This window comes from Pantherophis guttatus, chromosome 2 (genome assembly GCF_059756535.1).
Source record: "Pantherophis guttatus breed Tessera chromosome 2, ASM5975653v1, whole genome shotgun sequence".
NCBI lineage: Eukaryota > Metazoa > Chordata > Lepidosauria > Squamata > Colubridae > Pantherophis > Pantherophis guttatus.
In genome coordinates this window covers 119,133,875-119,205,572 of record NC_142064.1, presented here as the reverse complement: position 1 = coordinate 119,205,572, position 71,698 = coordinate 119,133,875, and the positions used below count along the sequence as shown (strand labels likewise).

Sequence of the window (71,698 nt, the reverse complement as noted above, 5' to 3'; positions counted from 1 at the left end):
CCTATTGCCTCCCCCCTACATTACATGAAACACTTTTGCATTGAAAAATAAATAAGTTGGAGGTCGTGTAAAGGAAATGCTAGTTTATGTTCCCAAGAAACCGTATTTGGTTGGGGAGGAATCTGGTTTGTGAAGATGGTTTCAAGGTTTTCTCAGCTACATATGCACTATTTTCTTTGATGATTACATGCATTGGTCAAGGTGGTTTTATTTTGATGTTCCCTCTAGAACAGGGGTGTCAAACTCAAGGCTTGGGGGTTATGTGGTCGGATCCGGCCCACAGGGCCATCCTGGAAAATGCAAGGGGCCGGCCCACATCACTTCGGCCTGGTCTACCCAGTGCAAAGAGGAAATACGCCAGCAGTTTGGGGAGTGGCGTAAAGCTGGCCATACCCACCCAGTTGGCCATGCCAACTCTCCCCCCCGAATATCAACCACAGCCCTGATGTGGCTCTCAATGAAATCGAGTTTGACACCCCTGCTCTAGAAGCAGGCCTTGTTGCAACCCAAGTGGGAGAAGGGTAACATAGGATGGAAGAGAGGCTGACCTGAAAACTAGGCCCCCAGCTTTGTATGGCTTGAGAAATAGATGGGAGTTGTATTTCTTCAAAATATTGGGAACTGGGATAGAGTCTCTGCCACCACATTTCTGGAAACCATGCACATAAGGCATCTAAATCTTGCCTAAGGACAAGCAATTTTAAAAATATTTCCCCTTTCTTTTCTAGATTACTTGGCTTCTGTGTTGATAGGCAGGTTGTTCTGCGAGGACTACGTAGTAATTTGTATAGGCCGGCTTGAACTAATGTTATTGCAAAATACACAGCATAAACTTTGGAGCAGATGGATAAAATGCTAGTAATAGCTACAGTTCCCTGTAGCTACAGAACAGCTATATGCTGTTTCCAAGTCAGAGTAATCTGGAGAACTCCACTGGAAGGCTATTGCCCTCCGGTCCTGCTTTCCTAATACTGGTAGTATCTGGTTAATCATGGTAGAAAAGAGAATTATTTATTTTAAAAATAATTTATCATTTATTTAATTACGTCTGCCACAAATGATGTGCAAAACAACTGGCTTATTTGGGCATTTAGTCTATTCCAAATGGCTCTTGTACGAACAATTTTATCCTCCCCAAAATGAAATTCGTTTGTAATTTATAAGATACTGAAAAAAGAGTAAGGGTTTGTTTTTGGGGTTTTTTGGAGGTTGCCGCATAAAATTTGTTTATGCAAAACATTTTTGCTGGAACACCTGTGGGGAAGAATAGTTTTTAGTAGCTATCAAGTATGCTGGGGAAATGGCTAGTAGAAAAATTGGCTGAAATCCATCAGTTATTTGCCATGACTTGCACTTTAATAATGGAGAGGGAGGAATGCCAGGCTCTTGGAAGTAAAGGACAAAAGATATAAGCAGAATCAGGACATTCCATAGGGGTGTGAACCTCTGGTGAAAATTTCATATGACATTTTTTTCTGCGTACAGCATTGCAAAAATTCAGCTTTCACTTCTGCCTGGCCCTTTTTGAGTATGCTGCTGCTCACAGAAACTGAACCATGAATTAAAGGCTTTCTCGGTTCAAATATTTTTTTAAAAGACTCATCCAACTCTCTCCATTAGCCAGTCGGTCTTGTTTCCCCCCCCCCCAAAAAAAACTTTATTAAGTAAAAAAAAAAAACATTCAAAAAGCGAATTAAAAAGAAAATGGGAAAGGTAGGGCAAAAAAAAGTAAAATTGGGGAGTGCAGGCCAAAAGGGGGGGAAAGGAACTTCCACCTTTCTTCAGTACAGACAAACAACTAAACATCGATGAGCCTTTGAACTACAACAAGCCATAACAAACGGTGCTACTATCATCATGAAAAAGCCTAATCATCAAAACCCAAGGTTAAAATTTCATTTCTTTCCATTTCAAGCAAAAACAAACAATCCAAGGATAGTTTCCCAGCAAAAACAAGCTAAAGGCTGCTTTCTTTAATCAAAGCAGACAATTTCACCTGCTCTGCCAACTCCATTAATTTCACCGTCCACGTTAATCATTCTTTCTTCTTGAAAATTCACTTTTCTTCTGCACCAAATGCTCTTCCACTTCAATTATGCTGGCTGGGGCGCTTGGGGAGCTGAAATCCACACATCTTAAAAAGTTGCCAAGGTTGAGGAAAAAAAAAAAAGAAGACGACTGTTGTCCACACTTGTTCTAGAGCACTTTTGGGAAACACTGCTCTAGAACAAGTGTGGACAACTGCCATCTTCTCTTTTTGCAGATTTTGCAGGCAGTTAGAGATAATTAACAGTGTATTCTGTTTTGAGATCAATTAATGCAAATGAATATAAACCCTCAAATAGGCACCTAGTTAAAAAAAAAAAAAAAACCTTATGAAAACTTCTTGCTTAGATGACTGATGTGCATCCAACCCTATAATCTTCACCCTTCCCAAGCTGGCCCCAGTCAGGTTTATACAAATCCCATGGGTAGCAGGTCCAGAGACAGATGGCCAGATTTATGACTGGAGGATGGAGGAACAGGTTAATTGGAAAGAAAGCTGAGCCTTGCCAGAGGTTCTGTATGTGCCATAGCAAACATTGGCGTTGTACCTTGAGAATCTGATTGATTTACCTTTTACCTTGATTTACCTTTTGTGTCTTCTCTTGCCACAAAAATGCCAGACATCATTATTTCCGTTGGCGTCAGGTGCTGGTGTGTAACAGGGCTACAAGTGTTAGGAAAGTCTGCTTTGAACAAGACCTTAAGGATGAGTAAGTAGTACTGTGCACAGGAAGTACAGGTAGTCCTCAACTTATAACAGTTCCATTTAGTGACCAAAGTTACAGCAGCAGTGAAAAAGTGACTTATGGCCTTTTTTCACACTTACGACCATTGCAGTATCCTCACTATCACGTGATCCAAATGCAGACACTTGGCAACCGATTCGTATTTATGATGATCCCAGTATCCTGGGATCATGTTGCACCTTTTGCGACCCGATAAACAAAGTCAACGGGGAAGCTAAATTCACTTAATAACTGTGTTACTAACTGAACAACTGCAGTGATTCACTTAACCACTGTGGCAAGAATGGCCGTAAAATGGGATAAAATTAAAAATCTCTTGCTTAGCAACAGAAATTTTGGGCTTGATTGTGGTCAGAAGTCGAGGACTGCCTGTGCTGTGACAACTTGAATGCCTCCCGAAATGACTTTGTCAGAGTCATACTTAGAGACAGGCTGGGCACTTAAGTGCTTCTTTCCCCAAGCAATTTGCCATAAGTTTGATTACTGTCCCTTTGTACTCCCTGCAATAGCTCTTTTGGCCGAGAGTACAAAAAGATACCACCTAGCTGTATATTCTTGTCCTTGTCTTGCAAAACCTCTGATGGAATCTATTCATAGCTTTCCAGAATTACTGCTTTATTGTAACGATTTATCTACCCGTGGCCTCTGAGGGCATCTGCTATATCTGAAGAGGGACTGGCAAGAATGCTGATCAGAAGAGATTGAGGGTGTGGTGGTGGGGGAGGCACTATGTGTCCAGTCAGTGATTGTAGTTCATGGTATTAGTAGTAATTTCTACTGTGATTTTGGGTGGGAGGAGAGTAGGATTTTGTTCAGGTGTCACACCTGTTTGGAAGCATGTAATGCAGATGTACTTCCATTGGGCAAACCAAACGCAGGTAACTATACATTATGTGATGCATACTATTGAATTAGATTGGTATCATTTCTGGGGGCCTCGGGAAAAAGATATGGAACAGCACATGAGTCTGAGGGTTGGGTAAGACAGTAGTTCTGATTCTGCTATTTTGGGAGAGACCGAGTTCCTCTGAATTCTGGGTTCTCCTGCACATAAGCAACAGCCCAAATGGTTACAGGAAAGGTCAGGCGACTTCTCTTTTGGCGAACCTGATTTCAGATGGTCAGAGTTCCTTTCTCCCAACTTATTCACGCCGTCCACCAGTTCAGTATCGCTTCTTCTTTTACTTGCAGGAACTGAAGCTGGCAGGGGTGGAAGTGGCCGACCTGGACATCAAGAGCATTGGGGCGGAGGAAGAAAACCGAACTCTGCATGCTGAAGTCAAGAAACTACAGGATGACTTGACCTCTACCAAAAAAGGTGAGAGGGGAAGCTTCAGGCATGAAAGGTCTCACGTAGATCACCCTGAAGCTTATATACTTTACACGACAAATGCCATTTCCCAGCAATTTAGAGGAAGAAAGAATAACTTGCTTGAGCAACTCTCTTGTTTTCTCTCTGTCCCCTACTCCAAATTTTGCACGGTTGGCTCTTAAGGTTGGAAGCTATTGAAGGGGTGATATAGTATCTATTTATAACTAGAACTGTATACCCATGTGCCTTCCTCATGTACAGTCTTGTTCCTCCTGTTGGCTTTAAATAATCCACTTGGCATCCAACTTTGGGAATCATTGAGCCAATCCTGGAACATTTGTTTGTACACACACTGTCTTTCTCTGGAGTCATTTCTCTTGTCCTGCAGGTTCTGTCCAGTTGTAAAATTAATTGCTTTCTGATTAAATTGACCCTCAGGGCAGAGATCACTTTGTGAGATATCTCCTTCCGGCTCTTTATGGTCATTTTTCTTTCAGCAGTGTGCATGCCCAGCCTTGGCAAGAAACTGGGCCTTTTTCAAGCTCACTTGCCTAAAAACAATATGCCACTTCTGCAAGTAGTTTGTTCAGTTCCTTCTTCCTCTTCCCCAGCTGATCTCTGGTTTAAGATGATGTAACTTCCTTTGTTCACACTGATCCATGCAAGGCCGCACATGAACTGTGGAACACAATTGAATAAAACTTGGGAACACAACCTTTCCTGCAGAAACAAAATTTGCAAGAACGCAATAGCTACGTGGGGAGGGCTGCTTCTATTTCTGTTCTTTTCTAGACCAAGGAAGGGCAACTTTTCAATTGTCAAGTGCTAAACGTGATGTCAGCCTTAGCAATAAATGCAGATTGTGGTATATCACACATGAGACTGTGTCCAGGATATTCTTCCTCCTCCTCTTTTTTTTTTTTTTTTTTTTTTTTTGCCTAGTTTTTCTTTTTGAGAGAGTTGGTTTCTCCTTCACTTAAATTATTAAAATGTTACTAATTCTATCATGGAGCTTATGGTAAATATAGTTGTGTGGCAGAGTAAGACACTCACTTCTGGTAATTGTGATTTGAAAGTGTTTTGGCCACAGAAAAGAGGGCTCATGAGTGTTACTGCCTTCATCCTACCGCCAGGCTATTTTTCCCTCTCCGATCCTACTTCTTGTTATTCTCTTGTGCATATTTAGTTGTACATCCATATTCAAGGACAATAACACTGTTTTGCTGAAGTTTTCAGTTTACATTCTTCTGAGAAAACCCCAGATAATTAATAAAGACATTCCCATGGAGCTGGGCATGCTTGCAGAAATATAATACAGTGCAAGTACTGAATGTCAGAAAGAGAAGGTGAGATAACAGGAGAGTTCCCTCTTGATAATACGGACACCTGCTTCAAAGACCAACAATGGTGGCTTTCTAACTCAGTTGTTGCTTCCCACAAACTATGTCCTGAACACTAAACACATAGAAGTATTTCAGAGGGTCTGTTTGTGATACTGTAGAGCTGCACAAGGCATTCATTGCGGTGTTCATCTGGGTAGTTTGCAACACCAACTGCTCATTAATACACTCATCATTGTACACCGCCTAGAGTTGCTTTGTGAGATGGGTGGTTTTTAAATTTGACATATGAATTAAAATAAATAAAATATATACATACATACATACATACATACATACATACATACATACCCGTTCTCCCACCCTAGGGAAGTTGGAGACAGGTGGCCTACAAACCTTGGAGAGCTATAGTATGTCATTCCCTCCCCCCTGCTCCTCCCTGACATGTGACTACTCTTCTCTATTGCAGTATCAATTGAGCAGCTCCTCTGGATCCCATATACAGGGATGGCAAATTGAAGGGGTTGACATCAGCCCTAGAGGAATCCTGGAACTGAGAAGTTCTAGGTGGCGACTGACCTTTGCAATCCTGAGTGGGTTTGCATAACGCTTCGGTATATTCTTCCCTCTGTCCCAACTGATCAAATGGCATAGTGGCCAGGCAGATGGATAGTACCAGATTGCTGTGTTGTAACCACAAGGAGCATTCAGGAGGTCTTCCAGATGGGCGTGCTTTTTTTTTTTTTTTTTGCATTATTTTTAGGACGCAGGGTGATCTAGTAGTAAGGTGGAACAGCTGCTTGTGCCTGCCCGGGTGAAGTGGCATCTCTCTTTTTCCAGCATCGCCTTTTATAGCTGTCAAAGAGGGTAGCATGCTTTCCACCTGGTGCTGATCCCTCAGCTAGGGCTCAGTCGTTAAGAGGCCAAAAAGCTTCATAATTTGGCAGGCCCATTCAAAGACTTTCTCCCTTGCAAAGTGCTGTCCCATACGCACAGGCAGTTCTCGGTCTTAAAGGGTGGATAGTGGGCTAATTTCTCACAGGCACCAGTGTGGCTTAGTGGGGCAGGTGTTGTTCCAGGAGCAGGGAGACACAGGTGTTTGTCTACTCTCAGTCTCATAAGCTCACTTGGTTACTTTGGGCCATTCGTTCTCTTTTAACCCAACCTCTACTTCACAGGGTTGTTTGGGAGAAAATAGGAGTGAGTACAAGGTCTGCTGCCTTCGGCTCTCTCTCTATAAATATTCAAATTCAAATCCTTTTTGAATTTTGAATCTGGTCAAATTAATGACCAGATGAATGTACAATTCTTAACAATATTACAGTGTGGGACGGGGAGTGGGGTACAAGTAGGGTACAACTAATTTACACAGAAGAAAGAGGAGAAAAAGCCAAAATAGTGGATAAGAGTACCATGCCCTATTTAAAATAGATAAGGCAAATGAGAATTGTAAGAAATGTTTCACTGTTAAGTAAGAAAAATTAAAAGGAAAAAAAAATAAAAATAAAATGTAGAATTATTTCTGCCCCTTCTTTCCATCCAATAGTTATCTTACTTGCTTACTTCTCCCTCTTTTTCTCCTTCCTTTTGTCATATAATTCCCTTCCCTTTAAACCTTTTTATTCCCCAAATCATCAGCTCAGTCCTATCTCCTTTCAACAAAAAGCCTATGTGAGGTTTCCAGTCCTTCAAAAAGGTTTTTGCTGGGTTTTTTTTCTGGCCAAACTGGCTTTGAATATAATTGATCATTCTCAATTAGTACCTACATTTGGTTGTTTTTGATAATACAGTAATAATTTAGGGCTATATGAGAGGAGGATAAAGAGAAATGAAATGGTCCAAAGACGTTATCAGGTTGAGTCTGAAATTAACTGTTGCCTAATTTTAACTGCTGCAGTGACAAATTTAGCTACTATGTGGGTGATGTCACGATTTGAGTCTGAAATGAAGCAGTGGGTATAAAAATTCTCCGTTCTTGTTAGCACTTGCAGTAAAAGGGGAGTTATACTGCTTTGAAAGTCTTTGTAGAAGTTAAAAGGAAGACATGTTGGATTGGGTTGGGTTGAGTTGCAAGGGTGCATACTTTTAAGTAATTTAATTCATCTAATACTGTTCCCTTCATCAACTGCAAGAAGATGAGATCCCATAAAAATGACAGTTGAGTAGCAAATTTTCCCAATGCTTGTCCTTGGTACTGTGGTGCATTCTGATCTTGGAACCGTTCAGGAGAGCTGGTTTCCAATCATGGCCCAAACTAGAAAAGCTCCATTTCAAACATCTCATTCAAATTACAGTATTTTCTCATCGCCTCAACAGATCATTGGCAGGTGAATTCCCAAAATTCCTAGCCAGTGTAATCTTAGCTTTGTGGCTGGAAATTCTGGAATTTGTAGTCCAGCCTATCTGGAAGGCATTGAATTGCTGACGGCTTCACTAGGATTTCATCTTTCACCTCCTTCATAGAAATTTAACTTAGATGTTTATTTAACAGTTCTTACAAACCACTCCATTTTAGAGGACTCTGGGTAACATGCAACAAACAAATATATTAACAATCAAGCAAAAACAAAAACAGAAACACAATACAAACTTTATCAAAAAGCTAGAGATTGGTCTGAATATTGCAGAAAAACAAAAAAAAGTGAAGTTGGAGAGATCTACTTTCATTGTTTACTATACTGTGCAAAATTAAAAATCTGAACAGGGCAGATTCAGAATCTTATTTTACTTCTAACCTCCTTCCTAAAAGGGAGGTATGGAATAGCTTTCATCTTAACTATACACACAAAGCATATTGAGTTGAGAGAAATATGTATGCTTTGTACTTTCTATCAAGTATGTTATAAGAAGTATTATTTGGTAGAACAGCCGCTCCTTGGTTCCTATTAGCAAGTGTCATAGTTTACATTATTTTCCATTCTTTTGACTCCCACCTTATATAACAAAAAGCAGAGAAAAATCTTGAAATAACCAAAATAGTAATGCTTTCTTGCCTCATTTTGAAAATTACAGTTTGCCTGCTTATTTCAAATTTCCACAACAGTTCAACAGTGAAACAAAGTTTGTGAGCAATTTAGAACTATCCATAATCCTGCAGGACTGTGACCTACAGTATAATCTTAACTTCATCTACCGTCTATTAATGTACGAAAAAATTATTTTATAAAGTTTTATAAAGTTTTTAACAAGCAATGTGCAGAACAGTGCACCCTGTCAACTAGGTTAACATTCACTGTGTTAGGAAAAAATATGAAAAAACTTTAGGATTAGTTCAACTAAGTTTTTTCTGTACTTGTTGCTCAGTCCTGCACATTTGTTTGGAAATGTTTTAGTCTATTCCTCTTTATAAAGTGCTTCAACTCATTGATATTTTTGAATTGTCCTTGGCTTAAGGTCTCAAAATACAAAAATTCTTCTACTTCAGCCATTCTTTTATAAATTTATTTGTATGGTTGGAATTTTTGACCTACATTTGTTTAAGCATCACTTCATGGATGAATGCTCTGATATTTCACTGTAGAATTGCTGGTACAATTTAGAATCTAGGATCTATGACCATTGTTTTAGAGATATTTCCTTACCTAAACAGAAACAGAATGACCACGGCCAAAAAAACCGTGGTCAGGAATGACTTCCAACTTCCAGCCAGCTTAATTACAACAGTTGATTGTGGGACCAGTCTTCCTAACCTCCAGAGGACTATGGCAGGTCCACCTGATCTCGAGTGTCAATGGAGGGGCAGGTCTACTCAACTTCCAGAGGGCTAGAGTGGGATCTGTCTACTGAACTTCTAGGTGGCAGCACAATCACTAATTTGCCAAATTTCAATCTTATAGGAGTCATGGCTCCTGGATTTTAGACACATTCTGTAAATTGGCCCATTTGAGGTACTTGTGTCCGAAAATTGTTATCCTATCATGCACTGTTTTGCCCAGTTAAAGGTGATAGACATGAGAATTTTAGCAGTAATTGTTTCCTCAAATATTATAGCCTCAGGATCTGGACAGTTTGCAAAATAGATTCAAACATGATGTGAAAACCACCCTGCTTTATAGTTGAGATGAGATTCTTTTTCTGGAATGCGGTATTTTATTTTTCCAGACATAATCTTTCTCGTTAATACTAACAAGTTCCATTTTCAGGTCATGTTTCCACAGAACATAGTTTTAATAGAATCATCCAGGTAGTCTTTGGTAGATTTTAGAGACTCTTTTCTTTTGGTGTTCTCCCATGCCAATCACTCTTAATGTTTTCCATGCGGAAGACTCATTGACATTGGACAATACAAAACTGGCTACAGTTTTTTAGCCACTACCTTTTTGATGTTCTGGAATATTGCTTGCTTTGCTTTTGTCACAATTTTTTTTTTTGAAAGATCAATCCTGGGAAGAGTGACAGCATTTTCCCCATTTGTCACTGCAATATCTGCTTTGCCACCGGCTGATTGAGACAGAAGTCTTTGCACAATGATTTTATGGTCCCTTTTTAACCTCCTAAGCATCTCAGTTCCTTTTGTAAAATGTGCAGAATTCATTTCACAGCTTGTCCCATAAAGCATAGACTTTGATGATTATCTTTGGGGTTATTTTTATAGTAGAGGGACCCTCAAGTCATCTCATTGATTAAAATTTTCCCTCTTTAAGAGACCTCACTGTCCTAGGTGTTCACATATTTTTTTCAACAAAGACAGTGAATGTTGCCTCGTGTGTTCAGTAAAAACATGGCATACTATGTCATTTGTTAGTGTGTGTTTTATATAACCAGAATCTATTATAGAATTTAGATGAAGTCGATCACATTGTAGATGACAGTACTCTAAGGTTAAAGAGAGTATTATGGATTTACAAACTTTATCTCACTGTAATTGTTTTCAAAAGTCATCTTGATTTTTGATGGAAGTGTCAACTCCCAACCTATTGCTGGTTCAGAATAAAATCACCAGGGAAGAAATATTCTAGCTAATTAACTAACCTTATGTAATTATCTCAGCTCTGCAGTCCTCAATCGAAGACAAGTTAATTGGCTGTGACACTTCCATTACATAATGAGTTGGTGCAAACTAGTAGCCACCTGTATAGCTGGGCACAACTAGTCACCTGAATCCTTTACTTGTAGGAGTTTTGCGAAAATTGAAAGAGGTGGTTTTTTTGGAAGCCGATAATAGAACAGGCAGGCTGTTGTATTTTTTTGATTTGGGAGGAGAGAAGCTGTGATATGGAATGACCTATTTTCAGTGAGAGATTCAATTGCACCCTTGCCTTGTGATTGCTCTAATAACTAGATGTGTGAGGATGCTGAAACACTACTGATATGGTCCTTTTTCTCTCTTTTTCACCCAGCCCTGAGCAAGGCAGACAACGAGGCATTGGCTATGCGCAAACAGGCTGAAGGATTGACAGCCGAGTACGACAGACTGCTGAAGGAACATGCCAAACTTCAGGTGCCCAGGGAAGAAAATAGGGTGGCAAGAATATGGAGATTGGGAGCAAGCTGGGAAAGCCTGTACTGGTATTTGCAGGAGACTACTCTGTACCTGTAGGGTCTTCCAAAGACGTAATCCATCCTTGTTTATTTTTTAACAACTTCAATATTGTCAGTGTTTAAGTTTGATCTCAACTGTTGCAAGGATTGTGGGGCTTGGATAATAGGGAGATGACGGCAGCAATGATGCGAGGTTCACTGAACCCAGCAAAAATGCCTATGCTGTAGCCCCTTTTTTGGATAAATTTGATTCTTATTCTTTTCCTCCCCCAATTCATAGGGAGTTCTTATCAGTGTATTTGCCTACCTTCTTCTAAAGCAGGTGTGTCAAACTCTATTTCATTGAGGGCCACATCAGGGTTGTGTTTGACCTGGGGGAGGGGCAGGGTATGCGTGGCCAGCTTCACGTCACTTGTGTCAAGGGCGCCTGTGGTGGCCCAAGTGCTCTGCCAGAGAAAACGGAGCTCGGGAGCCCCTTTTCACTGGTAGAGGCAGTGTGGGCCAGTCTTTTGCTGTTTCCAGGGTGGCCCCCTGGGCCAGATCTAAGCACCCTGCTGGCTGGATCCGGCCCCCGGGGCCTTGAGTTTGACACCCCTGCTCTACAGCATCCTTTGTTCCATGGAAGGCTGTGGTTGATGAAGCTAAACCAGACTTTCTCAGTTGATAGCCAGTGTCCCCTGTGGCTATGCTGGTTGCCATCCAACCCATTGGTGAGAAGCAATGTTGGGTAGGCTGCAGCAGATGTCCTCTCTCAGGGTGCAATTTTGGGGGTGGCAGGTGGGGCGGGCGAGAAGCGTCTCACTTCTCCCCCACCCCACCTGCCACTCCTCTCAATAAAGAGACAGTGGAGAAGGGAAGCAGCCAGGCTGCTGTTGCCGATGGGGTGGGACGCGTTGGGCCGCAAGACGCACGTCTTGCCTTTCCAGCACCATCACGTTCCTCGTCTTTCTGTCCAGGGAGACACGTTGTAGAAAAAACTTTCTCGTGAGATCAAGGAGTTTGGCGGGACGAGTCTTTGTGAGGCTCATCCCGCCACCGCCGCCTCGTAGAGCAGAACTCTGCAAGGTTTGTGCCATTGCATGCAGGAACTGCAGCACAGCCGCGAGGTTCGATATACTGGCACAGCCGTGAGCGGCAGGATGCCAGCTGTGCTGGTATGATGAAGCTCGTGGCGGTGCTTTAGTTCGTGCATGCAACGGCACAAGCCTTGCAGAGTCCTGCTCCACGAGGAAGCAGCGGTGGCGGGAGACATCAGGGCAGTGGCCAACGTGAAGAATGGGGAGGGGAGATGATGGCAGCAATGGGACATCCAGTCCCATGCTTACTGCCTCCTGCACCCCCAAAATAATAAGACACCCCCCCCCGATAATAAGGCCAAGCCCTTATTTGGGGGGGTCAAAAGAAAATGAGACCCTTTCTTATTTTCGGGGAAACATGGTACCTTATCTGTACCTGTGTATTTGGTTTCTCTTGCCTATGTGTAAAACGTTCCTTTCCCACTACTGAGTTGCATTTTGTTGGATAGGGCCCAGTGTTCAAGTCTGTCAAGATCCTTCTGGATCTTAAGCATATCTTCTAAATCGTTGACTATTCCTCCCAATTTGGTGTTGCCTTCAAATTTGACGAGTTCCCCTTGTATCCCCTCATCTAAATCCTTTATAAAGATGTTGAAGAGTACTATGCCGAAAACAGAAGCTTGGAGTACTCCACTGCATGCTTCTCTCCATATAGATGTAGCTCTATTGAGGACTACATATTGAGTGTGTTGGGTCAGCCAGCTGCAAATCCATTTGGTGATAATGCTGTCTATCAAGTGTTTTTCCTGTGAGACCGGTCTATCAGGGCAACCTGCTTTACCCAAATATGGGACGGAGCATACTGCTCCCGCTTTCGCCTTTCAGCCCCACTCCAGAAGCCTTCGCAGGCAGTTTATTTTGTGTTAAATTTAAATTTACCGACAAAGAAACAAAGGGAGACTAGCAAACAGCTTGAAATAGCTATACTAGTCTCTATTTCTTTGTCGGTAAATTTAAATTTAACACAAAATGCTGTCTAATCCTACATTTTTCTATCTTAACAAAAAATAGGCTGTGGTGTAGTTTGTCAAGTAGCTTACTGAAGTTCAAGTATAGTAAACCCACAACATTCAGTTCCTCCACTAATTTAGTCACTTTGTCAAAGAATGCAATAAAGTTTGTTTGGTGTGATTTGCATTTGCCAAACCATGTTGGCTTCTAGTAATAACTCTGGTTGTTTCTAGGTGTTCGCAGATTGCTTGATTATGTGTTCCAGGATCTTCTTAGGTATTGATATCAGGCTGATTGGTCTATAGTTTTCTGGATCCATTTTTTCCCCTTTTTTGATGATTGGAGCTCTTTTCCGGTCCTCTGTTAGTTCTCCAGTGCTCCAGGATCTTTGAAAGATATTGTTCAGTGATTCCGATATCACGTCTGCCAGTTCCTTCCGAACTCTGGGATGTAATCCATCTAGTCCTGATTTGTACTAGTCTAGAGTGGATAGGTATTGTCTTACTATTTTCTTGCCTATTTTGATTTGTATTCTTAATTTGCCTTTTACAATACTGTTTTTGATAGGCTGGACTGTTTTTGCTTTTGTGTAAAGACAGGTGCAAAGAATGAATTAAGCAGTTCCGCTTTCTTCCTGCTGCCTGTCACCTCCTTGCCATCTTCTCCCATTAGTGGGCTGATTTTTTTTTCCTTTTACACATTAAAAGGAACTTTTTAAATTTTTGACATATGTTGCAAGTCTTAGTTCATTTTGAGCCTGGGCTTTCCTGACTTCATCTGTGCAGATTTGAGCTATATACTGGTGTTATTTGTCCTTTTCTCCATTTTTTTTATACTTGTCCTTTTTGTCTTTGAGTTTATCAGAGAGTTACGTAAGCATGGTAGTTTCTTCTAGGATCTCTTATTTTTCTTTTTCAGTGAAAGGACTGCTTTTTATAATCTCATTTTTTAAATTTTCCCAAGCTCCTTGAATTGTTATCCCCTTTAAGATTTTCGTCCATGGAATCCTTCCTAAGTTGTCTCTAAATTTGTTGAAATCGGTTCTCTTAAAGCCTTAAGACACCAGCTGGACTTTGTCCTATTGCTTGTATCTGCATTATGTTGAATTCCAACATGACATGGTTGCACTCTCTCAAAGTTCCCCCAACTTTAATCTGTTCTATCATTTTATCTCTGTAACTAAGAATTAAGTCCAATATCGCTGGCCCTCTAGTTCCCTTCTCTATCTTTTGGGAGATGGCGTTGCCTGCTAGATTTATCAGCAACCTGTTTGATCTTCCATTAGGTGCAGAGTCTCCTAGTTGATGTCAGGATAGTTAAAGTCCCTCATTACTATTGTAGTGTGCTTCCTGAACTAACTGATTAGCAAAAAATCCATCTATTTCCTCTGGTTGTTTGTTTGTTTGGCCTGTAGTATATACCTATGGCAGTGCCATTCTTTTTTCCTTTTATATTGACCCAAATGCATTCAAGAAGATTTTCATCTTTTTTTTTTTTTTGCATTTCTCTAGAAGTATAGCAATTTCTTATATATAATGCAACTCCACCTCCTCTTTTATTAAGTCTGTTTCTTTTAAACAATTTAAATCGGGGTGAAATCCAGCAGCTTCTGAGAGGTTCTGGAGAACCGGTAGTGGAAACTTTGAGCAGTTCAGAGAACTAGTAGTGGAAATTTTGAGTAGTTCAGAGAACCGGCAAATTCTGGCTGGCCCCAGAAGTGGGGAGGGAATGGAGATTTTGCAGTATCCTTCCCCTGCCAAGCCCAAGCCACACCCACCAAGCCACACCACACCCACCAAGCCACGCCCACAGAACTGGTAGTAAAAAAAATTGGATTTCACCACTGATTTAAATCCTTCTAGCTGTATGTTCTAATCATGGGTTTCATCCCACTAAGTTTTGGTAACGGCAACAATGTCATATCTGCCATCATATACTAAGTCTTCCTCCTATTTGTTTTTCATACTTTGAGTGTTTTAAATGTATCTTTTAAATAAATAAACGGCTGGTAATGTGAACGTAGTGACCTATGAGAGATTACAACTACTTTATCAACTGCAGTGAGTAAAATACTCTGAGACAGCTATTAACCCCCATTGATGGGGGTAATAGATATCCCAAATGGCAGTACATTCCCTGCTTTGTGCCTGCCCCCTGATGTAGGAAAAGGTTTCATAAATGAATCTTCTTCTCTGGTGATGAGCAACAAAGGCGCCTTTGGTGACTTCATCTTTGTCCAGAAAAGGAATGCAGGCTGACTGGATTTCAAGGTTTCAGGAGAACTGAGTTAGGAACCTTGTGGATCATTTAGCCCTCTTATTTCTGAGCCTTCCCAAAGTCTTGGATTCCTGTTTTCTCCTAAAAGTTTTCCGTTTAAGAATCTTGACCCATCCCAAATCTGCTTTCTGAGTTTTCACCCTTTGTCTTCAACTAGCCTTCATTTGCTCCAAGATAAAATGTCTTCTGGTGGAACCTGTCCTAAAATCTCTCCATTTTCCTACAGAGCAGAATAGGCTCACAACTGCCTTTCCCTGGGATCTTTTTCAATTGCTGGATCTAATCTAAAAACCCTTGGATTCTGCAGTGGTCTTTTACCCAGGGAACAAGCAGGTGCGACTTTCCTGGTGTCTTCCAAGCTCTCAGACAAGGTCAGACTGCACATGACTTCCGGGTGTGCTGAAAGTCAACTCCTCCAATCCCAAGGCAGCCGAAACGCTGGGAAGTGGGTGGCCCAGACAAAGAGCTTCAACAGGCCCTTTATGGGGAACAGGCAGTGAGACTTCCAAATGCCCTGTTTTCCCCCTGTTTCCTAAAGCAAGTCTCTATGCAGCCAAAAGTGTTGCTGTTTTTTAGGAGACAAAAAAGATCTCTTCTAAAAGCCTTTAGAAGCCTTTTTTCCCTATCCTCTTTGAATCCTGCTGTACCTGTGAAATGTTGTAGGCTCCTCTTTCCCATCCTTCCCTTCTCTCTCTCTGTGAAGAAGTTGGTTTTAGCCAAGGTTAATCTGCAGATCCAGCACTGCAAAGAGCTAAAAAAAAAAGCAAGCAAAAACCACCAACCCAGGCTTCTGTTGCCTTGGTAACCTCATCCCCACACAGTGGCTACAAGGAAGGCAGATGCAACACAGCCTTGGCTGCAGAGGAACCTGGTGGGGAGTGCCTGGGAATCTGGCCCAGTAAACATCCATGTTGGCAGCACGTAAGCAGTCATAAGATGCTGCCACACCTGGCAGCTGATAAAGGTGAGTGGGTGGGGAAGTGCAACCATAGCGCACACAAGGAAGCTGCCGAATAAGGCAGGTGGAGCCTAAGGAAGGAGTGTTAGGTGTTTTCTTTTGTTCCCGGAGGGGAGCAAAGCATGTGAGAGTTCAGTTTTTTAAAGGGTACTGAGGCTAGACTTAAATTGGAAAGCAAGTGGCTGGATTGTTCACCACAATGATAGTTTGAAAGTAGCGTTCATGCTACTATCCTGACTCAACTAGAAAGACTTCACTCTGTTTTTATCTGGGATCCAAGAATTTTAAGACAAAGCTGAATACATCTTCCAATAAGATAAAACCTGTTTTCTCCCTTGCCCTCCCCCATTCCTGATTTGAAGCATTAAGGTAGGCTTTATTCCCTATCAAAACTTGTGGGATTCTTCTCCAATCTCACCCCTGGTTCATTGGGATGCGATCATGATCATAGTCTCCGTTGAACAAGAGACTGCATCCTAGGAAGCATCCTTTTGGAAGATTTCTCTGCCTTTTTGATCATTCTTTCATCTTTTTTCAGAGTTACACTGGTGGGAGGAGTCTTGGCCTTGTTTGCGTGAATTGTTTGAGATTATGTGCTCTGTGGGTGTAGGAGTCGGAGATGTAGCATTTTAATTGGCTTGATTCTCTGCTAATATTGGAAACACCAAAGTGCTTCCAGGGTGAAAGGATTTTCTGGTGACGTCACTGTTACCCGGGGGATGCCAAGTTGGGGGCTCCTTTCATGTCACCATTAAGTTGCCCACTGAAGTGGTACTCATTTATCTACTTGCAGTCATCCACGTTCAAATCGCTGGGTTGACGGAGCTGGAGTGTATGATGGGATCTCATCTTGCCCGGCGGCTGCAACGAATCTCAAACACGAGGCTGCCGATTGTCAGCCCAGCGTTTCAACTTTATGAGACACCGCTCTTTGGCTCTCTTGCTACTGTATGGGCATAGTGATTTCTGTTAACTGGGGTTCTGCAGATACCATAGAGGACATAAAACGTGTATAGTTAGAGGTGATCATTTGTTGTTTGCCGCCTTAGTCTTAAGAGGAGTTCATTTTCAGGGCTATTTTTTCTCTCTAACGATAGCTTAGTCCTTCAGAAAATCATGATCCCAAAGACTGTATCATCAGAATTGTTGTGAGCATAGTTAGTACTTTTATGCATTTTCTGTATAAATCCTCTTTGCAGATCTTTTTCGGCTGCTGTCTTGATTGTATCAGCTACAGCCACCTGTTATTATTTTCTTCCCTCCCTTGTAACTCCCAAAGCACATCTATTTTGGCTTCCAGATCTGAGTGTTGCTTTGCTTTGCCAGAAGCCTAAAAATAGTGCTATATGTGGATACTCAAATGTCTTTGAAGACTGGCAACCCTGAGGAACATTGCTCTGCTTTTAATAACCTAGAGTGGCAAATATTCTTGGGATTCCAAGAGGCTCCCTTACCTAGGATATTGTTGGTTGTAGCCACAACTTACATTCTATTTAATGTTGTTCCCCGATAGTTGGTTCACACTTAATGCTGATATGTCTGCTGTAGTTGATAATGATTACGTCTTTTGTGGAATTAGAAAGCCTTTGTGGATCATCCCAATAAGCCACAATGGCTTAGTATGAAACAGGTTGGTTTGTTCTAATACCAACTAATGGAGTTGGCTAGAGTAGAGCTCTCCCAACCTTGGCAACTTTAAGACTTGTGGACTTCAGCTTCAAAGCTGGCTGAGGAATTCTGGAAGATGAAGTCCACAAGTCTTAAAGTTGCCAGGGTTGGAGAGCCCTGGGCTATAGAGGCACAAGGTTGGCTTTAGTCCTGGCAGAATTCCTTGGTTCATATGTAGGGGGTTCTGTTAGAAGCTTGTTGACTTGTGGTGGAGGAGAAGAGGGAGCTAAGAGTGGCAGGAAACTACATGTGGCCTCACAGGGATTTCTTCTATAACAGCTGAATATCCTATGAAACATATACTCTCTTTTATTTACTTTCAGGGTGGATTTGATTTAAATCGAGTTGATTTAAATCACAATTTAAATCATGATTTAAATCACTAGTAAAAAGGCTTGATTTAAATAAACTCGATTTAAATCATAATTTTTAAAGAGCAACTGTCATTTCTGCTACTCCTTTGACCCACTGTTGACTCACCGATAGTCCCAGTGTTGCAGAATATACAGCCTCATGCTACATAACTAAGCTCCATTTCATGCTGAATAAACTAAATTATTTATGTATCTTAAATAGAAAACTATCTTACAATAGATTTTTTACCCCAAAAATTTTTTATTAAAATAAATTCGATAAAAATCAAAAAAATCCGATTTAAATAAAAAAAAATCCAATTTAAATTAAAAAAATCTGATTTTTTTGATTTTTTTAAAAAAAAATCATTGATTTTTATCCACCCTGTTTACTTTCCTCTTCTTCATTGCCCTTACACTTGAAACTGACTATGCTTTAGATACAGGGCATAGTGTCCTAGTTATGCCACAGTGTTTCAAAGCTTTGGAGAGTGACGGAAGAGTAGAGAGTTGGATTCTGGTTGGGTGGCTGTATGGTTCAAGATATTGCCTGAAATGCAATAGCCGGCTATTGCTGTCATATCTACTAACTTGGAAGAAATACCATAAACTATACAAGTGCCTAGAAATGAGGAGGAACTTTCTGACAATGAGAACAATCAACCAATGGAACAGTTTGCCTTGGGAAGTTGTGGGAGTTTCATCACTGGAGACTTTCAAGAAAAGATTGGACTGCCATTTGTCAGAAATGGTATAGGGCAGTGATGGCTAACCTTTTTGCCATCGTGTGCCAGGAGAGGGGGGGAGGGTCGCGTGGACACATGCCCACGCGCATGCGCGCGCAACCCCTCCCCCCCCACTCCTGGCACATGATGGCCTGGTAGGCCCGTTTTTCTTTCTTACCTGGTTCCAGATCCTCTCTATTTATCTGGGAAGGGCAAAAACAGCCTTTCTCACTCTCTCTGAGGCCCTCCAAAGGCCTGAAATGGCCCATTTCCCAACTTCCGGTGGGACAGGAAGTGACATTTTTTGCTGTCCCCAGCCTCCAGAGCCTCTCTAGGAGTCTCTAGGAGCCTCTCTAGGAGTCTCTGGAGGCTGGGGACAGCAAAAAACGTCACTTCCTGTTCCACCCAGAGTTGGGAAATGGGGCCTTTCAGGCCTCTGAAGGAGTGGGAAAGGCTGTTTTCGCCCTTCCCAGATAAATAGAGAGGATCTGGAGAAAAGTAAGAAAGAAAAACGGGCCTTCCCCACTCCCCCCAGGCCCTCCAGAGGCAGGAAACAGCCTGTTTCCCTACTTCTGGTGGGCCCAGAAGGCCCGAAAATCAGAGCTGGGCTGGCGTGCCCACTAATATGGCTCCGCGTGCCACAGGTTCGCCATCACGGGTGTAGGGTCTCCTGCTTGAGTGGGAGGTTGGACTAGATGACCTATAAGGTCCCTTTCAACTCTGTTAATCTGGCCATTTGTTTGATCAATTATTAAATTTATTTGCCACCCATCTCACAATGAAATTATTCTGGGCAGCTATGTACTTTAAACTAAAGGTTGTTCCTTCTTGTGGTCTCCAAGTTGCCTAGGAACACTCCCAGATAGAGCCTAGAAGTCTTCCTGCCCCTTTGTGCAATGTAAACAAATCTCCTGTGGAGTAAGATTGCAGTAGTCATAGGTGTCATGCTAATAAGACTGTCAGTTGAGAAGCGGAATTCAACGACAGCTGCTTTAGCCCTCTTGAGCCATTGCTGGGCTGAGCAAGTTATTGCATGGCTGAGCTTAACACTTGAGAAAAGTAGAGTTGCCTTAAGTATTTCTAGTCATCCAGTGAGTGTTTCTGTTGATCTAACCTTTCAGACTCATCAAAAGGACTGTTCAGGAAAAAAAATGCATATAATAGCATGCAAAAAGGGCTAATCTTAAAATCACAATCTCTAAGGTGAAAATTTGATCTGATTGAATTTGCATGCAGGTGTGGCTGGTGAATAGTCTGCTTCACAAATACGATTTAATGACGGTGTGCTATTGTGGCACGTTATCAAAAGGATTCTTTTGCAGACTGGGTTGTTTCTAGACCAAATCCCATTTGTGACATGAATTTGATAGAAATTGGTCTACTTTCTCTCTCTTAGTCTTGGTCTCACACCACCATCTGAGGATAACACTGATTTATATGATAGAATAGAATAATAATAATTAGAATAGAATAGAATAGAATAGAATAGAATAGAATAGAATAGAATAGAATAGAATAGAATTCTATAAATGATATAAATGATACGTTTATTGTGAGTGCTTGAAGCATGGAGGCTGATTTTCAACATTGGGCTAGTGCTTGCTTCGGTTGCTTAGTAGTTATTTTGATTACATTAAACCTTTAAAATTTGTGGAGGTTTGGGGGATTTTTTAAAACTACAAAATAATGGCTACACATCTTCTGCACGAATAGCAGTTTCATCTAGTGGAGAACAGTATAAATCTTGGATCTCTCCCAATTGGAGTGTAATCCATTCTCCATTGGAATATACAGTAGCAACGGGTTTCTATGAATGTGACACCATTCCTGTTAAGCGTTGTGTGCAGGCTAATTAATTACGTTCTGTAATAGGTATGTAAGTGATAGTAAACTGAGTAGTTTTGTCTAACTTTATAGTTCTGTTTAGTTTTTTTCTTTGGAGGTGATAAGAAACAGAAAGTATATATGATGCAGAAGCTGATCATCCACCTCATATTCTTCCCCAAATAAATATTACTCAGCCATTCCTCCATCATTTCTTTTGGTTTCATCACAAGTAGTAGTCATGACAGTCATAAGTTAAGGCATGCATGTGATTGGATCTCATTTTATGATTTTTTTTAATGAGGCCATCATTTAGTGAATGTGAGCGGTGTGGGGGCCTAGTGGTGAACACGCTCACCTCCTACTTGGAAGGTTGAGAGTTCAATCCTAGGTAGTGGCAGATGTTAATCTCTCAAGGCACAAAGAGAAAATATCTGCTGTGAACTCCACATAGGTGTCAGGAAGGGCATCTGCTTAGTAAATGCTGGGCTCCATTCAATCGCCTTGACTCTACTCCAAATTAAGGGATTACAAGGTCATAAAAAGAAAAAAAAAGTTTAGTGAATGTGCTGATAGTTAAGTGAATGCTGTGGTTGTTAAGTGAATCCATGTACAAGTAATCCTTTATTTACAATAGTTTGTTTAGTGACTGTTTGAATTTACAACGGCACTTTAAAAAGTTACTTATGACCATTTTTCACACTTATGACATTGTAGCATCCCCATAGTCACGAGATTTACATTTTCAGTTGCTTGACAACTGACTTAAATTTATGACGGTTGAAGTGTCCCGGAGTTTTGTGATCCCCTTTTGCGACCTTCTGACAAACGAAGTCAATGGGGAAGCCAGATTAATTTAACAACCGTGTTACTAATTTAACAACTGCAGTCATTCACCTACCAAATGTGGCAAGAAAAGTCGTAAAATGGGGCAAAACTCACTTAACAAATTTCTCACTTAACAACATAAATTTTGGGCTTAATTGTGGTTGTAAGTTGAGGACTACCCGTATTCCTATGAGTGTTTTTTGGCCAGAAAAGGCCAGAAATAGGTAAAAATCGTGGTCACGTTAGTGCTTAACTCTGCAACCACCTGTAAAGGGCACTGGTTGCGAGACCGCAGAGGTGTGTGCAGCCATTGGAACTCCAGGACCAGGTCCTAAGTAACGTCTGGAGGATAGGTGACCAGTCATTAAGTGAGGACTATCTCTAGTTTCAAAGCTCTAAAGAACAGGAACCTCTTTAAAAGATGGGATAAAAAACCGGCTTGTTCAAGAAGTTAACCTCTGTGCCTAGTAATGAGGTATTTGTTCACCCACGGCCCTGTTATTGAGTCATATATATATTTTTTTTTGAACTGGCAAGTCTTGTCAGTGTTTGGCATTGCTGAGAAAGAAATGCTGATGGGAATATCCTGCAGCAGCACCACTTTCGTAAGTCATGTTTGCAGTAACTATCGTTAGGCACGTATGTCATGGAGACAAGCCAGAGTGACACACTTAGAATGATGTGCTCAAGAATGAACAACTCGTGATCTTGCAGCATACAAAGGACAATGACTTGAATGGAGCCCTTGCGTCATTGGCCAGCAGGGAGTCAATCTGTTGTGTATATTTCATGTTGCAGAGTTTTTTATGACTGGCCTATTGTCTGCTTTGAGATGACAGTGGGCTCGTATTTAGTTTCTAGGTGTCCACTGTAGAGTGTCCACTAACTACCTAGCATGGTTGAGGAGTTCAGGGAACATTTTAAACACAAGTATATTTCCCCTGTCTTGATTCTGGAAAATGTATAACACGTGATGACTGTGGAATTCAGCTTTCTGACCAAGTTAAGTTGGTAACTCTTAATGCCTCTTTGGCTGCTTGGAAGTCTATAGAGTGGTGCTTGAGGTTGTCTCAAAAAACTGAAATAGAGGCTTGACTGGATTACTTGCGCCTCGCAGTCAGTCTGGTGAGTGGAGCACTGCAGTGCTTCCTCTTCCTTACTAAGAAAGATTGCAGAATAAACCGTGCAAATTTTTTTTTTTTAATTTGATTTATATGCCGCCCTTCTCCGGAGACTGAGGGCGGCTTACAATGTGCTCAGCAATAGCCTTCATCCTTTTGTATATTTATACAAAGTCAGCTTATTGCCCCCACAACTGGGTCCTCAATTTACCTACCTTAGAAAGGATGGAAGGTTGAGTCAACCTTGAGCCTTGGCAAGATTCGAACCTGCAGTAATTGCAGGCAGCTGGTCTTAATAACCAGCTTAATAACAGGGTGCCTTAGACTACTGTACTACCAAGGCTCAGCCCTTACACTTCTTGAGTGCTGACAATCTGCCTGTAAAATAGGAGAAAGGCCTTTCTTGTTCTAATCAATGTTTTGTCTGGTTTTTTTTTTCCTTCTTTCCCCTTCAGGCAACTTTTGAAGGCCAAAAGGATAAGAAGGACGAATGATTCCTGTCTCGGTTGGATTGCCCAGTCTCCATCCTGTTCCTTCTTGTACATTTGTCTTTTTCTGGCGGTGGGACCTAACTGAACCCTTAGTTCTTATCCGCTCCTGCCCCTCTCCCAAACAACTCTCCCCTCCCCCCCAGATGCTGCTATAGCTTTTGAGCAGACAGTGGGTCTTCCTTGCGTCTGCTGGCAAGAGACAACTGATGCCTGTCACTGTATCCCTGGGAGACTCTCCAGGAGGTAGGGTAGGGTGGAGAAGGGGTGAGGGCAAAAGGAGAATCCATGGAGGCTGAGAGCCAGCAGCATGTCCTGGTGCTGTGCTGGGGAGGTTGCCTGGCTATTTCAGCATGCACTCTTAACAGGGCCTGCCTCTTTCAGCTGCATTTGTTTTGCCACGCATTGGCCATTTCTCTGCACCATTCTAGGCTGAAGAGTCCATGTTGAGTTTGTGTGCCTGAATGGAAAAGGGGAAAGATTGGCCATATGTCCATACCCTCTCTTATTATTTTTTTTTAATATGCGAAATAAAAGGTGACTGTACAAAGCTTCTTATTAAATCTTTGGAACAGTATTATTGGTGTGTCCTGTGAAGGGAGAGGGGAGGGTTGAATTTCCACTCCCTAAAAAGTGTTTTACCTTGTGGGCCTGAAGGTATGTTTTGAGGAGAAAACTGTGGGGCCACTGGGTTCTTGGCCTGCCTGTTCCTGGCTAAACTCAAACCACCCCTGTTGACTGCCTTGGAGGTGGAAAGGGTCTGCCCTCCTCCTCCCCATCATATCCGCAGCCCTGGCCGCACTGTTTGTGTATTGTCATCTTTAACTCAACATCTGGGTCTTGTCCAAGTTACTTGGCTTTACAGCCATTAATTATGCCCTGGAGCCACAAGGGCTACTACTGTGTATAGTCTTTGGCTAGGCGCCCATCTAAGTGACAAGGTTGCCTGTAAGCGAAGAAAAGCAATTCAGTCCCAGACTAATAAGAGCAGAACTCTGGAAGTTCTGGCAAAGATGGAATAAAAAGGGGGAACTGGCAAAATTGGGGGGTGGGGGGGTGGGAATGGGGATAATTGCTGTTGAGGGATTTAACTAAGTCTATAATGGAAGGAGTTTGAGGGAGAGGAAAAATCCAAACTCTCTTAGGAATACACCTTCTCCCATAGAGGTGGGGTGGGAATTTAAGGCTTCTGAACATGGCATGAAAGACCTGTAGAACTCCTTTACACCAACAAAAAACAAGGTGTGCTGGGAGGGTGGTATAAAACTTCTGTTCCGCTTCCTGACAAGTACTGAAACAAAGTACTGTTTGGCTCTTTCCCAGTAGTATTGCTTAAAGCAGTTTCTCAACCTTGGCAACTTTGAGGTGTGGACTTCAATTCCCAGAATTCCAAAGTTGAGAAATGCTGGCCTAGAGCAGATACATGGTACATGGGGCCACTTCCCCAATCTCACTCTCTTCAGTTGGCCAATCTGGAAGGCATCAGAATCTATAGGATTTGTAAAAATTGAGAGCAATTCTCAGCTTGTAGAATTTGTGATCTAAATGTAAAAACATGATGGCCGCAGACTTCTTATTGAAAGTTTGGAGCGTCTTTGGAAGCATTTCTCTAAGATGTTCTCCCAAGAAGTGACTCCATTTATATAACCCTACATTTTTTTTTCTTTTTATGACCCTTTAATTCCTTTATTTGGGGTGGAATCAGGGCAACTGAATGGAACTGAGCGTTTACTGGCCAGATGATTTTCCTGATGTCTACCTGCAGTTCGCAGCAGAAATTTTCTCTTTGCACACTGAGAGAGAAACATTATATAACCCTACATAAATTATCTAATATAACAAGTATATTGTAAAAGGGAGCTGAACCGAGTCTCATTCTCTATCTGGTTCAGAAATTAAAAAAAAAGAAAGAAATACCGGTAGGGTTAAGACTCAAGAAATAACTGGTGACGGTGTGAGTGAAAGGGAAATGAAAAGCCTACTGGAAAAAGTATAAGGTCATGCTGCTAAAATTTAGTGGTTAATCCCTGAATAAAAGCAACATGCTTTTCCAACGATTTTCAGCAAACACATGAAACAAAAGTAATAACACAGTAACATTTACTCTTCTACAGTTCCCAACAGTAAGGTTGAATATTCTACCTTTTCCTTGCCTAATGCTGTGCCCTCCAGGGACTTCTGCTGCTGAAGATAATAAAAGAAGACAACTTCCAAGGGCTACCAAAAAATTGGCCTCTTAGATGAGTATGATGGCTCCATTGATTGCCCTGATGAATCAGAGTTTCCCTTCTGCATTTCCCTGCCTGGGTCTGCCCAGGCAGGTTGAGGGCTTGAAGCCCAAAGTATAAGGAGATAAAATAACTGTAACTCCTGCAGGATGAATGATTTTATTTTTGTCCCATCCAATTCTGGAAGCTTTTATGATGAAGGGTCCTTGGTGCTCTCTGAGCTTTTGTGATGACTTTAAAAGTAATAATGAAGTTGCGTCTTTGAAAAACAAACCTCTCCTATAGAGTTTCTACTTCTACAGAGGTTCTAGAGCTATGATTCCCTAAGGGCCATTTATGTTTGGCATGCTTCATTCTGCAATATTTGAGACAGTATTTCAAAAATCAGTAGATTGGATGCGTTTACTCATAGCAAATATGTAAGGCAACAGCTGTATTGCCTAGGGATTTGGAGGTATGTAGGTCCTAATACATCTGGAGTTTCAGTAAGGCTAAAGTTAAGGATTAAGATATAAGAAGTCAAAGGGTTGCCCTTGACTTTAAGGGGGAGGGGTGTTGTCCTTGATATTAGTTGATGTCTGAAACAAGTGACAGGTTTAGTTTGACTTCTTATCTTCTTTAAAGGGATATTATTCTACCTTTACGTAGAAGTTGAGTATTAACCATGTTGACTTATAAGGGGGTGTGCTGGCATCTCCTAGACTTGATCTGAACTTATCTTGAGAGCAGCTGATCAGGATTCCTGAGTTGCTAGTCTTCATCCTCTTTGTTTTCTGTTGTCAAACATCAATCGCATGAGGGTTTCAGCAGAAGGGGAATTTTCCTACCTTTGCTGCATTTTCATAATACAAAGTGTGCCAAGGACACTGTTCCAATTCACCCTCCTGAAAACTCAGGGTTGGTTTAACGAATAACTTCTACTTGCAGGAGGTGGTAGCCCTAAGGCTGAGCACCGCATCACTGCAGGAGAGCTACCTAGACTTCCAAAGCATACAACTCCAGTGGAAAGTTTTAGAGAGACACTCTGCTTGTTCTGACTCTATCTGTGCAAGTTGATCTGTTTTTGCAGGCTCTGCCAGGTGATTTATCATGGCACAAGCAATAGCCCAGCCAGAAGTCACAAACCTTAAAAATCTCTTCCTGGCGAGGCAAGAGAGTATTCTCAATTGCATGCTTGTTCTTTCTCCCCCTAAGAGGAAGATCCTGGCCTGCAGCCCTGGGAGCAAGGAGACTCTCTCCGCTTTTTCACACCGCAGGAGGTGTGTTTTCCCCTCTCTGAGAAATGGACGTATTAAGGAACATATTCTATGGGAGTGGATATTAAAAAAATAATCCTGTTTCTGTTTATCTTTGGCCCTTCCTGCCCTCAAAATACTGGTTTGCAATTATGGCTTCCGAGCTCTCTTCATTCTTTTCGTCTCCTCATTGGCACCTATAAGGGTGACCTTAGCCTGCCTCTTCCTCCACCCTCTTTGCTGCTCTCTCCATTTGTTCTGCAGTTACCTCTTCTCCCCTTACTGATTCACAAATATAAACCACGATGTTTAATGCAAAAACATGCCAAAGCACAAACTGATCAGTCCAGCTTCTTTGTCCCAATTTTAGAAATAGGAGGCAGGACTCCACATCTGCAACTCCTGGAAGGCCAGAAGATTCAACCCTACCTCATTGTGTGTTAAAGAGCTGGAGAAGCTGCCTTTCTGTTGGAACAGCTTGTGCCTGGCACAAAGACTGCAAGGAGCAAAGGGGTTGGGGATCGATACCAGCCTGGGTCAGCAGCTGCAGGTCTCGTAGTGCTGGCAGCTCCCTGAGCCTTCAGCAAGAATATCTGCAGGCTTCTGTTGTGCTCTCCCTAGTTGGTAGGTTGTGGGTGACCTTGTGTGGTGACCCCAGGCATCAAACTGAAGAATGGCACAATGTGGAGCTGGGAGATGTAGTTTTTGGGGCATGGATGAAAGTTACAGAATTGGCTACCCCCTAGTAAACAATGAGAAAAATACGACCTTTATGGGAATCTTATGTTCAAACCTAAGACCGCGCTATGTTGGAGGGAAAAGGTAGAAGGTTTAAGATAGTCATCACAGCAGTAAGCAAAGCAGTGGACCCTCAGTTTCAATGTGCAGCTGATCGCTTTGCAAGAGGACAATGTAAGTCTGTTTAATATCATCTGGGCATATAATGATTTTAAAACAAAATGATGCAAACACCGTGCTAAAGATCCAAACCTGACCCGCCTAAATCCCGCCTGACCAAGAAGCAAAAGCTATAGCACAATTTTAAAATGAAAAATTGAAAACCAGAAAAATGCAGGAGTTTAATGAACAAAAATAAGTTGGAGCACTGCAAGGAGGAGTGATTAGAATATGTTAGTGTCCTGACCAAGCTGGTAAAGGTTCCAACCTTGTAACAAACTCTAGAATTGAAACTTGCCATCTTCTAGGTCTTCAGCTAAGATGATGATGCTGATTTATAAACCTGGCTAGACACAGACCAAAAAAAAAAATTCCCTAGGAAGTGCATGCAGAAATAGAGGAACACCATGACGCCAACTCGTTTCACAACTTGAAAATGAAGGATGCCCTGAAGTCAAGCCATTGAAGCTGAACCAAGACTTGTTGGGTAAAGGCGAATGAATCAAAGGGGAGAAACAAATGTTGGCAGTCCAAGAACTGTTCCAGATGTGGAAGTTTTGCTGGAAATCCAAAGTAGCCTCAGTTGTTTTCCACCTGTAATATTAGCGGGCTGTATGTCAGGGCTATTATTAGACTTGAATTTAGAGTCTTGCATAAACAGATTATGTTAGAGTTGGGAGGATAATTCTTAAATGGCTATGAAGTCACACTTCATGTGACATAAGCCCTGAGAACACACATTCTTCTTCATGCATGGATTTGCTGCTGCCTCATAACAATTCTGGCAGTGTCTTGGATTTCTCTGAAGTTTTTTCCTCTCTTGCCTGATCTTGAGGAAAATGGGTGAAATAGGATCAAAACTAAACAAGAGATACTCTTACTAAACAAATGGAGTATCACTCTGAATGTTTCTGAGTCAAACATATTCCTTGGAAGCTGGAGTAAGGAAAGGAAGACTCTGGGATTGGTAGTTCCTTAGGTACTGGTGGATAAGTATTGATGCTTCTTGGAGACTCAAAATAACGGACATGGTGAACAAATTGTTACAGGATCTCCTTTCAAACATTTTTAAACCTGCACCTTTTTTTTTAATGTAAGCATTCCACAAATTTTGTTTCTATTTCATAAAGAGATTTATATTCCTGTCCCCAAACGTCACTCCAAAACCAGAAATCTCTATAGAGTCTAGACTATCCTGTCCAAACATGATACTCGCAAATATCTTGGATTTCAACTCCTTGGTCACAGATTGTGGAGGTTGATGTCCAGGACATCTGAAGCATCTGATAGAAGTCGGTCTGCCTTATATTTTGAACAGCTCAACCTGTGTGAATATTCCCTGATGGATGATGAGCGTTGGTTCTTCTAACCTGAAATTTCTGAGGTAAATGTAGGAGGAATGAACAAGAGTTACCTAAGATGCAGCCCATGTAGAGTCACCAAAAGCCATTGTTTAATGTCTAACTTAATAATCAGCCTTCAACATTTATTATCTCTGTATTTATGGATAATATTTTTAAAATCCAAAGTAGTGCCTATCATATCTTAACAGTTTTACAACTTAATGATATGCCAAGTGACTTTTGCCCTTTGACAGTATCAATCCTGAACTATACTTCATAGGCTGTTGCCAAGTGTTAGATAATTTTATCTCTTCACCATTTTATAAAGGACATTCATTTGCCATGCTAAGCTAAGGTGTTAGAAATGTTAGGGTTATAATGGAGAGGGTATTCAGTGCTGCTTTATAAAGAAATCTGGCTGGCTATGGCAACTCACATCTCCTGTTACAAAGAACTGGGAGAGAAAAGAAGCAACAAATCAAAGAATTGAAGGCAAAGAATTTTGCCTTGTCCCAAAAAAAATGATCTAACATAAACATATTTCTTATATTTCACATCTAGATGGTGAATAAAATTACAGTAGTTGCAAAATACTCCATTTGATCCCCCTACGAAGGTGGAACGAAGCCATTAACCATTACTGTTAGACCTTTGGCTGCCTCTGGGTTTGTGTTTTAAGTAGCTAAAGTAGAAACTCTTCCATCATGTTACCCAAGCTGCTTTAGTCCCACCTGGTATCTTGACAAATGGTTGCCTGAGCTTTTGCCCCTTTTCTTTGAATATCATGCTTTCTCAACTAACAGCAGGGATGCTGCATCTTTTTACAAAAAAATTGTGGGTTCAGCTAATTGGAAATATGCTGCTCATAATGCAACATAGATGCATATAAGGATATCATGTGGCAGCTGCTTAGTGGATTTATCTTTTTTGCATATTATGTTCCAGGAAATATTTTTTCTATAAATATGTCTGTTTTTTTAGTGTTGTTGCTATTATTGTTATTATATACTAATGGCTTGGAAATGGTCAGGTTGAAATGGATAGTAATAGTATGCATTAAAAACATTCAGGTTGATACCTCATAATATACCAAAACATTTAAAATGAATATAAATGAAACAAGAAGCAAAACCAGATGCCCATAATAGTCTGTACCATTACATTCTTGACCAGTTGAACTTTCCAGATGATCTTCAAGGGCAGCCTCATGTAGAGTGCATTACAGTTGCTGAGTTGTGAAGTAACCAGGGCATGAGTGACCAAAAGGCTGCCTGATCCAGAAAAAGTGTGCACCATAATAAGCTTGAGTGGGAAATTCAACCCCATCCAATGTCAAAGATGGAATATCCCCAGAACCAGGCTGTCCCAAAACTCCCAAAACCCACTCAATCTTGGTAGGATAGATGGGATTCCTTCCTAGCCAGGCCCGCATAGCCTCTAGGCACTAGGACAGTTTCACTTGACCCGCTAGCTAAAGAACAAAAAATTGGTTGTTATCATGGTGGATTAGCTTTTACATACACTGTTTTGTCATTCACCTTCAATGGCATCTACTTTCCACCCCACCTTTGGAGCAGAGATGTTTCAAGATGGGACCCCTAGAATCGGGCAAATGCACTGTTTGCCATTTATGCTGCAGAGCTTTTATTATGTAGAAAATGGACTCTGATTACTCAAACAAAAATATGAGTCACCCTGGATGGTGTTGAATGGCTCTCAAAACATTAATTGTTCCAAATTTTAAAATGCCTTGTTGTATAAATATGATTAGTTACTTAGGCTTGCCACCAAATAAAAACACTGGCTTTTTCATTTTGTGCTTTATATTCTGAGTACCAAGGTATGCCAAAGTTTAAAAGAGAAAGAAATCAAAACTCTCAAAGCTCCATCTAAGCAGAACATCCTCCGTGGCCTCCAAAAATCACATCATATTGAGCGCTGCCTTCAAAATAAAAGTGAAAAATAAGAATCTTTGATTCTTGAATCTTTAATAGTTTAAGAGAAACGAAATTGTATCTACCCTGATGTTGCTGAACTGCAAATCTCAATGTTGCTCACCAGCAGCTGCTGAAGTTGAAGATCAGCATTCATCTATAGTTTGTTAGATGCTGGGAGAAGGCATAGTGGTTGACTGGAAGTTGAACAGTCCTGTTGTGGGCTGAGGATACTGGTTTCCCCAGCATCACTGTAGGTTGCATAACTGAATATTTAAAGGAGGTCCCTATGGTATTTCAGGTTTGAAGATCTTACTATTATAAGGTTGCCATTTCTTGTCTTTTGTCCTTTCTTCTGCCTCCCTGAGCCACCTGCGACAAAATTCCTCAATGCAGCATTTGGCGTTTGACAATGGAGTACTATTGCAACTTAATAAAACAAAGGACAGTGGCAATCTTGTATCTTGGCAGGTTCAAGGAACTGATCTCTTGCTTTTCCTGAGCCTGACTTTTCTTTCAACCAGGCTTTCTTGGATCTCTGTCAGCTATAGTTAAGCTATCAATCTTGGCAAAGGAGAAGAGGCAGGAACACGGACAAGCCACTGGCAGCTGAAGCTTGCTCTGTTCCCAGCTTGAAATCACCTTCCGGTCCTGCCCTCTCTCTGACTCCCCTGAGCAATGGTTAGAAACTTCCCAAACTGGCTTGTAGAATTTACAAACCATGGCAGTGACACAGGACAATGAGACCTTGCTATAAAATACTTTATAGTATTTATATTTTATTCAGTTTGCTTCCCAGGTTTTTTATAATTTTATAATTGTCATTTTCAATTGTGGTCAAAGGTCAAAGCCATCTTTTTATAAATTTGGTCAGTCCCATCCTATCCTAGCATTAAGCCACACAGATAATGAGATGGGGGCATTAAATAAATAAATAATAAACAAACAAAGAGTTTAGTTGTCTACATAGCTAGTAATTCCAAGGATGTGGCTTGGTAGAGACTGATGGTTTGTCACTAGCCAGGTTTGTCTAGAAAGTTTTATCTTCTCTGACATTTGGGGATGTTTTATCTTCCTTGAGGTTCTGCTAAATTCTGAAGTGAAAACCAAGGTAGTTTTGTCTGGCTTTGCAGGGCACTGACCTCTATATATTTGCTCTAGGGAGATGTTTGGGCCGCAGCAAAAAAAAATTCCACATATTCACACATACTGTGCACATATACACGTGCACATTGTTCCGCTCCTTAGTTCTATTTCTTCTCAAGGAGGGCACCAATCCATGAGGACCTGCTCTGACACTCCGTGCCTTTGTTTGCAGAACAGACTAAGCCATTCAGAACTAGAACTGACCTGATCTCTGTTTGCTTTTTCTCACTCCATGCTGAGCCATAAATTTAACTCCACTGGCTGAAGTCAGTGAGCCACCAGCTAGTCAGCTTCCTTTTGTGCAAAGCCATCCGATTTTACTAATTTTGCACCAGCTCCCACCAAGCAGACCATTTGGTAAGACCCAATGCTCCTCTGAAAGAAATGCCAGCATTCAGATTTTTATGTAGGAGCAAAAATGCCAGTCCTGAGGCTTATATATGTTACCCATGTAATAAGACCATCCAGTTTCTAAAGTAAATGGATCTGATATTATCTATTCGTAACAATAATCAATCATGCTGTGGAATGATCCTCCTATGTTGGTTATTTGTATATAGGTAGGTCGCAATTAGTGCAAGTTCAAATAATATATTTGATTTAGTGCAAATTGTAAATTGATTTCCATGTGTTATTTAATGTGATCCCATATTCAGTTAACACGAGGCTAGTGTGTGTGCAATTGAAGAAAGGCCTGGAGACTAAAACATATGAAGAACGGTTGCAAGATTTGGGTTTGGCTAGTCTAGAGAAAGGAAGACCTAGCAATATGCCAATATTTGAGGGGCTGCCACAAAGAAGAAGGGGTCAAATTATTCTCCAAAGCATCAGAGGGCAGGACAAGAAACAATGGTTGGAAACTAATCAAGGAGAGAAGCAGCCTGGAATTAAGGAGAAACTTCTTAACAGTGAGAACAATTAAATCAGTGGAACAGCTTGCCTTCAGAAATAGTAAGTGCTTCATCACTGAAGTTTTTTAAGAAGAGACTGGACAGCCACTTGTCTGAAATGGTATAGGGTCTCCTGCTTGAGCAGATGGCTGGACTAGAAGACCTCCAAAGTCTTCCAGATTCTATTCTATTCTATTCTATTCTATTCTATTCTATTCTATTCTATTCTATTCTATTCTATTCTATTCTATTACTCTATTCTATTCTATTCATATTCTATTCTAGGTCTAAGATGCTGCTAATCTTCGTGTGTGCAAAATGGAGAAAAGAAATATTTCATCAGAGGAAAATACTACAGGTTTAAAATAGAAGCCATTATTACATTGGCTGCCTGAGGACTGCCTGAGTCTATGGTAGATTTTTTGTTTTGTTTGTGTTTTGTCTCTGTGACTTTGTTAACCATATATTTATATTATTTTTTTATCCTTCCTGTAATATTTAATAAAGAAAATATGTTTAAAAAATTTCATTGTCTATTTCTGTTAAACTGGAACCAATTGCCCTATTTTCTTTAGAAATATCACTTAAAATAGCTTTAATTAGAATAATGCAACCTTTTCACGGGATTCATTAACCACACTGAGACCTACTTGTATTCCAGAGATGATTCTTTGGGGGAAATGTTTCTTTTCTTATCCTGACAGGTACTTAATTTTTGGGAACCTTGCTTTGGGAATAGATGGCAGGACTGTTTTACTGACTTTGCAGGGAAAAGAACAAATTTCTCTCAGCTGATCTCTAAGATAGACTACTTCTCCACCCTGAGCTTAAGATCTCCTTCTCTCTGCATTAGTATCTGGCTGCATCTCTCAGAAACAGAGGCAGGTAAAGTGGGTGTAGCTGAAGGTTGTGCCTCTACCCTCAGTTGTGTGTTTTCTGTCTGTTACTTTTAAGAGCCAAAGAAAGAGGGCACCGACTGTCAAGACAATTTCAAGGTGTTTTTAGCGAAAGCTACTTCTTGAATAGAATATTAATTATGAAAAATATAAAAGTGAGTTCATGATGTATAGCAGGAGCCTTGAAATCTGCAGGTCAGTAGTGAAAACGGCTACTTCTCACGATAGCCTGATTTCACCATGGAAACCATGATGCAATTTTAGTTGTATAATATTTGGTGTAAGAGTTGAGGTGGTTTTGCAACAGGGGTCCTTCGCTCAGCTGGGTTGCTGGCAAAGCACCACATGTAATGAAATGTTTATAGTTTGCAACTGCAAAAGAAATCTCAGTTGTTTCCTGTCATTGTCAGGTAAGTCGCAATGGTGAAAAAATATTTGGAAGTTATTACTTCTGTGACAATTGTCAATCCACAAGCAGAAGCAGGAAAACACGGACCTCCCATGCCTACCGCATAGAAAGCTTGTGAAACCTAAAGATATTCACGGCACCTGAAGTTAGTCACATCTTCACTTTCTCAATAATATGCAGGTTTCATTTTCAAGACTTCCAGGATCCTTCCAGGAAATGTTGTGATGGGTGTGGATCTGGGCCTGCCCATCTTTGCACACGTTCAATTTCGTAATTGATGAACTATTGCTTTAGAACCGTGTTTTTCAACCTTGATGATTTAAGGTATGTGGACTGCAACTCCCAGAATTCCCCAGCCAGCCTGTGTTGCCAAGCTTGGGAGGAAGAGAATCCAAATGGCCCTTCCTCCTGCCCTTCCCCCAGCCCAGCCACGCATCATAAACAAAGACACATTCATCTGGGTGGAAGGTCAAGGTGGCTCCTTTTATTGCTATGTTCCATGATAGAGCGAGCGTACACACACACACACACTTACATACTGTACACGAAAGTAATTACAATATATAACCCGCAGTTGATTACAGAGGAATGGGATTTGAAGACGTTTTGCAATATACCTGGCACTGAGCTAATACTGGCAATTGGGATTAAAGCTGCAATGTTGGAAGACACAAGGTGTGTATGTATGTGTGCATGCATGTGTGTGCCCTGATGTGTGTGTGTGCCCTGATGTGTGTGTGTGTGATGAATGTAATCTCCCAGAGCATAGTAGGCCTTGAGCAGAGGCTGATGATTGCCATTTCTCCCTCCATTTGCAAAATGGAAAACAAGAGTGTAGCATTTGCACGGGCTGGGAGTGTTTGAATGGCAGCAGCTGAAGGTCTGGAAATTCTTTGCTTTGGACTAGACTATGGGGCAGGTTTCACACTTTTGCACACGGATGCTGGTGGAAGTGGTCAGAAATCTCCAGGTTACATTTTATTTTACTCCTGGAACTAATATTTCTTGAGTGTCTTTCATCGGAATGTTCTATGCTGTTTCATTTCTTCTATCCAAATTTAAGATTCGACAGTAATGGATTCTTGGTTACATTTTCCAGCCCTGGCTGGCAAATTAATACAAGGAAGATAAAAAGGGTGCAAAAATGTGTACCAAGATGGATCTGTGTCAGAACAGCAGGCAGGAATTTCCTCAGCAAAGGCAACAAACAAAAGACTATTGAGATCACTTACAGAGACCTGCAAATTCTTTGTCAATTGTTATTTGAAGAAGGCAACTAAGGGTATCATCTCATTGGGGTTTGTTTTGCTCTGTGACAAAACCTTCTTGGCCTTATTTTGGCAAACTCTTATCAGTAGCCAATGGCCTTGGATAAACCAATTGAAATCTTGCTGGCTTTCAGCTCTCTTATCAGTATCGTAACCTAAGACACCATTCTGGTTTGTGGTTTATGTGTTTGGGATGAGACGAGGGGACTGACTGCCTCAGAGGGTGAGAAGGCTTGGCAGTGCTACTTGGGGAGGCAAATGTGGGGAAGAAACGAGGGAGGAGGAAAGGGCTGGTCAGAGATGTGAACAACCTAGTGAAAAATCTGAGCCCTACAATCTAGGACCTCACTGCTAACTCAGCTGGATGGAGAGATGATAAATGAAGCAGGAAAATGTGGGGGTGATGGTGGGAGAAGCCTGCAATGAAGGCATAGCTTTCTGGGCAGGCACAGGTCAAAATCATCAAGCAGCATCCATTGCTTTCTCCTCCTGTTTCCCATCCTCCTTTCCTAGAAACTCCTAGTAACCGTGTAGGCAGTAAAGGCATTAGAAAGGGCAAAGATTTGTGAATGGTGGCACTTGGCAATCTCTGCCATCGAGCTGACACATCTACAATGGGAATAGAGTCTATGGAGCAGAAATATCCAAGGAAGCAGTTAAGGTGTGAACAGCTGGGCTTGGACACTGATTATTATTATTTCTGTCGAGACAACATGGCCGCCTCACCTTGTGGACAGTTTGTGGGTTTTCCTATCATTTCTTTCCTGCAGAGCCCCTTCATTAATTAATATTTTTTTTAGCATAATGTGCCTGGTTGTGGTCATCAATATTTTAAAAACGTTTTTGGTGTGTTTAAGAATGAAGGCAAATTCTTGAAAAAAGATGGCAAAGAAGACAGTAGCTCTTGTGTGCAAAAGGATGAAAGATGGTCTTTGTTACTGAGTGAGTGGCAACAAGCAGGAGGAATAGTCCTGCAAAGGTTAACTTCAGGGAGGGATGTGAAGCTGTGGCTGAAAACAACACACTTTCTAAAGGAGATTTTAGTTACTGTGTTCTGCATTAATAGGAAATGGAAGAAAAACGTACTGAAAGATGGCCTTTCAGTCTTTAATACTGAGTCACAAATTTATTTTTGCTTACAAGGTAATGCGGTTCTCAAAACGACACCTATATGGAGATCTTGGTAATAGCACGCTATATTTAAATTGAAAAAATCAAAAGAGTCAGTGATCTGTTGGAGGCAGCTGGAAGAAATGTGGGCAAGAACTGCACTGAAAATGCCCATTTTCCTGAAGGGATAAATTGAGGAAGAATTCAGTTGGAACAGACATGTTAAATGCATTAGCTGCATAGACCCAAAAATGATCAAAGAAGCATAAAAACCTCTACAATGCATTTTTTTAAAAAAGAAAACAATGTGAAAGAAACACATGCAGCTCGCTTGCAGATTGTCATATTTAACAACTGCAAATGGATGCACTAAACTCTGAACCAAGCATTATGAAAAATAGGTTTGTTTATTAGATGTGATGCTGTATCGGCATCTTGCATAGTGTTTCTGACTTGCAAATAAACATAATTAATTTAAGGAGTTCTGCTGAATTTGATCTGGTATCCATGCAACCCAAGCATTTTGTTTGTAATGGCAACTAGCTCTGAAGTTTTCAAGGGACTCACAAATCAAGCGTGAGAAACTCCCCCCATAGGTTTCCACAGCAGCTGATATTCAAAGGTACACAATAACTGGCTATGGAGGCTCTATTTAGCTTTTCAGGCAATTATCATGCCTGGTTTGGTGATTTGACAGTTGTTCTGTGAAGCAGCAGTTAAACACATCAGAAGCCTTAAAACTGATCATACCAGAAAACAGTATTAGGTACAGACAATACAAACTACATGCAGCCGATGAAATGAATCCCACACTTCTTAGTTAATGCAGATCAGTTCAACCCTCCCTGCCAGATCTTGTTCATTTTTCCCAAATCGCTGCTTATTTGTTACATGATCATCCTACATACTAATCCTAAAATTTCAAAAACATCCAATTCCCTATTTCATGAGGTTGGATTGTTATTTTAAACAAATATAGACAAAATATTTATAACTTTTGTCACAAAATAAACTTCTGTAATTTCTTTCTTATTCACCCTTTTTTTGTACAATCTGCAGAAATATAAGAAAATTAAATATTTCTATTTCTTGTATAAGTGCTTCTTTTTAAAAATAGACAAGTATGAAGCTCTCTACGACAGTTAAGATTCAGTTTCTCTTGGATATTTAGATATGCGAATAAATGTATATTTACACAACACACTTTTTCTTTCTTAGAAAATGTGCAAATAAAAAAACTAGTGAAGATTTATTGGGAGTTGCATAAAGCATTATAGCAGCCTTCCTGAATTTGGTGCTTTCAACAAAGAGGCTATTCCCAGCCAGCACAATTGTTGATTGTACTGGCTGAGAAACCTGGGTGATGTCCATCACATCTGTCAAAGGGCACCAGTTGGCAAAGGATGGCATAAAGCAATGTTTTCAAACTTGGCAACCTTAAGAGGTGTGGACTTCAACTCCCAGAATTCCACAGGCAGCATGGGTCACAGTCACCTCCTAAAATGGCCAAATTTGAAAAACACTGGCATAGAGGGGCACCAATAATTTGATGCCAAATAAAGGTGGAGGATCTGTGGCCTTTCAAATGTTCTTAGACTTCAAATTCGATCGGTTTCACAATATACGGCCAAGGATGATGGGAACTGTAGTCTAATAACACCTGCATATCCACGGCTGTTCTGCTCTTGACATGGAAGCAGACTTTGGCAAGATTTATTCAGGCAGCCCGGGGGGTGGAGGGTGGGAGGTTTGGATTCTAATTCTGGCTACAAATCCTACAGAACCCCTGGACTCTTTCCCTAATGTGTTTATGGAGAATTATCATGTGCCTTCTCTCCCCAATGCCCCCAACCCAGAAGGTAATTCCTGCAAATTGCAGGTGCCAGGCAGAAAGTACTGCTGCACCATTTCGCAAAGTAGGTTTTAATGCTTTTGGAAGCCGTGGGTTGATGAGGCAGTTCAATGACAACACAGGAGGCACTTGAAACATCGGAACCAAATAGTGTTGTCCATCTCGGTGGGGAGGTCGGGGAGAGAATCTGTAAAATGCAAGACATGCCAGGAAAGGGCTATGTTTTCTCCAGGAGCAGGGCCTGCTCTTGGAGATCCCCTCTCCTGTATTCTCATTTTGGGCAAATTTGTAATACTATGAAACTCGTTAATACTGTGAAACTCATCGTGCAGTCTTAATACAAAGGGTTCCCGTGATTCAAGTTATTTGGTTGGTTTGACCCCTAGTTTGGCGAGGGTTGGGGAGAGAAAGGCTTTTAGTGCCCATTATTGATAAAGACAGGCCAAGAGGGCTGCCATTTTGGCATGAGGGGAGCGTCACCCTCCTAGATCTGGGGAAAGGGCAGGAAAAACGAGAGATGCTGCTTTAGTGTAAGAGGGACAAAACTGAGAATAAAGTCCCCAATGCTAATTGCAGTTGCTCTTTATGTCTCCCTGCTGACTGTGGTAGTAGGCACCCAGGGACCTGGGTTCTCAGCAGCTCCCTTTTGAAGCTTTCCTGCTTCTGCTAAGTGCCAGACTCTGCTTCCTTGACAAAACCAGAGACGGGGTCCAGATATACAGCCCTCTCTAACCTGATCAACCCTCCTCCCCCCACCTAAGCAAGGAATAAAAGTGCAGTGCTCTGGATCCCAAAGCGGTCATCCACTGAATGGGAAGGAATCTGTGTTCCATGCATTTGGCTAAAGATATATATATATATATCTGGTTGTGTGTGTGTGTGTGTATATATATATATATATTTATAATATATATAGAAATTTAAAATATTTCATCTTTTAAAAAATAACTTCTTTGTTTTAAAAAAATGTAAATCTAAGGCTCTCTTCCCCGCCCCACTTCCCTCCCCCCCCACCCCTATGGCCTTTAGTACTCCAACCTTCTGATCAAAGATCGGAGGGAACTCGTTAAATCACCTCTCAGCCATTCTGGTGCTTGAGAGGAAAAGGTGGAGATGGATGAAGAATCCCTAATACCTCTTCCTCACAGGTAGGGAGCACTCCCCCCCAACTTCACAGATGGAATCCTTTCCCCGCCTCCTCCATTGGCAGCCCAGGGCAGAGTGGCACGGAGACAGGGCCTCTCTTGCAGTGGGGGAGCGTTGGTCACATGACACTCTCCAAGATGACAACTTTGGCACCCCCGTCCAGGACAGGGGAGAGGGTGGTCAAAGCATCTGTTTCGGGCACCTTGTATTCTAGATGATGCAAACCCCAGACTGGCTGGGTGAGATGGCGCCAGCGCTGCAAAGAAGCAGAGGAAGAGAGGTGGGGATCAGACCAAACTTCAGAAATTATACCTTTTTGCCTCCGCCTCTATTTTGCTTTCACCTCCTCCCGGCATCCCACATACGAGACACACATTCTTGGGATTCATTCATATCAACCCCACATTCTCTCTTTTTCAAACAAAAAGGTAAAGGTAAAGGTTCCCCTCGCACATTCAGTATGTGCTAGTCGTTCCCAACTCTAGGGGGTGGTGCTCATCTCCGTTTCAAAGCTGAAGAGCCAGCGCTGTCCGAAGACGTCTCCGTGGTCATGTGGCTGGCATGACTAAACGCCAAAGGGGCATGGGACACTGCCTTCCCTGTTACCTTCCCACCAAAGGTGGTCCCTATTTTTCTACTTGCATTTTTTACGTGCTTTCGAACTTGGCAGAAGCTGGGACAAGTAACAGGAGCTCACATCGTTACGTGGCACTAGGGATTCGAACCGCTGAACTGCCAACCTTTTGATCGACAAGCTCAGTGTCTTAGCCACTGAGCCACCGCGTCCCTCTTTTCAAACATACTCAAGGATTAATATTTTCAGCTATATTGCTGATATCTTTTTATGTTTCATGCCTTCCCCCATGTAGTAGTGTATTATTATTTTTTTTAAATGCACTATTTACAAATTTCTGGCAAGGCAATCCTACTCATCTTCTCAGAACCTGTGATGGCTCCAAATCCCTGCCAAGATCACATGGTCAGGAGGGAAAGGACAGCACCCAGCCTGTTGTAGGGGATGACAGAAGGGTCTCTCATTTCTACCCATAGAGAGAAGTGACAGGAAAAGCATTCTTGTCAACTAAGAGATTTTCCACCCTGTCAAGAATAGGATGGATGACAATATTCAACTCTTCCTCCAGATCACTTCCTCCCTTTTCCTCAGTCCTGGGACAGGCAATTTTGTGAGGGAAAGGGAAAGCGTAGGCAATATTTCAGATGGGCAGAAATGTCCCTCACCACACCCACAATAGTTCTGTCCATAAAACAAGTACAGATAGTCCTTGACTTACAACCATTCATTTAGTGACCAAGGTTAAAACAACACTAAAAAAAGTGATTTATGATAGGTTTTCACTTATGACCGTTGCAGCATCCCCATGGTCACTTGATCAAAATTCATGCGCTTGGCAACTGTCATGTATTTATGACAGTTACACTGTCTTTAGGTTCATTATAACCTTCCCAGTCAGCTTCCAACAAGCCAAGTCAATGGAGAAAGCCAAATTTACTTAATAACCGCATGATTCACTTAATAATTTCAGTGATTCACTTTTTGTGGCAAAAATGGTCATCAAATGAGGCACAACTCAACAACTGCCTCGTGTAGCAACAGAAATTTTGAGCTCAATTGTGGTTGTAAGTTGAGGACTAGCTGTAAAAAATGGCCTGGAAGGCTCTCACACCAAGGAACAGAACACCAGCAGCCCAACCAACAACTGCAACAGCCAAAGAGTGTCAGTGTCAGGTTTCGGTTCTGTCTTAAATAAGTTCCATTATCAAGAGCCTAATTTGGAATGCTGACAGTCAGGACATGAGGATCTACGGCCAAAGGAGAGAAGAGGTGGCTTGCTACCTAGCTTCCTTGGGCAAACGCTAGTGTAGGCATTGCAATGCATGCCACATTCTCAGCTCTGGCAAGTGGGAATGCCAAGGTTTAGGGTCCTAGGTGGGGTTTCAGCACATGCCTACAATTTTGATGTTCCTAATGCTCCCGTCCATATGTTTGGTGCAGATGAAGGCCAGAGGGTGGCAGTAGCAAACTCTGCTTCCTGCTATTGTTTCCTGGAAGACCCTTTGAACTGGAAAGGGTTTCCCCCAGCCATGCATAGAGTTTCAGCCCCAGCACCTGCAACCCACCCTTTTGTTCTTGTAATGTGGGAGAGAGAGCCTCACCTCAGCCAGCGTTCCCTTGGCACGGATGAATTTGTAGAGAGCAAAAAGAGGGACACACAACATGGAAGATAGTGCAAAGCCCCAGCCAATGGCTTCTCCCCACCAGGGGTAAACGTAGGAGTTGTTGTAGATCAATGGCTTGTAGTAGGCAATGTTGAACAAAAAGATACCCTGGAAATGAGTTACCAATGGGTTAAAATATGCCAGTTCTTCCTCTTCCCAGTTTGTAGCCCTACAGCAGTTGATACCCTTCTAATGCGTCCCAGATATGACAAAATTACTTATACTTGCTTAACCTCATTTTTTTTTTTTTTGTGCTTCTTTTGAAGAGCCTCTCTCTTTGGTCCTTTTTTGGACATCTTAAGCATTCTCAGAGGAACAATATCTCTACAGCTGTCTTCCCCCAACCTTGTGCCCTCTAACCGAGCTGAACTCCAATCCCCAGAACTTCTAGTAAGCCGGTCAATAGTCACACTGTTTGACTTCTTCATTTTGCAGGCAGTGCTGCCTGCCGTCATCCCAGCTATCTCTACCTCAGCAGCTGCTTCTGACAGCAAGAGGCATCTTTTGGAAATGAGGGAGGAACAGGATGCTGGCAGATGCTCTCTGGAGAGGCTAGTAGTTTATGCGTGCTGGCATTTTGAATGAGAGTGCATTTGGGATATGTAGGCCCACTTTTGATACTCTGGGGAAAGCAATGGGCCTTATGCCTGATTTGCAGGGCAGCTTTGCAGGCTGAGTAAGCACTGGGCTGGGATACCAATGCTGCCATTCCTTCTGAATGGTTCTGAAAAAGCAAATTTTCACATCGGTGGGAGGTGGAAACATTAGTCAAAGTGGCCTAGGGGCACCATATACCGTTGAGCTGGCACAGCTGGTTTGATTACTATTTTTTTTTTTAAAGGGAGAGAAAGAGCCCCAACAGCTTTTTAGCTTTAAAGTGGCATGAACGTGGTCATTAAAGAAAGGCCATGTAAAGGAATTTAGAGTGATCTTGGGAAAGATATCAGAGAGTCATTAAGGGGAAAGAAAGGAATGATTAATTAAAGGGGGTGAGGTGGAGGTTTGGAGAAGAGTTTACACATTCCTGGGGCAGATGACTGGGCCCAACCCCGAGGACCTTCAGAAAGGCAGTAAAATAGTATAAAAGAAATGGCTCTTTCCTAGTATCTGGGATCAGACTGGTAGATTCCCACTTGTTGAAAAGTGGTATATTTTAGTCTTGATTTCTTTATTTATCTCTCAAATTTATATAGGTGGCCATCTCCCCAAAAGTAACTTTGGGCAGCGCACAACCATAGTCCTGATCACCATTTAATGGCCTTAGTTTATTTCAGGACTATGTGTTATTTCCCTTCTGTATTTTTCATGATTTTAGATGCTGCCCAGTATCTTGACTTGGGTGGCCATTTGCACGTCTTAAATAAATGAATAACTGGAAGCATGAGGGGGAAAAGTATAAGTAACTTTGCCTTGATTTTGTTTAATATATGATGGAACAGAGAGAAACCTGGAACAGACTTGTGAGATTCTGTTATTCTACCTCACCACTGGTACAATAACGATAATAAATCCCTGCCATGCCAATTTCTCAACATGATTTACCTTAGAAGCAGGGGTGAAATCCATCAGGTTCTAACAGGTTTTGGAGAACCGGTAGCAGAAATTTTGAGTAGTTCAGGGAACCAGCAAATACCACCTCTGGCTGGCCCCAGAGTGGGGTGGGAATGGAGATTTTGCAATATCCTTCCCCCAGGAGGGGAGGGAATGGAGATTTTGCAGTATCCTTCCCCTGGAGTGGGGTGGGAATGGAGATTTTGCAATATCCTTCCCCTGCCACGCCCACCAAGCCATGTCCATAGAACTAGTAGGGAAAAATTTTGGATTTCACCCCTGCTTAGAAGGCTCACAGGCAGACCTGATCCTAAACTGGAAAGGCTTCGGCTATGATTCTGGTTCTTTTTGCTGGTCCTTCCCAGTTATTTTACCCCCCCGCCCCCCACAGTCCATTTGACCCAGAGACAGAGTAGATTTTCCCCTACTGAATTTCTGCCTGTTACGTACCTGAATGGAATCAGGAACATGAATAGCTTTCCTTTTTATTTTTTTCTGGGCTTGTGGAGAAAACTAGCTTTGAGAGCCAAATTTGGTCCAGTAATTAAGGTGACAGGCTAGAAACCAGGAGACTGTGAGCTGTCATCCCACCTTAGGCATGAAAGCCGGCTGGGTGATTTGGGGCCAGTTCACTCTCTCAGCCCAGGATTGGGCAAGCAAGCTGGTTGGTCAATTCCTGTTGCAACTATTGGATCAACACTTATTTGATCCAAAAAAGTGGCCCCTGCACTGGTGGGAAAACTCTAGGAACTAAACAATAATGTACCAAAATCTAGCTTTCCCCCCCACAAAAAATCCTCAAGAGCTCCATCCCCCAAAATTACCAGGCAGATGAGAGGAGTCACGACCATCCAGCACCACTTCATCCAAGGAAAGGGCCGGTACCCAATCATGCAGGCAATGTCATCCATGAAACGGTCAGCCCCTGGAAGGAGATGGGAAGCAGTGAAAGAGTGAGCGGCTTCTGAGAATGTAAGAGGAGCTTTGCTGGATCAGACCAGAGAGGGATATCAGAAAGGCTGGGCCTGCTTCAAACATTAGTGCCTTGGATCTTTGCATGATCACAGAACTTCCCGGGGTGTTTAATGAATACAGCCTCCATGCTTGTCCTACATGCAAAGCCACTCTTAGGAGTAATTTCAGAAGTGGCAAGAGATATAATATCCACCCAGCTTTCTTATTCCTGACAGTGGCCAACTGGGGCTTGTGAGACAAGGCCAAAAGGGTCCTTAGCGTCTTCAGTTGAAGCTTTCTGCATACCTCTGTCTCACCTCAGCAGCCCAGCCGGTCTGCTCTTCCTCTCCTAGTGACTGCAGATTAAATGGGGACCTTTCAAGGACACAGCTATGTCTCAGCAGCTCAGAGAGGAAGGGAAAAACAGAGGTGCCCTTGATTGAGGATGGCGCGTAACAGAATGTCTAAAGTCCAACCTTTGGCCACATTAATTACATACACAAGATCACTCCTCTTTTTTACTCCTGACAAATTAAACTGAAATAATACCTTCTGTTGGCTTTGAGCACCAGAGTGAGAGAGGGAACATGACTAGGTTTTTTTTTTTTTTTAATGCTGCTATGTTCTCCATTATTAGGATAAAAGAATGGCCTAATAGGAGGATCTTCTGCCTTTTCCAAGTTCCAATATCTGCTATGAGTGGAATCTAAACTGCATTACTATTGTCAGCCCCAAGCTGTAAAGTGATAATTAAAAATGAGGTGTATGTGTCATGCTGGGTAGGGTTTGCCTCCCCGCTGGAGCAAGTACTGACAGGGTGAAGGGGAAAAAAAAAACACCCTTTAATTACTCTTTGGCCATGCGAGGGAGGGTGAGTGCAACAGGGATCTCAGATGCTAAGCTGGGCCATGCTTGATTGCTATTTGGAGGGGAGATCTGAGAACTGCTGGTTAGATTGAGAAGTTGAAAAGTCTCAGAAAAAGGCAACAGCATAATATTTCCTAACATTGCAAGAAAATTCCAGGGACGTATTCCCAAAAGTCATGCTCGACTTAAGGGGGTCTTTTGCTTAAAACTAAAGGGGTCTGAGCAACTGATCTCATGGCAAATTTGTTCCTAGACTTTCCTATCTCAGACTGAAAATGTGCATGTATGAATGGTGGTAAATACAATTCCGTTTTTAGAATAATCCGGCGGACTACTTTTCCACATGAGTTTCTCTCCAATAAAAGGAGAATATTTGTACTGAGGATTGAAATGAGGGGTCCTTGGTCCTCTCTGGGCTTCTCAAGAAAATAATCAAACTCAGAAAGCACCAAGAATTTTTTCTCCAAATGTAAATATGGAGAAATTTCCTAATTCCTCTATGCATCACTAGGAGTTTAAAATAGCAAATCCAGAACTGTTTTTGTCAGTCACAGCACATGCCCTTAAAATAATCCATGCTTAGTGACCTTGTCCCTCAGGCCTGCTGATGAAAAGCACTGCTCGGTTACACAATTTGTAGTTCCAGATTGCTGTGAGATTTAAAGAGCATCGGAGTCTCTTCAGCAGGCAAGAGTAGAAAAACTCTGCGGCACTGGTAATGAAAATGGGCATTTGGGTTGGCGCAGTTATTTTATATGCACACCTGAAGCCAAATAAGCCAGAGCAGCTTTCAAGGCCTCAAGACAGATGGAACTTGGACTAAGGTGTTTCCAAATTGGCTCCAGTGCTCATAAACCAGATGGGTCCCATCCCATAGCCCAGTACTCATAACCATCAAGGACAAGAGAAATTATAATCAACTTTTAAAAATACATTATAGAGTATTAACTCTCTCTCTCTCTCTCTCTCTGTGTGTGTGTGTGTGTGTGTGTGTGTGTGTGTGTATGCACGTGCGTACACTCGCACATACCTGATGCTGCTGGTTTATCTGCAGAAGTGGTGTGCCATTGCCTGGAGCCCAGTCAAGGCAGCACATGAAAGGACCAAGCTAGAAACCTTTCAGTTCCTGTGAAGAAGAGCTCTGATTGCCTTGCCCTTTGCCCTTTCCATATAAATCAAGGCAGGTACAAGGGAAGCTCTTATCATTTATTTCTTTATTACTTAACATTCCACTCATACCTACATTAAGGAAAGTGTAGGGCTGCCAACAAAGCAGTTCGGGCTGTTAGCAAGTTAGGTGAGTGCCCTAGAGACTTGCTAGGGCCAGGCAAGGAGCCTGGATCCTTTTCATCTCTGCCCCTACTATTCGGTGATGTAAAGAGTGATTGGGAAGCAAGAAGATACCAGCAGCCCAATTAGCCTTACAAGTAAAACACCACACTGAATTGGAGAGGAGAAAGAATTTTTTGGTCCCTGGAATGCCAATTTTCAATGCAAGGAATCAATCAGGTCTCAGTGAGCGGAGGTCTCAGTTGATCATTTTCTTTTAACTTGTAAAGAACAATGAAATATGTGTGGTTTAGATTTCCAAATGTGTGATTTAGATCTCCAAATCTTACCTTTACCTGTCACCCGGGTCCTAAACTCACTTTATCCACTCTTTTTATGGGGAGGATAGGGAGGAGAGCTCAGTCCATACACCGCCCTCCCCACTTTTTAAAACTGTCATCTCATCCTACTTTAAATGTGAAAAAAGGCAAGCCAATGTGATATGGGAAAGCCATAAGGTGCAATTCCAGAGCAAGTTGGCTGCTTTTAAGTCTCCCTAGCATGTGTGTCCCTCTTTCATACTACCGATTAATCACTAAGCGACTTCTGAGCTGCTCGTATTAACAAGAGAGCCATTTTCTCTAAATGGCACCACTAAAACAGAGGTCTTCAAACTTGGCAGCTTTAAGACTTGTGGACTTCAACTCCCAGAATTCTCCAGCCAGCTATCTTAGAAGAGTCTTAAAAACTTTTCACAAGGCATAACCCAAGCACCTTTCCTGTTAAAAGCTAAACACGGGACTGCGCATTTTACATTGTTGCCTGTCTGCAAGCATATGTGCATATGCGTTATGCAAGTCCATTACTAAATGTTACACGGTAAATGATTCACCCTCAGAAGGAGGTTAAATGTCACATTTATTCCATTTGTGCTTTTGAGAATTAGAAACGATTTTTTCCCCTCTCTTAGCCAGAATGCTTGCTTTACCGATTCGCGCCAAGCAGCTGACATGCTGGTTGATCTGTATCTAGTGTCAACATTTGGGGCAAAACACCTCTTGCTTTGCCAGCTTTGTTTCAGGTGATTCTTTAATCATCATGCAACTCTCTCTTACCATAAACCCAGGCGATGACCACGCACTCCCAGAAGGCCTGCCACAGTAGTGTTGTACCACTCGCTGAATAGTAATCGAAGAGCTGGAAGACATACATGCCCCCCTAGGAGAGGGGCTGGCTGTGAGACAGCAGGATGCAACAGGGCACTTTCAAAATGGCCTCCCTTGCCCGGCTCCAGGATCCTCCTCTTTCCTACTCAGGGCACCTCCACAAAATTAGTTCTTCTAACCCAGGTTAGTCTTATCACAAAACAGTTGCTAAGCACAGCACCTTTTTTTCCCCCCACAAGTGACAGTAGGAGCAACATTCCTTCCTTAAACCTGCTTTATTGAACCCACTTCTGCTGCTTGAAAAAAAAAAAAGAGAAGGAAGGGAAGATGGGAGGTTCCTTGCCACAAAGGGTAGAGTTGACAAAGCCACTTCCCACACTCTTCACTGGAATGAAAGACCAGGAGTAGGTGGCAACTCCTATCCATGCTCTTTTGCCTCGTTGAGCAGGTTATGGAAGGCAGTGGCTAAAACATTTGGGAGCTTTACTTCTTGAGTAAGCAGCAGCACCTGGCTGATTTTCTCTGGGTGGGAAGCTATGCAGAATGAGGCTCAGTGAAGGTCTAGATGGGAGACCATTAGAGAATCCCATGGTTGTAAAAACAAAATGCAGAAGAACAGAAGCCACTTTGAAAACTGAGTTTAAACGTGCTTGGGATAAACACATGTCCAACATTTAACAATAATTAAAAATAAATAAAATAATACATAAATTAAAAAGAAAAAATCCCCAAAATACTCAAAAGGCAGACTCAATGGATCTTTTTCTGACTTTCTGCTTTTTCTATAATGTGGTTGTATCTACCAAGGTACCAAGAGTCAAGAATAAAGAAGAGTTGACTTTCATTCTGCTATCTTCTCAAGAGGCAGTAGGAAGATTGGAAGAAAAAGGACCAGCAGTTCTGAAGGATGGGACAGCAGGGAAGGGAAAGTTGAGCAAAGCTACTGAGTTTAGCACTGAAGAATTCCTCAAACTTCTTGGCAGCATTACCATAAAATGGAAGAGTAAGAACTTTTCATCAAACATAAATCAACATATATACCTTATTTATAAACCAACCCACACCATGAGAATTCCTAACAAATAACTGTGGATGAGTAATTCAAAAATATCTGACGGCTCCTGAGAATGCCAGGAGTAGAAAGAAAAGGAGGTCTAACTGGAAGGCAAAAATGCTTTCTCATTCTGCTGGGCAAAATGGAGAGGTTCTGTGCAGAAAGTTAGGCCACATCAGGAGTATTTCAAGTCTTCTAATCCAAATCCTTTCTTACTCCCTGGACACACATTCAAAACAGCAGAAAGAGGCTTGTCCCAATAGAGATGGAGCTTAAAAAAAGAATGGCAAAGAAGAAAAAAGGAGAAATCCCCTACCACAAATATTCACATCTTTCTTTGCCAACCGGCACCTGAGGAATTCTCTAAGGAATGACCCTTCCCCATCTTTGCAATGTGAGTGTTCTGCTCCGCTCAAAACAGAAGGGGAAAGAGAGATGGGAGTTTCTGTCTATGGGTAGTGGTATCTAAACCTGAAAAACTGGGAATTAGCCATAGGAGGAACAATCACCTGGAAGTTTTAGTAAGTTAAACAGTCTCACCCAAATGGGATACAGTACAGTAGGTGCATGGTCGCTGTTATTAAAAACAGCCCTTTCTTTTTGAGATTCCACATAGCAGAAGCACTGTAAGAGATGAGCTGTTCCTCCCCAGATTACAACTGGAGATAACATTTCACAGCGTGTTTTCGTACAGTTCCCCAGAGGGAGGGCAGGTATTCTCCAGCCAGGGAAGAGCAGGAGCTTGCTTCAGATTGTCTCTGTGTCCCCTTCTCTCCCCTTCAATCAACCAATCAGGGATTGGTTCAGACACTTTCTAGGCCATGGCAAAGCTTCAGGGATTCCCTTACACCTGTCAGCTGTTGCAAAGCAGGCTGTTGCATCTGGGAATCCCAAGAAGACTTTTTCCCCCCTTCTTCAGGATGATGTCACTGCTCAAATACTGGCAAGAGAGGGAAGAGTTTCAGTAAGGGCAGAGGTCTCCCTGCCCTAGAAACACAACCGTTGTGGCATTTGCCCTGATGAATGAACTTTTCAAGGCACACTTCGGTCCCAGTCATGTGCTCTGATTACAGTTAAAGTCCTCTGATAAATGAATTTCTGGTTGGAAATCACCCAGGAAAGGCACTTATCTAAACAGAAGAGGCCCTGCTCCAATCAACTACTTTCACACAAGGGACCCAAGGTGCATCTGCCTCAAGCTGTAAGTTTCCTATCAGTCTTAAATAACTGTTCCTCGATGGTTGGTTTAATGAATACCAGTTCTGCCATTAAAAGATCATATAGCATATTTTTTGCATAATAACCCTTCTCCCACTCCTCAAATCATAAGGTAACAAGAGGGGAAGGACAATTATGACATATGCCTCAGGCAAATCAACGCCGTATAGAACCTGCTCCTACATCCACTGAAGAATTTATCTGAGCTTGGCACTGAAAGGAGACAGTAGGTGCAGCAGTCACAGCTCTGTGGATGCTTTAGCAGAGGACACTAAACTCAGTGGCTAGGACATAAAGGGGGCACGTTATAAGGAAGTCCTTAATAAAATTATGAGGAGCTGCTAAATGGCATAAAGCTCCAAAATCTTGGATGGGAATATACAAAAGAGAAATCGTAGCATTTTATTTAGAACAGTAATGGGAAATGTAAGGCCTCCAAATATTGCTGCCAGCAGCCTGTCCCGCTAATGAAGTTGAAACTCCGCTCCTGATCTTAGATCCTTCAATAGGTATCGCGCCAAATAGAACCAGAAATATGGGTTTATCTATACTATATAAGTGGGAGCTCCCTGAATACAAAAAGACAATGTGTCAAAAAGAAGAGTTTAATCTAAAGCCAGAGAAAAGGATATAACTACCCTAACTGCAACTTGAAGCAATAGAGGTCATTCTCACTGAGTGACCACAATTGTTTAAGAACTGGTAATTTCGCTTTTAAGCAAAGCAGTCACTTAGTGAAACTGCATCTTCCTTCAGCTTTCTTTTGCCTTAAGACCTGTGAAGGTCATATATAAGAGGATTGATTGTAAAGTTATTTTTTCCCTGTCATAACTGCAAATGGTTGGTAAATGACACAGTCATTAAATAAAGACTACTTATAAGTAACCAACAAATCTTTTCAAATAAGTTTCCATTAGCAAATACAGGTCTTACAAATGCTGTCTGTATTGTTAGGCTTGTGCATTGTGTGCATACCGTATATAAATAGTTTCACATTATGTAACTAATCGGCTGTACTTGCCAATTTTGTACAGTGTAAGCAACAGTGAATAATTGACAATTACCCCTGTTACCAGGATTAAAGGAAAGGTCTTTAAGATCACAGAATTCATTTCATAGAAAACCTTTCTCTCTTTTTCCCAAAATTAATAATAAAATCCTATGTGTTTATTCAGAGAAGTCTGGGTGTTCTCATGCTAGCAGATAAATATGCCTGGCCTTGTAGCCTATACTTTGATGAATGCCTGCTGGTTGGGAAACCCATACATTTATACACATTCAAGTTTTGCAAGAAATGGCCAGCAAAGAATACTCTGGAAAGCTTTGTTGGACAAACCATGCTAAATCTAAGCCGTTACATCAGCAGGATCTGAAGTTTTACAAGGAGACTTGCAGCTGATTTACTATCATGTGAAAACATGAATATCTACATTGGAATGGACTAATCAAAGGAACTCAAAGGATTCTCTCTGCCCACAATTAAAAGATTGACATTATTTCTCAGTTGGCTTTTTATTGTAGTTCTAGAAGTAAGGATGGAGGATAGAGATATCTGCTCTGTTTTTTAAGCAGTCTGAACAATGCTGGGACAGTGCATTTGGTGTGCCATGAAGGACAGCATTGTGATCCACCGGGCAAATCCCTCTTCTCATACCCACAAGCATGACTTTTACCATTTATTACAATACTTTTGTAGGAATTGTCAACAGGGAGGTAACCAGTCTCAGAAGGCGATCTGAATTTACTGCCTCGGTTGGTCACCTCCAGAATGTCCCAAACCTCCCTCTTTTTGGCTTGTGCAGACCTGTACAGCTCTGCTCTTCACCCGCCTTCCCCTCCTTCCCTCCCCTTCAAATTCCTCTAAGGGTGCTTCAGTGGTGGTCGTACCTCAGTCACCATGGACAGCTCAATGAAGAAGCAGATGACACAGAAGATGGCCACGGTGATCTCTCTCTGGAATCGGAAGGCATGAGCGGATGGGAAGAAGTCCAGGATCCCAGTTATAAAGCCTTCAACGCCTACAAACTGGTGTGGAAGGGGAAGAGAAGCAAAGTATAGAGACTGGAGAACTCCATGCAAAGATGTTGAAGGCAGGATAATGAATCTCCTGCCATTCTTGGTATTGTGTTGGCTACTCATTTTCTTCCTGCTTTCTGGCCCTCCCCCTTAAAGTCTCACCTGGCTGTCTAAGCCCAGAAGCAGCAGCATGAAGAAAAAGAGGGCAGCCCAGAGAGGAGCAACTGGCATCAGAGTGACAGCTCTTGGATAGGCAATAAAAGCCAGCCCAGGTCCTGCAGAGGACAAAAAGAGGAACAAAAGGCTAACTTAACACAGAGACACACTTGCTTCAGGGAAGAAGGAACAGCTTCCTCTGCATTTCCAGTTTGGTAAAAAGTAATCAATCAAATGGTCACTTATTTCTAGCCAGCTTTTCCTCTATCCTGAAAGGCATGGTGCCGTCTCAAATAGAACATCCCAAAATGCTTAGCAACATGTCTTTCTTTTATTTTGCAGACTCACACTTTCAAAGGCAGTAGATTTTTATTTTACCTTTGCATCAGGACTGAGACAGTCTCAAGATTTCATTTAGACTCTCAAGAGCTGTTTCGGATGGATCGGAATACAATTTTGCTTTGAAATGAAAGCCAAGATTATTATTTTTTTTCATTCTGGCAAAATGACACCACTAGTAGGAAAACCTCATGCAATCCTATGTATACCCTGTTCAGTGTTACAAATCCGATTCTAAATTGTGTGCGTATAGTGATGTGTCATGCCTTTGCGGTAGTTCTGGAAATACCGGATGCACGGGGTAGTTCCAATTATGCTGATCTTTCCCCTTGATCATCTTCTTGATAGGATGGGAAGGAATGATAAAAATGGAGTATATCAAACAATTCTGGTATAGCAGGAGAAGGTGTAGTTGTAGGTATAGGTGTGATTTTAAGAATCCAGGCAACCAAACTACGTTCTGCACCTGACCGCCAATGTATTTATTTCCTCCTAAAATTGCACTTCTCCCAGAATTGGAGAACAGCCAATCTCATCCAACCTGCTTTACCATCCCTGAATTCACGAGCACTCACCAGATTCTGCCACTTTAGAGATATCAACTCCCTGTTCTGCAGCCATGAAGCCTAGGATGGAAAAGACTACAAAACCAGAGAAGAAGCTGGTCCCACTATTAATCAGTGCCAGAATGATGGCATCTCTGCAGGGGAGAAAAGACAAAGGACGACAACTGTGAAAGACTGATCTGACAAAAAGGGGCTTTGTTGTGCTTATCCCTCAGCATAAACCATACCAAACACAGCTTCCTAGCTGATGCTCCCTATGTTCCATTTGACGTTCAGGTATCAGAGGCAAGTGTATAACTCAATGTTACAGAATCTTGGACACTGAAATCAGACATAAACATGTCTTATCCTGCATGGGACTGGGCTCTAACGAAACAGCAGCAAGATATAGTGGCCCGTTTGTTATGTGCATCCACCCATCGTTACGAAAGAGTTTGTGCTGAGTTGCGGAAGGAAGCGAGAGCATCGAAGGTGTTTTCACTATGGAGGAAAGCAGGGCAAGGTGAAAAGAGGATTAATTGCGTTTTGCAGGATGAGCGAGCTTACAAGACAGGCTGTGCCTTGGAGCCCAGCACAAACGGCAGCTGAGGAGGAAAGAAAGGGAGGCTGAGGGACCCAAGGGTATTTCACACTGCATGCATGCACTTTAGAGACAGATTCGAGGAGATGTTATGGACTAGCAGCAGGACAGGTTGGGCAAGGAGGCCACAGAGCATTCAGAAACAAGCAAAAGGAATGGAGTGAGTTAGCTCATGAAGGGGAGCAGGGAAAGCGACTTCCAAGCAAAGCACCTCTTGAACCTTTTTCTCAATGATATGGGGACAGAGGGAATTTCCCCTAAATTATTAGATGCTTGCTGTTTCTCTATTTCCTTATATATTTGATGAACTTTGCATATACAGTAAATAGGTGAAGCAATTCTTCAATCGAGGCATATTATAAAGAGATATTGTTCTTCTTTAAATAAACTTCCATCACGCTTTTCCCTTAACAATGCAAGTTTTAAAACCTAGTGCATTCAGTCTGATTTATCCCCAGACAAATGTGTACAGGGCAACAGCTTAGATGTAGAGCGTTTGGCAGCCTTTGAAGAGTAGCTACTAAAGAAATGTCTTATACTGTACTGTTTGGCTTAGTCAGCAGTGTGATATAATCTGTGAGTGCCCTTAAGCAGTCCCGGGCAGAATCAGATCCCTACTGAATGGCTTTCTGCTGTAGATTAAGAGATTTCCCTGGCATCCCAGATTACCAGCTATTCTTTTCCAACATGGCTAAAAAGACACACGTTGTGTTAATGTGCATGAAAAGTTTCCATGAGAAAAAAAAAATACACCAGAATGTCAGATGCTCTGGGACTTCAGCTTCCAATAAGTAATAGATTACATGTTCTACCCAAAATAATTTTAAAGAATGGTTTTTCCTTTCTACAGTTACAAGTTCCAATTTATTGCTTATGATCTCAGTGTAACAGATATGTAGTACTGTGTAGGATTGGACTTTACAGCTGGCCAGAAGAGCAACAGTGGCACAGTAAGGGATTGTGGTCCCCAGCTAATGAGAGGGGTATCGGTGTGCATGTGTGTTACTGCTTTTCCTATGCTGCCTGCTTTTCAGGCTACAGTTCACAAGCACAACTCATCTCCTAGGAATAAAATCTCTTGGGATGTCCTTCATATCCCCCAGAAACTGGGATAACCATTGAACCGGTAAAGTTACTAATTATTAGAAATTAAGATCCCCAGAGTGATGACAGAAAAAAAGGCACACTAGAATATTTCTTCTCTGCTTCCCCCAAATTGGAGCCCCTCCCCCAGACATCTTGGATGATAAACCCCATCGATGCAGGCAGCACAGTCTATTATTGGCAATACATGTTGTCGTTCAGTGGGTTTGCTGCCAAAGGGGCCTGTGTATGTGGGGTGGGGAAAGATTCTTTATCTTTTAAGATAGACCCAATGAGGGCAGAGTGAAAAGGAAAAACAAAACAAAACAAAACAACCCATTGCTTTTCCTGGTCCTGCTTCTCCTGGTTATCATTCATCTGCAGACTAGACAAATCAACCAGGCAGACAGCTTAGTCCTGGCAACCCAGCCGAACAAAACAAGAAAGAGAACCTGGCTCTTGCCTAGCCAACAACTGTTGGAGATGCATGCAGCAATCTGCTGGCATCCTTTCTACTGTTTGGCACAGCCACACAGCTGCCACTGTGTGACCATCCAGCTTTGCGGCCATCACGGTTCATCAGGCAAATCTCCTATCACACTGAAGCGATGCACAGAGCTTTGCCTGTTGAGTGTCTTCCTGCAGCGCAGGTATAAAAAAAGAGCGAATCCCTGGTAGGGGGTGGATAAAGAGGAGATGGTGACAATTCTACACGGCATAGCCTCTTCTTCCTACGCTCTGCCTGCTTGCCATGCCCCCTTATGGTGATGTAGGAAATGGGGTCTCACTTATAACAATTGTTGTTGAATCGGTTATAGCTGCCCAGGGCAGTGAGTGCCCCCAGTCCTATGGCATAGGAGAAAAAGATTTGGGTCCCAGCATCAATCCACACCTGAGAGGGAAGAAGAAAAAAAAAAGAGAGAGAGAGATTGAAATACGATGGGCTAGTAGAACTCAAGAGTCTTTTCTCCGTCCCTTCGCATACAACTGCCAACTTTTCAACTGCTCCTTGCACTCTGGGCAGCCACTCACTGCTGCCATTAACAAGGGGTGTGTAGTTGATATCTATTTGGTGAAGAGCTTTAGCTATCGCTGCTAGCAAGTCCTTTAACAAATAAAAACCCAGTTCACTGAAGCTGAACTCTTTGCAGAACTGCATTGAGATTTGGCAGCTGAAATCTTGACAATTTATATTCTGTCCCTGTTCACTTTTTTGCTTGTTATCTACTTCACGATTGTAGTGCTTCTCCTTTGTGTGTTTGTGTGTTGTTAATTCCTAATGACACCGCAGTACAAAAGCTGGCTAACCAGTTGGCAGGTCTATATTAACCCTTTCCCTTCCGTATGCCTCTCACTTACCTGAGGGGAACCCAGTTTGGACCAGTCGGGTTTGAGATAGTAAATTATCCCATCCTGAGCTCCAGGCAGCATCACCCCTCGAATAAGCAGTATAATGAGCACCACGTAAGGGAATGTAGCAGTGAAGTAGACAATCTATGTTGGAGGGGAGGGGGAGAAAAGAGACCAGGAATTAAGCTTTTATGGAAAATTGTTTATTTTGTTGCTTTCTATTCAGTGTAGAAGACCAAAGTAGGAGGCAAGCTATCAACTCACTAACTCCCCCCAAAAGGGAAAAACCAACTTTTTAATAATGTTTATTTCTTTATTCTAATATTTACTTCCCTTACAAACCACACTGCTCTCAAAAGAGTTTGCATAAAATGTTAACCTGAATTAAATAACAGCCATTACAAATTGAATTATCGACTGAAAACATTAAATTAAAACTGGTGGCAGCCAAAATTGTTTTGCAGCCCAGCCCAGCAATTAAGCACACACAGGCGGCAACACAAACACTTTCAACTTTCTTAAAAACAGGCAGTGAGGAAGCCTCATCAATTTCCCTTGTGGACTTTTAGTAGTAGCCTCTTTGGTTGAAAACTGGCCATGTGCCTGCACCTTTGCTGTGTGCGTGCTTCTCATGTCATATTAAATAAAACTCCCTCTTGCTTATGCCAGGAAAATGCTTCATGTTCCTGCCTGCTGTCACTGTGAAAGATACAAGGCCAGGAAAAAGAATCGAGAGTATCAGTTTTTTAAGAAACCAAGTGACAAATAGCACATTCTATGCAAAGCAAGGTCTTCCTTTCACTCTTTTTTTAAACTTTGCAGGTATAGGAGAGGGTTAATGGGTCAGGGGAGTAGCTTTCTACTTTAGTGTGGGAAGCCTTGGGGCTCCTCTAAAGCTTATTGCAGAATTCCCCTTGAAGAGACATCTGACCTGCTCCTTGGACAACTGCCGTAGATTTTCCCACACTAGAGTGCACCCCAAGGGAGCATTCACTGTGTTCTAAGGTGTGCGCTTCTCCTTTTAACTAAGTAAACGTCCTGGTCAAGCCCTTCTGGGAACCGTGCCCTGCACTTATAATATTCCCCTCCAATTTGAATGCAGGTTTGCGTCAAATATGTTCTAAGAGGTAGAAAAATTTGGAATATCTTCCCTCTTTGCTACTTTAGAAAAAAATAGTGACTAATGGGAAGGGAAATTGCATAGAATTAGCATAGAAAGTTTGGAACCAGCTCGGTTTCTTCATCAAGCACCCCTATTCTTATGGAGCACACAGTCCTGCACCATTTAGCCCTACTACCGATGCCTCTTGGAAAGTCTGAATAGGAGACAGTGCATAGATGGAGAAGGCTCTTCCGTTAGCAGAAGGAGATGACCAACAGGGAATCTAGATGTCTTGAAAGGACATTCAAAGAAGGAGAAAGGCTCTCATGGGAAGTTCTGACTCAGATATTCTAATGATCTTTGGATGTCATTCTCCATGAATTAAGTCAGAGGCGGTCAAACTGTGGACTGCATGTGGCATCCTAGTTCATTTGTGAAGCCCCATAAGAAGTGACAACCAAACTACTGATTTTCCATGGCCAGAATGTTTTGGCTGCAAAAGATGCAAAGCTATTGGCAAGGTTTAATCCATCTTGTTTGCATCTTCCCACTTGAAAAAGTAAGAAAGGATGGGGGGGGGGACATTTTCACTCACCCCCTCCACCACAAATCATACTGGATATAATCCAGGCAGCTCTGTGAATCTAAAATAATGCACTTTAAAAAGTATATACCCTAATCAGAGAAATGCTGCTTTTACAATCTGCCTCAAGTGCAAAATATTTTGGATATTTTATTCTTAAACAAGTTCCATTCCCCAGGTCTCTCCTTAAGTCTACTTTGTATGTAAGCTAGAATAGTATTATTGTAAAATAGTATTGTGTAATGAACCATTGTGTATTTAACTTGAACCATTGTGTGATTAACTTGAATTTTGCTACAGTGGGTTCCATTCTTAATTAAGGGTCATCTTTAAACTAGGGTGTTCTTAACCTGGGGACTTGCTGTACAAATAAGTTATAAGAGATATCATGTGTGTATGTATTTATGTTCTTTCTTTAATCAACATCTGGGTCTCCAACACTTGCGGCATATCTCTCCAAGTTTCTGTTTATTGGGGGAGAGGAGGAGCAGAAGAGAAAGATTAAAGAATCAGCAGCTGACTCATCTCCTGCAGCATCAGAAAATTTAAAGCTACAGATATGTTCTCAGAGATGCTGACCTGAAGACTCTTAACATTTATGAGCTCAGAGACAGAGGTCTACTGAACCACTGAGTGAGATCCGGATTATAAGGCATCCTTTGTTGCCAATGGGGAAAAAAATTACAGATATTGAGAATGTATAGAAGATAAAAACTTCAAGGAGTAGACTTAATTTTATTCAATGATATAAGAAGCCCCATGAATGGATAGCTGATGGCTTGTCCGCGAAAAAGTTCTCAGGCACGACTTCAAAAATTGTCTTCCAACATATATCATGAGAAACACTTAAGAGCTTTTGGCTGCCTCTGACAGCTTTTCCGTCCTTCCTAAGGGACCTTCTGGGCTTCTGCAGCCAGAAGGGGAAGAATGCTACTCTGGACAGGCAGCCTAGCTGATTTCAGCACTGATTCCTCCTCACTAAGGCTACAGGAACTGCAAGAGTGGCCAGCTGTGGAGAGGCTGCACCTCATCCAAGTGCCTGTCTGCTGAGACCTGGGGGCTGTGGCCCCTCAACTCCAGTGGCTGTCTGCTGAGAATGTCAGCCTTTCTTAGGCATGGAACTTGCTGACGAGTGGGATTTTAGATGCACTGGCTATGCATTGGAAAAAGAGAAGCAGGCATTAGGTATCTGGGTGGGTGGAACATATGACTCAGAGAGAAATTTTGATATGTGCAAAGGAAGGCCCCTATTTACATTCAGAAAGAATAGATCGTGGGCCACACTATTCATATCTAAGGTCTGAATTCATTCCTTGGCTGCATTTGTATTTGGAATTGGCAGACCTAATAAAATAGAGGCCTCTGTACAGTAGTTGCCACACCAGATGTCATTTTATCTCCCATGCAATCCAGGAGAATTGCTTCTAGTCAGAGAACACACTACTGACAACCTAACTGGACAAGGCAGTTTTATATGTCCAACCACTACAATTTTCTTCAGAGCTGCAGAATAAATTTAAGGCAGGTGTCTAACTTCAATTTTAAGAAGTCAAATCACAAGGCCAGTTGTAGTGGACAAATATGACTACTCCTTTAGAAGCTGAGACTTTCCACCCACTTTGTAGAAATTCTGTTTTGCTCTTTTCACAAACAAGAACCCTGATATATGCCTAAATTTTCTCCTTCACAGAGGGACTCTAGATGGTGTACAAATCAAATGTCAAAAACATACCAACTATGTGTGTAGAGATTCCCCTCAGGAAGTCTCAGCTGAGATGAGGGATGGGGTCTCTTACAAAGGATAATACTTGCTAAATCAGGAGCCAGTGGAGTCTGAGGAATGCTGTTTAGACACCTTTTTCCCCACCCTAACTGTAATTTTAACTTGAATCCTGCTCTTTCTCCATTTCCTGACTGAACTTTGTGAGGGTCTGCTGTTCTATGCTTAGCAGCCACCATTCTTCTTTGCCTTAATTGAAAACACTTTGCCTCCAGAGGTTTGCTTAAGGCTTATTCGCCTCCTGCATGTCTCTCAGTTTTCCAAAGATCAATCCAATCCTTCCAGCTGCAGGCACCCATCAGTCACACGTACCTCCCCTCCCCTCACCCGTAGTTGTTCCCAAAATGCACTTTTCTCCATATGTTTATTTTCATGTCATCATTTCATTCAACATTCTCTTCTCATCCCCAGGACTGTGTATATACCTGTTTCCATTCACCCTCCACCTGGCCCCTTCTTCAAGAGCCACATCATCTCCACAGGTAAGAGCCTTCAGAGTGGGCTGCTGAGCACTTAGCAGGGAGGATTCAGGAAGCAGGCGACTGCCAGTGGGTGCTCTGAAGAGAAGGAATTTACCCATCTTCTGGAGTCTCATGTGACTACTGCCACAATTCATTCAAAATTTTTCCCCACCTTCTCCTCCCTTCCACATTGACTCAGACCATCTCCCTGCAGCTTCCTACCTTTCCTGCAGATTTGACACCTTTCCAAACGCAGAAATAGACAAGGACCCAGCAAGACAGGAGGCACAGGGTCACTTCCCAGTTGATAGCCCCAGGGTAATCTAGGCCTTTTGAAATATTCAACACTTTGTTCCTGCAAACAAAGGGAGAAAGGGTGATCACCCAAAAGGGACGGCTCTGTGATCAAAGATCTCCACCTATGCAGGTGAGCATGGCTCTGCTCAGAATGGAGAACTGGAAGGTTAGTTTAGGATAGAAGGGTACAATGCCATAACTCACTCCCAAAATTCGATGACAGGTGACCGCTTGTCGGAAAGTTCATCACAGGTAAGGTTGCTGCTGGCAGTGCCATTGGCACAGTCTTCATGTCGGAAGATTTCCACACACTCTGGGGAGTTCCAGGGATTCCCACAGGTTGCCCATGGCAGGGTGGCTGTAAAAGACTTCACCAGATAGTAGAAGCCCCAGGCAAGTACCATGATGTAGTACGTGTTGCAGTAGAAGACAATCACCATGGAAGCAAATCCCAGTCCTGTTTGGAGAAATTTAGTTACTTGAAAAAAGAATGGGCTATTTTCCCTAAAGGGTATATGACACTGTTGTACAATGAAAATGAGTGATATAAAATGTAAGTGGCATTTGCTAAATGTCCATATTTTAAATTCTGGAAACAGAACTCTGTTTTCATCAAACAGTAATTTAATTTGGCTTTGCATGCAGGAGGAAAGAGTGATGAAAAAGACCCATTTTTAATCGCTAGTAAAAAAAAAATAGTAGGACTTCTTTTCCTGGGCTTCTAAGATTACAGTGTGTAATCATACACTACATACTGTTTGCTCAAGTAGGTTTTTACTGACATATTGATTACAAACGTTTTGGGTATCAAAAGCCAGTGATCTCAGCCTGATTATTTCTGTACTGTATGCCACCAAGAGTTTCATGTCTATATTTAAGCAATTCTTCTCTATGCATCCAAGTATTCCACACCTCTTTAATACCTCCTGACCCATCTTTGCCAACTTCACATATTCTTCTACTATACCCTAATTTGGGCACATCTCAGAGATCGATCTATTGGACCTTTTGATATCCCCTTGGTTCTCACTGAAGATCCCACAGTGATGTTCTGACTTGGGAAGTTGAGAGAAGATGCTATTAGAAGGTAGCTCAACCTTTCCCTGTGAACAAACTCATACAATGAACCCTAAGAGCAATAAACAGAAATAAGGGGATTAGTTGGAAAAAGATATTCTTACCTTTAAAAATCGGCGCTATGTTCCATACAGTGATGCTTCCAGCCTTCATGAATTGCCCCAAAGCAATTTCCAAGAAGAAGATGGGAATCCCACCAAGGAGGGCAATAAGAATGTACGGGATGAGGAACACACCTGTAGCCAGGTGAGCAACACAAAGTAAGCAACAGTGTCATTCTTCAGTTCTAGACCACTTCAGCCGTTCCCATAAATACAGGTGATTTGTAGATCTGTTATACTAAAAACATTTTTAAAAACAGCATCTAAATCTAATCCAATTTAATCTAATCTAAATTGTGCGCTAGGGAAAGCTGAGTCCTGCCCCATAAACTGTGGAAAACGGCATGCCATTTTCATAATTTATTCTGTTTCCATTTGTGGATTGAGAGGAGTGTAAGGGTGTCAACTGAAATCATTCTCAGGGGAAATGTATTCAGTCAATTTGGAGTTCTGAGATATAATCAAATCCTGGCACACCCTGAAAATTAATCTCAGATGTCATAATGTTTAAAATATGCAAGAATTTCAGGTGGTTTTTGCAGGTTGGGGAGGAGCCAATGAAATGAAATTCAGGTTAGAATCAGGATCTTTTTTTTCAATCAGTACCTGAATTTGTGACTTCTGTGGTTACTTGGAATTGTAATACTCATAGTATTTTAATTCTTCCTAGTTCCCCTTTAAGACCTCTTCATTTGTTGCCACCACTTAATTTATGGTAACCTTTTCCAATTTGTCACATTCTAAGTATTTTGAGATTGCACAATTGAAAATCAGCTTTGCTGGTTGGATCATGTTCCTCAAACGTGTTAAGGGTGCTATGCTGGAGAAAGCTGGCTGAGCTGAAATGCATCCTTGCTCTCCATTCAGAGATATTTTGCTGGCAAAAGTCTTTATGTACAAATGTCTGCAAAATATCCAGAGGAAGACTAGATCCCTAAGGTAGCTATGGAGCTGGAAAGGAGATAGATAAAAAGCAGACTCTGTTGCTCTCTATTATTTTCCTTCTGACTTTTGTCTTCTGATCATCTAATCATAGGTGCTTCTTCAGACTCCCAAGATCAGAAAAGATCTGTGGGCTTCCCCTGCACTGTCCACATTGGTCACCGTCATTTGATCGTGATCTGTTTCCCTCTTTCCCCAAACAGCTCTCAACTCTCCTGTCACCATTGTTCACAAGTATGCCAGCCTCATGGCTGTGACGGACAGGCTGGTGTGTTCCGAAATACGTGTGTGCATGTGGGCCTCAGCATGAATCACCTCAAAGAGGCTATTTATAGTACAGATCCCTGGGTTAAGGGAAGGGCCAAGTATTGCTTCTCGTCCTGCCAATCCCTAGTTAAAAGGATAATCTTGGGGATATAAACTCTTTCCCATGAGGATTAACAAGGCAATGGTTGGGGAATTCATTCATTGCCGCATATAGGCGGGGACATCCATCACCCAGGAAATGCAAATGGCGGTAAATTTGTGACTCTGCACATGGAGTGGCTAAGGTACACCATGGCTGCAAGACAAGAGGCTCTAAGATGATATGGGATTTTGTGCCTCTATTTACACATTTAACCAGATCAGTTGAAAAAACAGTAGCAGCCGCATTCCGGAATGTGGCTAGGTTTGATTAATATTAATCTTGGGATTTGGGTAGGTGAGTATATTGTGGTTTTGGTTAATTAATGGTTCAAAGGAGTGTGCAAACATTATTATTGCATTAATAACCAGATGGAGTATATCAAGTGAATGAAGCCTCCAAGTGGGTGTTTGGGTGTGAGTATGTGCGTGGCTTTACCTGAAATCTAGCATTTACTCAGATGATAAACCTACATTGGAGATATTTATTTATTGGTTCGATTTATATGCCACCCTTTTCCGGAGACTCAGAGTATTCATTTCAGAGTATTCATTTCAGAATATTGGTGAGGCTTCATATGACTCAATATTTCATTTTCTTTTTTTTAATCCCTGCATGCAGAAAGATAGCAATGCAGGGGAAACAATTCTGGCATGATTCTGGCATAATCTTGTTTTTTTTTGCATAGAAACCCATGTCTGTCTCAAATTCTCACTTGCAGTCTGATACCTACAACTAGCCACAGGTTTATCCCTATAAATCAGCCCAGACTCAAAAATTACCCTTTCTTTTGTAGGACCAATTAAGGTCTGAAATATGTGATATGCAATAGTAAAGGCTGCTTCTAAGCAACACTCAAAATGTATACCTCATTCCATTAAATAAGTAGGCTAAAATGGCTTCTTATCAGTTTTCATATTCTCTCTGTTTTTCGATTATCAACTCCATAAGGCATAATGAATGGATGGAAATATCAGGGTTAGATTATGAAATAAATTGGTCGGACAATCATTCCCTCTGCGCAATGAATTTTAGAAATTTTTGTCAAAGAAGACAGAGAGGCTGCTGACAGAATTCTCAGCAATCTCTCCAAATTGTAGTTCTCAGGCTTGAAAATTAATTTATGATGCAATTAATATAACAGCCTTCTTCCCCCAGGAATTAAGCTCCAGCTCTCCTTTTCCCTAGCCCTTGAGGCCAGGTGACCATATACAGATAGTCAGACATTGGAGAAAACTGTCAGACATCTGCAGTATAAATATGTCTCCGATGTTGCCTTTATGCATATATATATAATAGCTCAGTGACCCCTTCAAGGTAGGAATAGAGGCGATCAAAGTACATTTCTGAATTCACATTTTCACAGACCAATGTTTATAGATGAGACCAAAGATGAGAAAGTATTGACTGCTGCCTGAAGAATGAGATGCTTTAATCTCTTGGTGAGTTAGAAGGAGAAGCAAGGTGATAACTGGAAAAATGAAATCTTATGAATTGAAGTGGTCACTGTTCTGTCCGCAGCAATTTTTCACACTTGAAGGAAAGCACTGACATTTTTCTTTTTCCGATCCTGGCCACCGATCCATTTCTGATTGGGTGTTGAGATGCCTTTGAGGGCACAGAGCCAGAAAAACTGAATCATTCATTCCTTGTGATCTCCTCATATCCCTTGACAAACTCAAAGATTTTTTTCTATTCTGGATCTCCATCTCAGCTCACCCATGCGAGCCTGCACCTACTTGTCTACCAAATGCTGTGACCCCCGGCACTTGTGAATATGCTGACCCAGGTACAATGCTCCAAGCACACCAGCTTGGGTACAACTTCTGATGGTGGAAGCTTCTATCCCTCCACCCACACACCATAGAATGAGGCAACAGTTTTCTCCTGGAATTTGCCCCCAGCAGCTGTGGCCTGCTCTGTGCCATGCTGAGGCTTTTACACAAAAGAAATTTCTCCCGGCTGTCAGCCGAGTAAAAGAGGAAAGTTCTCAGGGCCTCAAAGGGGAGGGCAGGCGATTATCTCAGCCTCAGCACAAGGCAACCCAGTCACTTTCTCCAGAAGGAAAAAAAAATGATTCTACTCCAGCAGGTTTGGAGAAATTGGAAGAATGCAACTCTATTTAAACCCTGGGCTATCCCCCCAGCCATTCTCACAATATACCCCCAAACACTGCCTTGTCCAACTTCCTCTTTCCTACCTAACTTTTCTGGCCACCCAGCTCCTCTGCTTGCTTGGATCACTTTTTCTATCCTTTCTGAGCTCCTTATAAGCTTCAAAACTTTATTAGAGCAGTTTAAACCCATGCTCTGTAAGAGCTGATAGGCAAATAAGACATCCTGGTTATGAGATCAGGTTGTATCAGTGGTGGGTTCCTCCCGGTTCGGCCAAGCCGGTAGCGGTGACGATATGACATCACCGAACCGGTTCTCCCCCACCGCCCTCCCACTCCCCCACCCACCCACGTTATTCTTACCTTTTATTTGGTCCCACCCCCAATCTATTGCTGCCTCCTGAGTCCCAGCTGATGACTAGAGGGAAAAAAACTGTTTAAACTCTTGCCGCGGGGCTTCAAAGGGCAGTCCTACAGCTGATCAGTGTTAAAAGCAAACAAATGAGTCAGGTCGTAAGTGCGAGGACTGGTCATTAAGTGCAAGGACCTTCCAGAAATGACTCTGACCAGCTAGCCACGCCCACCTAGTCACATGACCTCCAAGCCACACCCATGCCCACAGAACTGGTAGTAAAAAAATTTAAAACCCACCCCTGGGTTGTATGCTTATCCTTGCTGGCCTAGAGGGTGGAAAGCAATCTTTTCCCCATTCCCTCCCCCCCAACCCCCAGTATCAGTTGCTGGGTAAGATCTGGATCTCAGTGGGGATTATTCAACTCTGGTGACAGAAAGCATGTGCCACTCCAAAAACACATGAAATAAAACAGCATCTCTAACCCACCTGTCAAGTTCAAAGTTTTGGCAATCTCTTTGGTTGTTAGCTCAAACTGAATCCGTTCTTTATTAGCATAACAAGATTGACCAGAAATGCCTAAACTTTCAGGAATGACAGATCCCAGAATTTTTCAATGGAGAAAGAGGAAATAAATGTATCTTTCTCAGAAAGTGCCTATTTAAAATAGTAGGGTTGTCTAAATCTTGTCTTTTCAATTGTGATTAATCAGTTTCTACTGCTTCATCTCAAGTCAGGATTGAGCAAGTCATTTATTCTTTTCCTTTCACTTTCTGTTCTTCTGTCTTGAAAAAGGAACAGTTAGGGCTTATGGCGACTGATACCTGCTAAATTTGTTCCATGCAAATATCAGATGAAAACTGGCTCCAGGGCTGCAGCTGAGAGTTTGTCTTTCTTCTGTAGTCTGCCAAAGTACTTTTTTTTTTCCATTTGCACGTACAGCAGTCTTAAACAGAAAGGGCAGATTACAAGGAAGCATTCTGAATCAATAAATGCAAGGAGAAAAAGGCAGAGTACCATTGGTGATGGATAGCAGGGTTTGCACAAAATAAAATAAAATAAAATAAAAGATATTATCGGCCCTTTGCAGGGTTTGCTAAATTGAGACACTTGTCCTTGGCTATTAAAAGGCTGCCTTTGTAAGTTTTTTTTTTTGCTTCGCTTTTCTTCCAACAAGCACAAAATGGTGAACATCTCACTTAATTCTCACCACATTCTAATTTGAGTTTTGAAGTTAGGTAAGGTTAAAAATAGGTACTAGCCCAAGATCACCAAATCGGAATGGAGATTGTATTCCAAGTCACCAGCTCAAGACTGCAAGTATCACTAACAGCACTTGTCAGAGAGAAATACTTGCAAAAGCGTCAGCTGGACTTGGTTGTTTTACCCAAGAGCCAGGCAGCATGTGAGCATGACGCAATGTGCATCACATCAGCCCATGGCAGGCCTAACAGTATTGCTCTTCTGTTCTCTCCTAAAAGCAGCAAGGAGAAAACCACCTATCCTTAAGGGAGAATGAGATAGCAATTTTGGCCCCGTGCTGCACAGATAACGAATCAAAATGGGAGTGACTATGAGACAGTGGGATCCCAACCCCCATTTACAAAGGTCGGAAAATTCTAAAAGAGAAGGAGAAGAGCCCCTCTCCCTACTTCATTGCTAATTAGGGCAAACCTAAAAAGCTAGGGACTTTAAATGTGCAAGGATTGGCCACGGTAATCTTACAGAGAGGGCAGTGCCCCTGAACAGACACACCGAGAGTAATTCTACTCCTCTTCTTTTTCCTATGTTTTGGGATTAAACTCCACTCTGGGAGAAGGAATTTAGCTTAAGCCTAGGAGACATGTGTCTCCTTTTTTTCTCCAATCCAGTCCCCAGTAGATTTGTCCTTCCCATGGCCTTTGGCAAAGCATGATGTCGCACCAGTTAAAACACATCAGAGTGGAAATGCAGAGTTCTTCTTGACTTCTCATTCAGTTTGTCCTCTGCATCCCTCCTCAAATTCATTGATTGAAAAGGAATAGATCCCAGAACGGTTCACATGGGCTATACGGCCTGGAGAATGCCAGAGGAGCCCTCTTGGCGACGAGATGATGGAAACGGGTCTGGTGAAAATATCATGTTTCCTGGGATTCTCTGCAGTTCTCGGCAGCAATCCCTGCGCCAAGTGCACGCTGGATCCTGCCAGAGCACAACTGCTTTCCATATAATGTTTATGGCTTATTAAACCACAGATGGCCTTACTGCTTTTCTCCAAGGCCAGGAGGTTATTGAGACAACACTGGGGGGGGGAGAGGGGGGGGAGGACACCCATATTTTTAAGGAAGCCAGCTAAGTGTGATACTCAAGGGCAGTGCCAGATGAGGGCCCAATAAATCCAGGTTCCAGGAACCCACGAAGTTCACTGGATGCTTTTCAGCCAGGCATTTTCTCTTAGCCTGTCCTACCCTTCAGGATCGTGAGGGTAAAGTGGGAGAAAGGCAACAACCATTTATGCCACAAGGAATTATTCGGAAAGAAGGCGAGAAATAACAAGCATGTAAACAGTCTTCTCCCCCAGCCCACATGCTCTTGTCATATTTAAATCTTCAAGCTGGATGCTATCCAGGTATGTTATATTGTGAAACGTGATTAACTACATGCTTTCTACAATTACGTTTCCCAATATACAGAAAATAGGAGGACAAAGCAGTTACTGGGGAGGATTGGAAAGCAACCAAAAGGTGCTAGAAGTTTCTGTTCTGACCAATTCACGCATAAAATGCCCTTTCACAATTTGTTCTAAATTTATTTTGCATTATTTATAAAATTTGAGGAAGGCAAGATTTGCCACTGACTCAGTCATCCAAGAAGGATTACTATACAGTGGCCCTCCTTTCAGCCAGCTATGCTTTCTCTTTGCCCCTCTGGTATTCCCACATGGTCCCTGTCCTCCCCTGTAATTATTCCCCCAACTCCAACTTTGAAAGGGGTGAGGCATCTGTCTTGGGGTGTCCTGAAAGGGGATGCAACTCTGGAGGCTCAGTTGTTGTATAAGAGGGAAGTGAATGAGAGATTTGGAAGAATCTAACCATGGAATCTACAGGATAACTCAGGATGGGCCCAGGAGAAATGCCCTGTGGATGTGGCTTATTCTTATCAGTGTGTGGGTGTGCTCACGGGCAAGCACGCATGTGTATATGTGCGTATATGCAACATCTTTCTAGTTTGTTAACTAAAGCATCAAAATAATCTCAAAGAGGCTTGGGTCTTCATTCCATGTGGCCTGCTTAACTTGTTGCAGTGGGAAAAGAGACAAGAACAAGTACTTCCTTAAGACCCTCTATGGTAGGAGAGGCCAGGTGATATAAGAGCCCCAAAACACTGCAGCTGGAACGAGGTGAGTCCACACAGTCAAAGTTGGTTGGGAAAACTTTCCTGCTTCCCTTCGATGTGCTCCCTCTTGAGGGACTTTGGGATCCATAAGTAGCAGGATGGGGAGGTGTTTATATTGTATCCCCCTTCAGAACAGCAGCCATGATTCCCTCCACCTTTGCTAGGAGAAGGCGATCCTCTGCCCAGACGGCACTCCTTTCTGCAAGCTGGCAACTGCCCTTTGCTCCCTGCCTAGCCACAGATGTGCGTGGTGACAACACGGTGCCAACTACTTGTATCCTTCTCTGCCTCTCAACATTCCCACTGAACGCCGCAAGATTTCTCCCCTATCTGATCACAGCTCTATCTTCACCCTCGCTCATGTTTCAGTCTGGATAAATTCCTTGCATCTTCCAAGGAGCTTAACCTTCTCCTGTGCGGATTTTTTTTTTTTTTTGTAATACTCCTGCCTGGAGGGATGAGGTTTTGGGGGACTCTCGCAGGATATCTCCCACAAAGATTTCTCCTCCCTTTCCAATCTCATTTCTGGAATTCCATCTGTTCAGCCTACAAAAATTTACTAAGTGATGATCTGACTCACTTTCGAGTCTTGTTTTTAAATTGTGGGGTCCGGGCCTGAGGCTTTTAGATTCCAGGTAGGCGTGGGGCTGAATGCGCCTACTGAAGAAGACAGGGAAGGCCTTCCGTACAGAGCATATTAACCCCCCAATTCCCAGATCCAGCCTTAACTTTTGAAAGAGCCTGGAGGCTAAGCCAAAGGCCAAAATTCCACTCTAGGAAGGGAGCAGGCTAGAGTTTTTTCCTTTCTAGGGCACCTTTAATCATCTGCTCTTGCTGCTGCCAACTCTAGGTCCTGCCTGGATTGCCTCACAAACTACTCCTGAGTTTAGGATGTCAGCGCAGAAAGCCACTGTTTCAAGGCTTTCTCAGGTCCCTGTTCTTCCCAATGGGCCTGGATCTTGAAGGTGAAACCTGCAGGCTCCAGAGCTAGGCATCCTAAAGGACTCCCATCGGACTCTCTGGAGAATCACGGATCTCCCCCCCCCCTCCCTTAAGAGTATAAGGATCCCGGAGACCCCACCCCACCCCACCGTCCCTTCCACCCAGCCCTCACGGCCGCAGGATGCTCACCTCCCCCGTTCTTGTAACACAGGTAGGGAAAGCGCCACACGTTGCCTAGCCCCACGGCGAAGCCCACGCAGGACATGATGAAATCCATCTGCCGGGTCCAAGTCTCTCTCTCGCGGGGCGGCAAGGCCAGGGTCGGCTTGCAAGTGTCCACGGCCTCCCCTTTGCTCCCGACTGAGGCTCCTTGGCACATGGCGGCTGCGGGGGGTCCCGTCTTTTTGTCCTGCGGTTCGACCGAGACGCTGTAAATGCCGCCGCCGCCGCCGCCGCCCTCCGCCGAAGCCCCCTTGGCCATGGTGCCTGGGGGGATTCCCGAGTCCCGGTCGCCCCCTTCCAGACGGATCGAGATGATGCTCAAAAGAGAAAAGACGAGAAGGGGTGCGGAGCGCGGGGGGGGGGGGTTGCAGGCAGAAGCCCCCTCGCAAGAGGCGAGCGGGAGACGGTGGAGAGTGGAGTCTGAGCTGGGGCTGGGTCTCGCTGGGGCAGGTAGCCGGCTCGGAGGGGAGGGCAGGGATTTTGCAGAGCCTCAGAAACAATCCACGAAGCACTTGAAGGTCAACCTGAAAAACCTCATGTGTTCAGTGGACTCGGGGAAGGGGGTTGCTCGAGGGCGAAGGTCGGCGAAGTCCGCCGGGGGGGGAAAACCCCCACAGTACCCCGCCCGGAGTCACGGCAGGGCACGGGGTAAGGGCGGAGGGGACGAACCGATCCCTTCGCGTCCGTCGCCTTCGCGCTGCTCTGGTCGCTTCTGGGCTTGCCGCTTCGGGTGCTGCCGCTGTCTCCTCGCAATCGCCGCCCCTTCGAGGCTGCTGGAGGAGAGAGCCCGTGTGACGTCAGCCGGCCCGGCCCCCTCCCTCCCTCCCTCCCTCCTCTCCCCGCCCCGCCCCGCCTCCCCGCCGTCGCCGGGATTCGCCGACTGCTCCCCCCACTCCCCCCCCCCGGCCTTCCTCCTCCTTCGCGCTCCAGCACCGCCAGCCGCAGGGAAAGACGGCAGTCCGCGGGCAGGGGGAGCAAGCGGGTTGGGGGGGGGGAATGGGGGGTAGGGCGCAATTGCAGCGGCCCTTTCCTTTCCTCCCATTCCTCAAACACCGCCCCCCACCCGCACCTGTTCCTTCCCTGGGTGCTGCTGTATAATAATAATAATAATAATAATGCTCTTGCCTTTCTGGACTTGACTTCGGAGTTTGCTGAGAAAAGGCACGTTTCAAGTCACACGGTTTACAGTCAAAGCGTCGCTTCGGCTGTAGTTCCTCCCGCGTCTGGGTATACGCGCACTTAGGCGGAAGTGTCAGCGGCGCTGGGCGTTTTTCTGTCACGTTTTCATCTGGAAAGGGGCGAGCTGAGAAGATCTCCACCCCCCCCCAATTAACAAGAATACCCCCCCACAAATATGTCTTATACAGGTGGTCCTTGAGTTATGACCAGAATTGAGCTCAAAACTTATGCTGCTAACGGAAACACTTGTTAAGCTTGCCCCATTTTACGACTTTTCTTGCTGCGGTCGTTAAGTGAATCGTTGCATTTGTTAAGTTAGTCACAGGTTTGTTAAGTGAGGATTACCCGTTGACTTTGCCTGTCAGACTGTAACAGAAGCTGATCGCATGACAACAGGACACACTGCAACCGTCATAAATATGAACCAGTTGTCAAGTGTCTGAATTTTGATCATGTGACCATGGGGAGGCTATAATGGTTGTAAGTGTGAAAAAAAATGTCATAAGTCACTTTTTTCAGTGCCGTTGTAACCGAACGGTCACTAAATGAACTTCTGTAAGTGGAAGACTACCTGTGTTCCTGGAGTTGGAAGCCAGAAGTTGTAAGGTAGAATTTATCGTACCACAGAAGGAAGGGGAGATAACAGTCCAGAAACAGTATAGTGTCTGGTGTTTCTAAGCTCAGTTCAAGATTCTGGATTTAACATTAAAAAATCCTTAACTTTTTGGAACCAGGAAAGCACCTTCTTTGATAAAATCCTCTGCATTTGCTCCAGTTTCAACTGGTGACCCTCTGAGAACAAAGGGAGGAA

General features: G+C 42.6%; 2 protein-coding genes across 2 annotated transcripts in view; one reads left to right on the top strand and one right to left on the bottom strand.

The window, feature by feature from the left end:
- Positions 1-23,771, top strand: part of BCAP31 (B cell receptor associated protein 31) — a 50,663-nt gene extending 26,892 nt beyond the window's left edge. The window contains exons 6-8 of the mRNA XM_034434179.2: positions 3,984-4,110; positions 10,784-10,884; positions 23,162-23,771. Coding sequence (XP_034290070.1) covers positions 3,984-4,110; positions 10,784-10,884; positions 23,162-23,200 — 267 coding nt within the window. The 3' untranslated portion in view covers positions 23,201-23,771. The remainder of the gene's footprint in view (positions 1-3,983; positions 4,111-10,783; positions 10,885-23,161) is intronic.
- A 15,760-nt stretch (positions 23,772-39,531) lies between these two features.
- On the bottom strand, positions 39,532-70,504 carry SLC6A8 (solute carrier family 6 member 8). Its single transcript, XM_034434180.3, has 13 exons — positions 69,676-70,504; positions 61,360-61,491; positions 60,383-60,635; positions 60,104-60,236; positions 55,965-56,099; positions 55,394-55,497; positions 52,952-53,076; positions 52,044-52,156; positions 51,753-51,890; positions 47,543-47,645; positions 44,162-44,262; positions 41,724-41,894; positions 39,532-39,804 (listed from the first exon to the last, which is right to left on the bottom strand). The coding sequence occupies exons 1-13, from the start codon at positions 69,965-69,967 to the stop codon at positions 39,667-39,669; spliced, it is 1,938 nt and encodes a 645-aa protein (XP_034290071.2). The 5' UTR covers positions 69,968-70,504; the 3' UTR covers positions 39,532-39,666.
- Positions 70,505-71,698: the final 1,194 nt, after the last annotated feature.

Coding starts and splice junctions, on each gene's coding strand:
- SLC6A8 (XM_034434180.3), bottom strand. CDS start 69,967: ATGGCCAAGGGGGCTTCGGCGGAGGGCGGCGGCGGCGGCGGCGGCATT. Junction 56,100..60,103: donor GTGTCAAATCTGCAGGAAAG/GTAGGAAGCTGC, acceptor CCTCCAACATAG/ATTGTCTACTTCACTGCTAC. Junction 55,498..55,964: donor CCAAACTGGGTTCCCCTCAG/GTAAGTGAGAGG, acceptor CTTCCCTCTCAG/GTGTGGATTGATGCTGGGAC.